General features: G+C 38.1%; 2 protein-coding genes across 12 annotated transcripts in view; both read right to left on the reverse strand.

Annotated features, from left to right (window-relative positions):
- Positions 1–3,385: 3,385 nt before the first annotated feature.
- Positions 3,386–52,444, reverse strand: LOC103710476 (alpha-1,3-mannosyl-glycoprotein 2-beta-N-acetylglucosaminyltransferase-like). Of its 11 annotated transcripts, none has more exons than XR_005507906.1 (20): positions 52,023–52,444; positions 48,704–48,863; positions 47,059–47,109; positions 39,968–40,055; positions 36,469–36,531; positions 28,194–28,228; positions 28,035–28,111; positions 27,866–27,911; positions 27,716–27,778; positions 18,562–18,628; positions 18,407–18,475; positions 18,237–18,320; positions 18,077–18,138; positions 17,853–17,943; positions 17,652–17,745; positions 16,336–16,401; positions 9,190–9,252; positions 9,068–9,106; positions 8,816–8,986; positions 3,386–4,094 (listed from the first exon to the last, which is right to left on the reverse strand). XR_005507906.1 is itself a non-coding variant. In XM_026806211.2 (20 exons), exons 2-20 carry the CDS (start codon positions 48,803–48,805, stop codon positions 4,058–4,060), a joined length of 1,266 nt encoding a protein of 421 aa, XP_026662012.2. In that variant the 5' UTR covers positions 48,806–48,863; positions 52,023–52,439; the 3' UTR covers positions 3,386–4,057. The 11 variants fall into 11 exon arrangements, 10 of the variants coding, with proteins under 10 accessions (XP_026662012.2, XP_026662000.2, XP_026662014.2 ...); XM_026806211.2 differs by having other exon boundaries at positions 8,816–8,898; positions 18,237–18,306; positions 52,023–52,439; XM_026806199.2 differs by having other exon boundaries at positions 18,237–18,306; positions 52,023–52,426.
- A 15,509-nt stretch (positions 52,445–67,953) lies between these two features.
- The window catches only part of LOC103723603 (serine carboxypeptidase-like 34), a 4,380-nt gene continuing 244 nt past the window's right edge, over positions 67,954–72,089 (reverse strand). Inside the window, exons 1-10 of the mRNA XM_039118072.1 lie at positions 72,044–72,089; positions 71,846–71,953; positions 71,579–71,674; positions 71,368–71,460; positions 71,188–71,276; positions 70,783–71,058; positions 70,454–70,593; positions 70,228–70,323; positions 68,355–68,460; positions 67,954–68,283 (exon numbers count right to left, since the gene is read on the reverse strand). The exon at positions 72,044–72,089 is cut by the window's right edge and continues 244 nt beyond it. Coding sequence (XP_038974000.1) covers positions 68,134–68,283; positions 68,355–68,460; positions 70,228–70,323; positions 70,454–70,593; positions 70,783–71,058; positions 71,188–71,276; positions 71,368–71,460; positions 71,579–71,674; positions 71,846–71,953; positions 72,044–72,089 — 1,200 coding nt within the window. The 3' untranslated portion in view covers positions 67,954–68,133. The remainder of the gene's footprint in view (positions 68,284–68,354; positions 68,461–70,227; positions 70,324–70,453; positions 70,594–70,782; positions 71,059–71,187; positions 71,277–71,367; positions 71,461–71,578; positions 71,675–71,845; positions 71,954–72,043) is intronic.

Below are 72,089 nucleotides of genomic sequence, written 5' to 3' on the forward strand. Positions count from 1 at the left end.
TGGTGTATCATCTATGGGCTAAAATAAGATATTGTGATTACCGGCCATGAGCGTAAGAATGATATATGTTTGCACTACCACGAGCTGGGCATGGTTGTGACTAGTCCAATGTCAAAATTAAATCAAGATAATAAATTATGTTTAATTGAATGTTGCTTAACTATAAGATTAGAGGAAAAGAGGGGCATCTAGATTAGCCGGTACGTGTGAAACGTGATATATGTAATATCAGTTGCAGGTTGAGATGCAATAGTGTAGTTACTGGCCACAGACGGAAATATGGTGCATATGTTTGGCCTACCATAGGCTGGAGCATATGCGAGACTAGTCCAGTGCTAGAATTGATAATATTATCAAGATCCAAACTGTGTTAACCAGTTAATGACCAGCAATCTCACTAAATTACTATTAAATAGAGTTACTGTTTCGATGATATATGATAAGTTTAACAAAACTATAGTGATATATGATATGTATCTTGAGACTTCTATTATGGTGATATGTAAGTAAACAAGTTGCTATATGGTTAAAACTTGATGTGTGCTGGCATGGTTTATATGGTTTTTTATAAATATATATTGGATCCGTTAAGCATTATTTAACTATCAGATTGTTAATGTATGAATCTTATTATTTTCCTATAAGCTATATATTTGCTAAAAGATGTTTTTATATTCATGATGGTGTATGTGCATGGAGGATTCTTATTGGGCTATAAAGTTCACACCACCTCTTTTCTTTTTTCTTTTAGAGTCACAGGATGCTTTGTGCTTGACAGGGGTTTGGGATCATTGGTGACTGAATGAATAGCTAGAGCATCACGAATACCCGTCAAATAGCTAAATTGGTAATTGGATAATTTTGTTATTTGTTGATGATGGAACTATTTTGATGTGAATTAAGATCATTGTTATCTAGTGATGAAAAGGTTGTATAGAATTTATAGGCCTTGCATGATCTCTAGAGCATCGCTCAAGGGCTCACACGGCCATGTATTGTAGCCGACCTAGGTGACAAGTCTGAGGCATGATAATTTGATAGAGAACTAAGTTCCAAAGAAATTCTCCTCCCTATCCTTATAACGATAGTGCTCTATGCGATGGTTTAGAAAGAGTTACTAACTTTGAATGATCCCAAGACAGAAATCTACGATATATTAGTCAAGAGTACTCCCGGAGGACTCACTTGAGAATTGTGATGAGACCACAACTATAAGGATTGGGCTGTTCTCTAGAAACTCTCATAAAAATTCAAGATATCAGCACATGAATATAAATAGCATTACCTTCTTGAACTTGATCACACATCTAGCTGTAAATAGCATTACTTGCTTGAACCTGATCAAACATTTGTACTGCATGTGTGGCTAGTAAAAGTTTGGCTGAAGGATCTAGTTTAAGACTTAGTTCACTACAGTTCACTTATTGTTCCTCATATGGAAACTATCAAAACCAATTGTAGGTTTAACTCACGAAGACAGACCTGTTACACAGTATAAGTTATAGAGGAAGTTATTTTCTCTATTTAAAAAACTTTGGAACCTTGTTGGGGATTTTAGAACTTGACATATCTTTTCCTCTTACTCTATTCCAGTCTCTTAACTAGTTGGTTGTCTGTTTTTTTTTTCTTTTTTTAACGTTGAAGGGCTATTGAATTTTTTTTGGCACATTAATAGAGGTGGGATCAGAAGGAGGATATTTCTCTCCACACTATCGAGGCCTAGCATTACAATATGAAAGTCTATGTAAGAGTCCTTTTGTGGCTGCTTTACCAGTTCAGAAAGAAGACAACGAACATGGCTATAAGCTTGAAGGGTTATTGTATCTTGGTGTCACGGGCTTTAAGGTGGCCAATTGTGCCTTGATAGCAGGCCAACCATATTTTTTATACAAATCAAATTCTATATGATATTCATATGCAAAACTATAAAATAATTTCTGCATCATCCCTTAACCTATTTTTCCATTTAAGATCAAATACATTTATGCATAATATGTGCAAATAATCAACAAAACTTTGAAAAAAGCAACTTGAGGAGGTCCAGGATTTGGCTGCTGATGCTGTTGTTTACAATCTACTGTACCTGGGTATTTATTTTGACCATGCTACCATTGTTATCTTAAGAGAAAAAGATCAATAACCAGAGAAGTCAAGGGATTTCTTCAACAACTAATTCCTGAAAATGCAGAATACCACCCTAACCATAACCATCAAGATTTGTTCAAAACATTCTTATTCAGGCCGTTTCGAAATTATTTCATACACCTTCATATCTTCACTATAAAATTTTGATTCATTATATACTTATATAGTAACATCCTTAGCTACCAGTCGTCAACCTAACATCAGTCCACCTTCCCATTTTTGGGATTGTTGGCGCTAAATGAGAATGATATTATGGATAAAGTAACACATAATTATTTTCCCAACAATAATAACCTTAATCTTAGTCCATACTTTATTCTTTATAATTCCTATTACAAATATTGCATTGCTTTCTCCACCAGTACCAACAATTCAAGAATCCTGCTACTATGATTGACAGTGGTGTTCAATAACATTTTCCAACATTTGAGACTGTCTGAAGCTGCTAGAGTAACAAACTGTTCATTGTCATTTTCAATTGAACCAGGCCTCACTGTGAAGATTGCAGCCGTATCAGGAATATCAGAAATACCATCTGGCATTAAGAAAAGAGCAGACTGAACCATCCAAAGTTGGAGGACGTCTGAATTTTCAAACTATAAAACCAGCCCCCAATCTCCTCGCCTACCTTCTGACTTGCTCAAGACACTTGGATTCTCCACTCTGACAAATTCAGTAAAGATGTATATAGCCATCATGAAGTGCAGCAAGGAATTTGAGCCACCTGAACCAAACCTCTGCACCGACTCATGGACAAGTCCATACAGTATGTCAGGGAATTGATTTTTGTCAACCGAAGCCAGCATTCTTCTTTGTGTCAAGTATGCATAGCTGATCATTGTTGGCTAAGTCTGATGCTGACATTGCAAAAATTATTGATCCATGATTTAGCTTGTTCTTTCTCATGAGATCACTAATCAGCAAGGCTTCGCCAAACAAATCTGAGATGGTTTTCAAGTCTGGTTGTATGCACATCTTAGCTACAAAAGTGGACAATTGAAAGCCACAAAATCTTGCATGAACCATAGCCTAGAGCATTGGCCATTGAATTTATGAAAAGTGTATTATCAAGAATACAGAAATTGAAATTTACATTATGACCTGATAAGACTTGCAGTTTAGTCTCTCAAACTTCATATGTACATACAACTATTGGATATTCTGATGCTGGCATTCAAACCACAACAAACTCACAAGCATAATATAAAATAAACTTAGAAGAACAACAGAACTTTCCAACTTTTCCAACGTGACCAAGCTTGTTTTGTCATAAAGAAAAAGTTATGCATAATACAAAGCAATAGAGAAATTACTGCACCGTCATTTAGAATTTTAGCCTGATCATGAAATAGACGTCATGGTATAAATTTGCATCCCACGTGCCATTGTTACATTTTCTTCCAACATTCATCAGTAAGCCTACATCCAGTAGATTACCCAGTTGTGGGCTATGCTGTGACATGCGAATGTTAAAATTACATGGCAAAGACTAGACAGGACAAACAAGAAAAATATGCATGTTTGATAAGAATCTCTTTTGGTTCGGCTGGCCGTTAAATTATGTTTGTGTTGTCTGAGCATCTCTATATCAGTCCTTCAATTATATCAACTATTTTTCTTTCTTGGTATTTTTTGTCTTCTAAATGAACTTGAGCTTCTTTTGACATGCTTCCACCTTATACTCAATTAGGAAAATGAACCTGATTGATATTTCCTATACTCTATATCTTATGATCTTGAGTTCTACAAAGAGAACACTTAATCAAAATTTTTTAACGTAAGAAAAAAAAACTATCAGCAACACCTCAAACAAACCAATGATGTGATTATTTTCAAGAATGCTCTAGCCCAAGTAGCTTGAGAGAATCTGGGCCCACAAGATATATTCGCCTTGAAGTTTGATGCCGGAACACTACAACTCCTTTATATGCTGTCCTGGGAATGCCATCCTGTCAAAAGAATTTTAATTTAACATTACCAACAAAATAGCAAGTAATGTTAACTTCTTCAATTAATTGATCATTTCCCACAGATGGTACAAGTAGCAAAAGGTAGTCTTGTATCTTTCAAGGAGCAGTTTGGAAAGGGAAAATTTTGGGATAAAAATAGGCTTTATAAGAGGAAGATTTAATTTTGGGTAGGTTTATCTGAAAGGGACTTATTTCTGCTTGAGTGAAATTATATCCCAAGTAATGATTGCGGTTTTATTGTTTATTGTTTCGAAGTTGTCTGAGGATAAGAAACTGTTGTTTGGATATTGTATGAGGATAAGAACAGAGAAAAGGTTATTCTTTTGTGAATTGGATAAATTGCCCTTTCAGTATTTCATTTGAATATAAAATAAATATGTTAACATAAAAGAGAACTAATGTACTATTAATAAACTAATATCAATAAAGTAATTAATATAACAGTTTTAGTAGATTATTAATATATTAATCTTATTACAACATTATATAATATTAATATACAGTGTTTCATTAATATATTAACATTTGTCTAATCATATTGTATACTAATAGAGTATTAATAGATTAAGCGCAAATTAGTTTTTCTAGTGTCTGCCGAACTGGGCCATATCGAGCCGACCCAGTGCGGGACCGGGTCGGTTTGCCTGTGGGGTTTGGAATCGAACCTGAACCGGTCGGAACCGGTCATGAACTGGACAGAATCAGTCCAAACCGGCCAGTTTCGGCTAGTTTCACGCGTAACCAGTGCCAACCAGCCGGTCGGCTCCGAACTGGTTCTCCCCCTCTCCTCCTTTTATACGATGGAATGTTGGAAAGCCCTAAGAAACTCTCAGGCCTCCGTTCAACTCTCTTTCAAACCCCCCCGGCCAAAAATGCAACTATCACTAATGAGGTATGCAAAGAAAGATCTTAAGACTAGGGGTAACATGGTTTACTACTAACTACGTTGCACTTGATAGCCTTCTTGAGAGAAAGGCGTCCTACATCAGAAACTAGTCAATCCTGAATGGTAGGAAAGCAGATTTGTGAAGGTCGGCACTGAGGAGAGCATTTGTCGAGGACTTAGTGACGAGGCAAATATTCTGGCAGCACAAGAAGATAGTGAAGACTATCAAGTCATTATATTTAGTGCTTCAGGCCGTGGACAACGAGAGATACCTCTAAATGGATAGAAACTTGCAGCTACCAGGTAAGCAAGAATATTAAAAATTAGACTGCTCCTGTACTTGTACAATCTTACTATAACAATTACGAACTCTACCTGCAGCTTACTACCTTAACCCAAGGTTCCAATACACCATACCTGGAATCGATATGGATAATGAACTTCTGGACGCTCTATGTAATATGATTTACAAGATGGGAGCCTAATCTAGAAGTCGATGCCTTATGTCTAGAAGAGGTAAATTAACTTAAGTGACATGCATAAGGTAACTCGTATCTTCAATGATGAACATATTACAATATATTTTTTTTTATAGAAAAAATATTTAAAAAGGGCACCAACAGTTTTGGAGTCTCAACAACGGTCGTAAGAGAAGTATGAATCCAGATATATTACATATCAACGATAAAAATTACCTGACATTAAATGGTTACTAATATGATAACTTACATATAATTTTCTTCAATATTTTTGTAGCTGAATGGTAGATTCATTTTGGTTTGTCCGAGAGAAATCTTGAGCAGCTAGCTATCCGGATCCTTTCTCAAACAGTCTCCTCGAGTAGCTATGAGCACAACTGGTCTATCTTCACCCTCATCAATAGTAAGCAAAGGACTCGTCTGACATAGAAGCATCTCAACGATCTTATATATGTTCACTACAATCTGAGGTTGAGGCTAAAGTGCATTCAGGAGAAAGTGGAGCTAAAATACATAACTACGATCCATAATGCTTTCGTTGACAATGAGGATGATCCTATAATCAAATGGTTTGTCGGCCAACAGTAGCAGCCAAAACTTGATGACCCAGGATCGCCTTCACGACCAACCAGTTTTGTAGTCAGCGACGCTAGAGTCGATATAGGGTAATGGACAAATCACAACATTCCACACATCCTTCCAGCTGATAAACCATAGCCACAAAAGTCATCGAGGAGCTGGTCATCACATGACTCCTTGTCTGGGGCATCCTCTCAAAGATATAAATGAGAAGTACTTATACAAGGCCACTACGCTATCCGATCGACTCAATTAGGAGGGCAATATCCATCCTCATAGTGTAGCCAGGCACAAAAGATAAGCAAGTAATTGCTCACCGCAGCAAAAAAAGAAAAAAGACAATTGCAACCCCAATAGAGAATGTGGGGAGTCAGTTCAATCAAATTCAGAGACTAGAAAGAGCAGCAATATAGTTCTGGTGATCATGGATCTACTAGCCAAGAAGGGTGGTCTTCGATTCACCAGTGAGTCTCAGTTTGCGCATGCTACACAGGATAAGAACCATGATGCACAATCTGCTAGAGCACACAAGGATACGATTGTATATAGGAGACGAGCTCCTCAAGGTCATTCAAGAGGCATGCAGCTGCAGATGACCTCGCACATGGAGTAAGATCCATAGATGTATTAAGTTCCGGGTCGTATACTGGATTTTATTACCCGCAATCACAGACAGCCTATGATCTATACGAATACAGATATAGATAGGTGCGTCGAGGCATCGTCTTCTAGTGGCTATTATTCTACACAGCCAGAAGCATCTTACAGGTCGGATTTTACTGCAGGTATATTCGGATACAGATATAGATAGGTGCGTCGAGGCATCGTCTTCTGGTGGCTATTATTCTACACAACCAGAAGCATCTTACAGGTCGGATTTTACTGCAGGTATATTCGGATAGGCCTCTCCACAACCGTATTATCAGCTAGAGAACACCTCTTGGAGCTAGAACTTCAGCGAGGGATTCAAGAGTAGTCATAATTTAGAGAATATTCCTTATGGGATGAGTGTATAGGACTACCACGCTACTTGGTTAGACGGGTGGGCCTATATTCCTCTTTATTATACTAACGATCCGAATATTTACAAGAAGCATCGCTACTCGATAAGATATTAGATATCGGCTGATATGTTGTACTTTAAATATATATAATTGATTGTATCATTTTATATTTTGTATCTTACTAATTGATTCTAAAAAATTTCATATTGCTTCTTGTAGCATGCAGCATCTCACTAATTATTTTATATTTTGTATCACTTTAAAACATTAAGATGCATCATTTAGGTTATATCAGGATCATAGAAACATCTAAAAACATCAAAAAATATTAAATTATACTTAAAATTATTGAAAAAGTTTTAAAAAATTGATTACCAATAAATCAAACCTAAAAAGCTTTTAAGAAAAAAATTAGCGTGCCGATTCTGAACTGATATGCCTCAGCGTACCGTATGTCGGACGGTATCGAACCGATACTGTACCGAACCGTCCGCCGACCAGTACGGGTCCCAGTACCAGTTCAGCGAATCTTGGACTCTTTTCAATAATTAACTCTATTCCAGTTAAACCGATTGTCCTTCTAGCTCCCCATAATTATGAAATTATACCTACAACTGATACTTTGTCTAAACTACCGGTATAATAATCTATCATGGATAAAGTGGTCATTTGGCATTTATCCCAATGTTTAATAGGGATAAAACTGGTTTATCCCCTTTCCAAACTGGCCCTAAGGCCCCATTTGGAATATAGATTGATTTTTTAGGGATAAGGAGTCAAATCATGTGGGTATGGCTGACACTAGGTTTGGTGGGGAAAAGGCCTAATTTGCTTTAAGAGACATGTTGATATCCCTAGAAATGCACTTCTTTTATAAAAAATTAGCTTTCTTAGGATGGACACGTTTGCGCTCTTGGACCATGTAATAATAGACAATAATGTTAAGTTGCTTTTTATTATACTATATGTAATATAGTATTGTCCTATAATGTATGATAGTACTATATTATAGCTCCATTGCCTCTCCTGTGGAAACTAAAAATAAGTTGACTTCCATCCATTGGTTGGGACACCTTGCATTCAATTAGCAGACAAAAGGGCATTGTATATCCCTTCAACCTAAAAAAGTCTTTTCCCTATATTACTATAATAGTGTATTATATTATAATATAATATGATATGAAAATATTACTGTAATATTATAAAATAATAAAAATTATATGATATACTACTGTAATCAAGATCCTCCGTATTGATCGTACCATATGATACTGAGGTTTAATTCGGTATATGAGTTGAACCAGTTCATACCCGTCCAAACCAAGAGGAACTGCCCAGTATCCCTCCAATTCAGGGAGTGTCCTGTACTATACCAAATCATACCGCCCGATTTCAGATGACACCATACCAACCTGTACTTTGCCACACCAACAGTATCTTACCAAAAAGGTAACCTACCATTATAGTACCTAGTACTGAAATTGTGGACCTTGATTAAAATCATAAGTGGGGTATTTGGGTTAAGCAAAACCATAATGGCCTTAAACCACCTAGGGATAGCTAAAATTAAGCTACATAAAGAGAAAAATCGGATGATTAGTCAAGTTTAAGAATAGAGGAAAACTATTGTCACAAGCGACAATCCTTCAAATTGATCTTAGAAAAAAATGTGTTATATTTAGAATTTAATTTTTTTAGATATATTTTCTAAAAATCAATAATAATGAAATATGAAATAGGATGAGGAATTGCCTTCCATTCTTCAAATATCCCAAATTGTCGTGCAATTTGTTCAAAGTCAGCTTGATCTTTATATTGGATCCACGCATCACCATCTGTGTTGTGTGCTTTTAAAATTAAATCAGGTCCATGAACAGGTTTGGCATGTGCAACTAGTTTAGCAAAGTGTCTCAAAAATTTGTCCTGCCAATATGAGAATTGCTGAATGAAGGAGATCAAATGAAGAATCCAGCCAAGTGAATTCTTATATAGATACAACATTACCTCGGTCAGGTAGCTTAGATCCATTGTCTTCCAATCAACCTTTTGCAGTGATGGATCAAAGAAAACAAGTCCAACGTAAGCATTTCTTAAATTCAACAAAAGTTAAAGCACTTTTCACTTACATGAACATCATTCAATTTGATAGGCTCCAAATATTTTTTAAAGTACTGCCCCATACTTGAGCCCTGAAATGAAATTATAATATTGATAGTTATCACTAAGTCTTCTCAATATAGATAGATGAGTGAAGCTAAATAGCTCAAAAAATGGATTACCATCAAAAGTATATACATAGGAACTTCATTTATTACTGGACCAGTTCACATAATATCACCAAAAGGCACCTTATTTTCTCATCTCTTCTTTACTAAATCTTCCTATATCTAATTAATCAAGACCTTAATAAACTTCAACAGTTAACTTTTACTTGCATTCTTTTGTAGATTTTGACAATTTTACTACAGCACAACACGGTAGCCTGTAGTGAGATAAATTTAAGGTCTATATAGCTTCAACAGATGATGGATTTCAAGATAAAAGGTTTTATACCTAGAATGATTTTGAAGGCATGAAGGATGAACAAGCAAAATTCAAAATTTTATAGAATATGAGAAGGGGCAATTTTGATCAGCAACTCCTACAATATCCATCTTCAACTATAAATTTTGAGAAGTCACCAACAACATCTGTATATTCGATTCAGATTGAAATTTTCAATTCATCTAGAACTTCTTACTCGAAACAACAATCTTTAGAGTTTGTTTATTAGGGGCCATATGTTCTTTTAAAGATCAATTGACAGAGTCTTACTTACATATTTTAGTTTGACCCTGTTTGCATATAGCATAGATAAAGGAAGCTCATATACATAGGAAAATCTCTCCTAAAGCTGGAAATGGACCTAGGTTAGCCCAAGGCCTACTGGGTTAGGCCGGCTTCAGGTTGGGTTTTCGGCACAGCCTGAGAATGTTCAGGTTGGGCTTGGACATGAAAACAAGGACTCAATTACATTTCAAGCTCAGTTCAAGTCACCGCTTGGCCAAGCCTAGAGCACGAACCCAACTCCAAGGCTGAAGCCCAAGCATGAAACCTGACCTAACCAGGCTTGGATTGATGAGCTTGCGCAATTTGGATGTTTAAACCCTCATGTGGCTAGCAGCTAAGCTTGACCCAGACCACTGAAGAAACCCAATACCCTCGATTCCTCACCCCACCCACACCTACACCTAAGTGCCCCACATCCTAAACTGCTCACAACCTCATGCCTCATCTCTTCTCTCCATTTCTCATGCTCTAAACCCTCCTCACTCCATATCTTCTCTCCTCTAAATCCTGAGCGGCAAACGGCTCTCCCAAGCGAAGGATGGTGAAGCATGGGCAATGTGGTGAACAACTTCTCTCCTCTTCTCTTTTCTCATATTACTTTCTCTCCCCCTTCTTGGTGCAGGGAGCACATAGGAGGTGAGGAGATCAGTAATGAGGAGCTACGAGGTGACGAGGAGGGCAGCTGCAGAGTAGTGAAGGGTAAAGTAATTGGAGGGGACGTCACTAGGGATCGTGGAAGAGGAGGATTGTCAAGGTTACGGTTAGGATTGCATGTGGAATAGAGGTGGCAGGGTTAGGGTTAGGGTTAGCATTGGAGGCATAATGGAGGAGTGAGGGAGTGGAGGATGGCAGATTTTTGGGAATGTAAGGTGGAGAAGATGAGGGAGCCACGAAAGGGATGGTGGGTGAGGAAGGTGACGTAGGAGGGAGAGAGAGAGGATAGACGAGAGGGCGATGGGGGATAATTGAAGATTGTCAAGCTAGTTCTGGTTGGATTGAGCCTTTCAGACCAATTCGGTTTGGTTAGTTCGAGTTCATTTGCGCTTCAAGCCAGGCTTGATTTTAGACTCAGGGTTGGTTCAAGCAAAACACACAGAAAAATTTTCAAGCCTCAGCCCAGTCCAGAGCTAAAAATTTTTTCTAGTCTAGGCCTAAGCAATAGGAAAGCTCAACCCAACCTATCCCATTTCGATCCCTACTTTCTCCCTTTGTTTCAGTTTCTCCATAATCTATAGAACTGAACTATGTAAAAGTAAATATTCTATAACTAAAATAGTATAATAAGGAAAGTAGAAATCAAGTAACTACATACTAATTACTTAGGCTACAAGCAGGTTAGGTTGAATCAGGTTTCGCACATTCCAAATCCAATCCATATTTGCATTGGGTCAAAAATAAGAATCTAAGTCTAATACGTTTTCATCAGTGACAAATTTGGTTTGCTTTAAGATTTATTGATTCAAGTTGTCAGGTTTTTGCATCAAATCAGGTCAAGAATAATAGAGACACAAGGTATAGGAGAAACATATAAATTGGTTTTTATATATCCTTGACACATTATGCAGGTAAATAATAATTAAACATGTAGACATGATCAAGAACCCATTTCATAGAAAACTTGATTAACAAAAACATATAAAGTATAATTAACAACACAAATTGGTGACCAACTACATAAAAGTTATTAATAAAGAAAATTAATTTCTTAAGTTCAAGGAAGATTGTGCAAAACATAGGGCATTACTTTCATGCTGATTCTGGCCTTTTGAATTAAGATTGGGCAGTATTTAGGACTCGATCCAAGCCATATTTAAAGCAAGTCATATTTTTCAATCCAAGCCTAATCCAAATAACTTTGATTCGATTAGACTAGATTACTTTCAAGTCTATCCTAAATCAGAGCAGGTTACATGCAATCCAAACACTAATAGAATACTAAATATTATGATATAAAATATATGATACAACAAATTGTTAATATTCTTGAATTATATAAAAATATATAATTCTAAAATAATATTCTTAAATTATATAAACATATTCTTAAAACCTTTGAATAACCTTCAACTTGCAACTCAAACACCTTCATTTAATCAAAACCATTCCATTTATGCATTGATGGCAAACTGAGTATATCAGTTACAATCTTTGCAAATCCTTTAGCTATGCATTAAAAAAAATTATCGAGAAAATAAAGTGTAGATGAAGAAGAGTAAATTTCATTGATCACAAAATATGCTATTTCTTAGGTTCATTGATTCATATATGAAACCCCAAAAAGAGACAAAGGTGAGTGTCAGCTTCAAGTATATGGCAAATAATCCACTAACGGCTGGCACTTTTTTATTTCATGCCTCCCATGTTCCAACATTAGTAGTGTTTCAAAATGCAGTACATGAGGCCGCATATACAGATGCAATCTCTTGACTACACCACATTGCCTATATGCAGTTTCTATATATGGTTACACCCCAGGTATGCTGTACCAAAAATGATCGGCGTACCGGTCACCTACCGAACCGGTATGGTTTCGGTACGGACCAGTTTAAATCGGTACTGAACCGGCCAGCTCTTCCCCCAGAAGCGGGTGCGCCCAGCCAGAGCCGAGAAAGAAGAGAAAGAGAGAGCAAGCGGGGGAGGGAGGGAGGAGAGGCCTCTGCCGCCCGCGGAGGGCCGCGGGGGGGGCGATGGAGACCAAGGGGGGGCGGGGGAGGGGGCCGCGGGGGCACGGCGGAGGCCGAGGCCATGACCGCGTCCCCTATTTCGAAACAGGGGACGCGGCCACGGAAAAAAATTTAGAATTTTTAAGTAAAGTCAACAAATCGCTTGCCGACTTCGCTTAAAAATTTTTAAATTAAAAAACCGCGGCCACGCGGCTGCAGCCTCGACCTCCGCCGCGTCCCCGCGGGCTCCCCCACCCCCCCACGGGCTCCACCGGCCCCCCACGGTCCTCCGCGGGCGGCGGAGGCCTCTCCTTCTCCCCCCTCCCCCGCTCGCTCTCTCCTTCTCTTCTTCCTTCCTGGCTCCAGCTAGATTCGGCTTCTACGGGCCCTATACCAGTTTTCACGGCTTCGCCATATCAGTCAAGGCCCGAACCGATACGGTACATGCTGAACCGGCCGGTACAGGCCGCTTCAGCATACCATGGTGACACCACATGTTGGCTCGAAAGGAAGTCCCCTTAGCACGAAGTAGCCATACGTGTGGTGGCTCAATTAGTACTGTTTGTAACTACATATATGGTTCACTTAGCATTATGAGGCTAAATATGCTGCCATACTTATATAAGCATGTGAAATAGAGCATGCTCAAGCTGATGGTTGGATATGTGTTTCAATTATGCTATAACTATTGTTATTAGAATTAAATATAAGAATAAGTATTTTTGCTAGTTATTCTTATTAGTAATGATATTATTTATCCAAAAAAGTACTAATATTGTTTTTTGTACTTAATGTATTTTATTTTTTTATGCACTCACAAAATATTAATCAAAGTTCGCCATACCAATTTGTACTATACCGTACCAGTATGTTGTACCGTACATACCTATTGCTGCCGAATCCGAACAGATGTAGGAATGCAGCTCGGACGACCCTGAGATCAGCTGGAGGCAGGCTGAGCAGGTTGATCGCTCCTACGGGAATTGAGTCTTCCGAGAAGTCGATAAGGGGAGTGTTAACCTTTCGGAGCTGTTCGGAAGGCAGTCTCAATCTTTGGAAAGCATCATAAAATAATACGTCTACCGAGCTTTCATTATCAATAAGTATTCTATATTCTATTTACATCGTATTTTGCGATAGTAAGAAAATAACTATAGCATCGTCATGAGAAATCTGAACTCCACTCAGGTCGGCATCTGAGAAGGTGATGACTCTCTCGTGCACTGTCTCTTTAGGGCAACCTCGACCTCTTAGGAGCTCGGTGACCCAAGGTGCACAAAACCTCGGCTGGACCGCCAACAATCGTGTTGATCATTCTAACGGTCGGATAGTTGTCGATCGGCTCCGAGGGCGGTGGATTGGAGGCCAAGGCGGCTGCTCAGTGCTGTCGAGGGAGCACATACCAGTTTAGTCGCCCGTGCCGAATGATTGCCTCCATTTCGTCCTTGAGCTAGACGAACTCTTCGGTTTCATGGTCGTGGTCATGGTCCTAGTGGAAGCGACAATACTTCTTCCAGTCTCTTTGGGTCTCCGAACCTTCATCTGAGGTGAAGGGCGCAATTAACCTCGGCCATCGATCTCCATGAGGATCTAGACCCTCGAGGCGGTGAGAAGGATGAACCTCTCAAACCTCCGAGGACTCCTAGGTCTCCGTAAGCTCCTCTCGCATCGAGGTGAAGCGCTCCTCGCACCCCCTTCTGGCTCCTCAAGGGGCTCTTCCGCCAGCAGATTCACGATGGAAGACTATGGCCTCCTCCGCGTTGGCGTATTTGTCCGCCCACACCAGCATTTCAGAGAAGTCCGCCAAAAAGCGCTTCTCCAAGAAGAATGGAAAGTGCAATGGTCGTAAGTCGCTCTTCATTGCTGATATCACGACCGACTGATATAGGTCGCGTACCTCTAGGGTCGCCGCATTGAAGCAGCTAACATAATCCCTAAGAGAGATTTTCTCCTTCTGCTTGATATCGAGCAACGCAACTGAGCTGCGGCGCCGTCTTCAGCAGGAGACAGTGGTCCCAAATAGGCAGCTGAGCTACTTGAAGGAGCGAACGAAATCAGGTAGAAACCCAAAGAACCATAACCGAGCCGCCTTGCGAAGGATTGTGGGGAACACCTTGCAAAGCACGACATCGGTGGCTCTATATAGCATCACGAGAGCCTTGAAGCTCTCAAGGTGGCTTAGGAGATCTGAGGTCCCGTCATACGGCCTACCTAGAGCATCTTAAACCGAGGTGGAATCAGTTCCTCCATGATCCGCCTGGTAAAGAAGGGTTCAAAGGAGAAGTTGAGGTCGTTGTTCGCCCTCGAAGTCTGTCCCCTGAGGACCTGAATCTACAGGCCCATTTTCTTAATTCTCTGATCAAGGTCGGCATCCTGCCGAGAGGTGGCTCCATACGGCCAAGAGGCAATAGGATTGAAGCAGAGTCCTCGCCAAAAAGGGGGCTTGTAGTGTGTTGTTTCCCCTCCTGACTAGAACTGCTCTGCTAGGTGCGCCAACTCTAGGAGACTGCTTTGAGCCCCGACCACAGGAGCGATAGCTGACCAGGCACATGCCTTACGCAGGCGACTGAGTAGTGGCTGGGCTGGATGAATTTCGATCGGATTAAATCCGGTCATGCCACTGTCTATTGCAGACCCTAGATCTCCGCGGTCAACGACACCTGTTGAGTGAGTAGGTTGAACTACTTGTTATCCACAAACACAGAGGGTTATTCTGGCGGAACAAGTTTCGAGGTCTGCAGCGACCCTCGAGAGGTTGGAACACGGCATTGCGAAGCATGTGATACACCGCGGGCTCCTCGTGACTTCTGCTGATTGTCTCTTCCTTTGATGGATGTCAATGTTGATGGGGCTGGTGCTTTCTCTAGCGCCAATCTGTTGCTGCCGAATCCAGACCGAGGTGGGAGTACAGCTCGAATAACCTTAAGATTGGTTGGAGGCGGGCTGAGCAAGCCGGTTGACACATCGGCTGCTGGGTTCCTCCGAAGATGGCCTGCAAGAAGTTCGCTTGCCGGAGAATTTTCGGCGAGGAACCTTCCGATGCCTAAGTCAGAATAACGAGGCAACATATAAGAAAAAAATTTCAACAGTATGGTCTCTATGAGTAATATTTTGCGCATACTTGAGGTCCCCCGGGCTGCTACTTTATATAGAAAAGTTCATTTTGTCGTTACCTAGCCTGACGTGGTGTGCAAGATGGCCAGATAACGTCCGGTAGTATGAGCGAGGCGTGGATGCCAGTTCGCGTGGGCAGCGAGCAGCGCTGGTAAGGCATAGGCCATGGCCCTGCCACAACTACGGGCTGCCAAAGCTGTCGGTTGTTGGAATTGTCAGTCCTGATCTACACATCTTGATTTTTCTCTTCGGTTGATGGCTCCTTGGTTGATCGGCTCCTCAGTCGGGATCGAGGCAGCTCACTTCGGTTAGTCGGCCGTTCGGCTAGGGCTGAGGTTGTTCTCCTTGGTTTACGTCTGAGATAAAAGGGGTAGGTCTGGCCCAAGGTCGAGGTACACAACATTTTTTTCAATACAAACATTGTACATTGAATCTTACCACATCATACTTTGAACCAATACTATAATAGAATGGTACTGATATGAGGTCCGGTATCAAGACGACTAACCTTGCTAACCATATATACACTTGCATATGTAGCCTGCATACCAAAGTTCACCATCTCGGTACCAGACCCCATGGTACCATCCTATTACAGTGTTGGTACGTGGTATAGTACAAGAAGGTGAAGCATGCCGAGTGTCAGTACAATACGAGACTGCATACCAATTCCGTCTGGTACAGTACGATATGCTCGGTACGGTACGATGCCGATCGGTACCATAAACCTTGCTGCATACCACAACTGCCTTTTAGAACACTGAATATTAACACAACAAACAAACATAATGCTATGTCTTAACACATGTATATATAATTTGCTCCAACACTCAAAAAGAATTGACCTACAAATAGTTGACTAAAGAAAATGACCTTGATAAGTGCCTAGATACGTTGGTGGGGGTCTCATTTTTTCTGAAATTTCCATTGATGTCTTCAATCTGCTTATGGCATGTATCTTGACAGAATGTTGGATGTGAGGAGGGACATAAAATATGTGCCTAGACTCTTATCAAGCCAATTCCCAGTCATTTAGTAATTTAGATTTCTAGTAACCAGCACTAATTGTAGAGCCAGATTCCGAGATAGTGCGCTTGAACATGGCAAAGAAATGTTAATGCATTGTTTAAAAGGATATCTTTTAAATATTTATTGGACTTTTTGCTACTGGTCTCACTGATTCAAAATGTTACGGTTACGCTGAGAAGGTGGAACAGAGCTAGCAACATCTTAAGAAATATTCAGTTTAAGAACTGTAAACTTTGGTTCATTGTATTCCCATTAGACTACTGTCAAGCACAAGCACTACTGCAGGTGTGTATGGAAATGGAATATGTTGGATGTAAGTCAAGATTCTCATCCATATATGTAATGTACGATGAAACTGCAGATTAATCTATCAAATCAAACACAAAAGGACGAGATTATGATTTAATAATTCATACTGAACTTCTGTTACACCTAGGGAAAAGAATAAGTTGCACTGTTTGACGGTCACCGATTTGGCATGAGAAACCTATTTATCTGCATGGAAAATGAAGAGCAATTATTGATTGCTTGATCATGGAAAATCCAGCCAATTACTGTCAAATTGTCGGAAATGAGTTTGCCAACAAATTCAACACACAAAGTTTTACCAGCATAAGAACATTTAAGCTACTTTCTTTTAAACTTATTGTTATTTTTGGGATCAACCTTTAGAGCTACTTTTCATGTCGGCCAATGATGTAACCTTTTAGTTAGTCAGGCTGGTTTTCAATGAGTTACACAAGACATTTAGTATCTGAATATAGGAAACCTATTCAGGATAAGACTATTGCCTAAAAGCATTACCCTGGGAGGGGTCGAGGAAACATTATATCATTTAATTGGATTTTAGAACTTAAGCAACTTTATATATGAAGATACACAAAAAAGTTGTCATTTAATCGAGAATGTAAAATTGCATTACTTAAAATAAAGTACAATGAGTATATACGCACATGCTCACCGAAATTGTAAGTTCTACAAACTTCTGGATGAATAAATTGGCGCTCTCTGTGTATCTCCTTAAGCCTAATCCAGTCATCCCAATAAGTGTGATATGTCAAAGGAAAAATCTTAAAAATAGATGAAGAAAGATGAGGAAAGACATATCAACATTTAAACCAATAATCAGGAAATGGTTAAGCAGAAAAGGATATGCTTTAGGCCACTTTGGTGATAACTCATCCCATATAGATTTTGATAGCATCCACCCAAGCCCGGGAAAGAAATCAGAGCGATAAAGAGTTTCTGTAAAACACAATAAAAAAAATTTAGTATGCAACACATTATATGATTATTCAATCTCAGAAAAACATAGACTGAAATAGATTTTAGAATGGCAAAAAAAACTAGAAATATGAAGTTAGCTTGTTGATCATACTAGGATCATGCACAAATTGCACTTGTCCATTGTCATTCCAAGAAGAAACAGCCATGATTGTCCTACAGCATTAGCACATTGGGTAAGTAGTGGTGCAACAAGATTGATAAGAACAAAGATTCCTGCAAGAATGTAATGAGTACACAAATGTAGGACATACTTGTCATTCTCGAGTATAGAAGCTGTGGCCTCAAAATAATCAAAAAAATCTGGGGCAATCTCCATGTCATCTGTCCAGCAATTGCTACATTTACTTTACTCAATGTCTATAAAATTAACAAGAAAGCGAGTGGAAATAGAGATCTACAAAGAACTTCCAAGAAAAAGCACCTTCTAATATGATTACTCGACTGAAATTATGCTTGATAAATAATTCATCCAAGGCCCACTTGTAGTGCCCTACTTAGGAGGAGAAAAAATCTTAGTGTAGAAAACAAAGAAGTGGCAAAAAGAAACAAAAAAGGAGAGAAGGAAATGACACACACTTGCAATCTTGTAGTACGCAATTAGTTCTCCAGGCCGTTCCGTATGCACAGGTGTAAAATCCAAGTGCTACATTGAAAACTATTCAGTCAGTTAAGTAAATCACAAATGGTCTATGATGGTTCAGTTGCATAAGTATGCATTTCTTCAAAAGGATAATATAAATAATAATAAGAAAGCCAAATAACTCCCAACACCAATTTCTTATTAAGGTAATTGTCCAGAAAACTGATCAAATTGGAAGAGTCATGTATATAAACCCTGTCCATGAGCCTTATCCCTAGCCTATGAACCAAAAACTATTTCAAGTTACTTTTCATGTAATTATACCAAAAGCATGCTATTTCCTATTCCGGGTAATCTGTAATTACTATGCTCTATCATATACATTGTACGATAGCACAAGGTAGGAGATTGTCCAAAAAATATGATTTCAAGTTCTCGTGTTTTTGTAGATCATGATCTAATCCAAAAAGATCACCAGATTTGATGTGGACCATTTTGGTCACTATAAGTATGACCAGACCGGATCCAAAAGTAAGATCCGCCATATCGGAAAGCTGCATAGCGCACAAATTTTCAAAGGTCATAACTTAGCTATACGACATCAGATTGAGATGATCTTTTTTTCAATTATGTAACTTTTCGAGCTCTAAGACATGGCGCCCCCCTTCAGAGGGTGCGGCGCAGCAGGCCGAAATTCCATTGTTCGGAACCTGAAATAGACCAATCAAACTAAAATTATCCTTTTCGAAAAAGATTTTGGCCGGGCGTATCTCCCAATCCAGGAAGAATTAGGCAGAGCAGCTGAAGGCAAAATCGATGTAAAAGTCGAGATGAACCTCCCATAGAATTTTAGTTTTTTCATGTTTATTTCTACTAGTCATATTTATTTTGGCAAAGTTGGAGCCTATTTGAACTAGAAAAAAAATCCAAACTAAATTGTGTAAGGGCAAACTTCACTAGTATAAATAGAGACTATGTATCTTAGTTTGTTATTTATCAATGAAAGAAAAGGACACCTAAACTCTACTTTTGCCAAATTTTCTACTTTTTTCTAAATCATTTTGAAAAATTCGAGTTGATCAGGTTAAGAAAATTCTTCCTTTTCCCCAATCAAATCAAGTTGGAGATTCAAGTTCGATAAATTGATGAAATTCTTCCTTCTCCCCGAAGGAATCAAGTTAGTATCATAGATTCAGTTTTCTACATCTATAGGAGCCTTAGTTTATACTCTAGATATACGAGCAATATGCAAATGAAAGGACCATTGATGCTTGAAGTACATTAGACGATGAAGGTGAGTAAGCTACTAGTTCTACCTCGATAGATGATGAGATGAAGGAACGTCCAACACAACTAGAGGAGAATATTGCCCAACTCACCTAAATCATGTCTCAATTGGTGACACATTCAAGAAAAACACCAATAACTTCTAAGGCAAAGCTATCTTCCATGTCTGGAGAAGATCTACCATCCAGCAAAAAGGATGAGGAACCTACAGACGCACTAAGAATCCCCCTCTATAGCCTTTCAAAGTTGAAGCTCGAATCGACATCCCTATATACGATAGGATTGTTGATGCTGAGAGGTTGGATAACTGCCTCCACCAGTTAGAGATGAACTTCACTATCTATGGATACACAAGTATCCAAAAGGTAGTCTTTGTTTGCCTCAAGCTTTCCAACCATGCCCTAACATGGTGGAATTCATATATAAAGAACAATGACATCTCTAATCTGATGTGGAGCAAATTCGAGGGCCTAATCAAGAAATAATTCTACCCAATCAGCCATGAGAAAGATCAGTGGGTCAAGTGGCAGTACCTACGGCAGAAATAAGATCAACCCATCCAAGACAATACCATCGAGTTCCACGAGCAAGCTATCTCACTCGAGATCTCCATTAATGATCATGCAGTCTTCAAGAAGTATGTTGGAGATCTTCACAAAAGCATCCAGAAGGACTTGAAGCTCTTCAAAGCAAGGTCCGCAATCTCGGTATTGGATACCTTATCGGTTCAACACAGTACACCTCTGTGCCGAAATAGCTCTCTAACCATTTTTTTCAATTTTTATCTTGATACGCCTCAGTACGAATCGGTACGCACCTCAGTACAGGCCAGTACGCGCCTCAATACTGACTTAAAGGTGTGTTTTGTAATGATTTTCTCTCGATATGGTACGGTACGCTCCGTATCGAGCGGTACGGCAGACTTTGCTTCAAAGTATGTTGGAGATCTTCACAAGAGCATCCGAAAGGAGTTGATGCCCTGCAAAGTTGAAGACATCAGCGAAACTAGTGTGAAGGCCAACAGAATTGAGGAGAAGAACTAACCAAGAGAAGGCAAGAAAAGTGGCAGAAAACTAGGCCAGGAATAGGAGCAAGGTAAGAAACAGGTCAAAACGACTTGGAAAATTTATTTCAACCACTGTAGGATCAGTGAGCATATTAAGGATAAGTGTTGGAAGCTCCACCCTAAGTTGCAACCAAAGATAAAGAAGTCAAAGGACAAGAGTCCTCGGAAGAAAGGGAAGACGGTACTTAATGTGATAGAGGTTGAGAAGCTTCCTGAGCTTGAGCAAGCAGAATGAAAATTAAATCTGATGGCAAGAAAACCCAAGGCAGCAACTGAAGCAGACATAGAGATGTGAGAGGAAGTCTTTCGGTTGAAGATCTAGGTGAAGCAGAGTATCATCAGTACTATTGTAGATCCTAGAAACCATAAGAACCTCATCCCTGAAAGTCTGGTTCAGAAGTTGGGATTGCAAACCAAGCTTCATCTACGTCCCTATCCTCTCGATTGGATTAAGAAAGATATCGAGTTGAAGATCACCAAGCAATATACCTTTAAATTTGTAATAACAAAGGGTATATTGACGAGATGACCTACAAAGTAGTTCCTTTGGATGTCAGATCATTCTTGGAAGCCCATTCCTTTAAGATCAAGATGCTATCTTCTATAAGCGACAAAGGAATTATCAACTCGTAAAGGATGGGAAGAAGTTTATGATCAACACCTTTTCAGAATACAAAGAAATATAGACCTTGCAACAGTTGCCCAAGCGAATGTCTACAAGTTTGTGATAATGATATGAGAAGCCGATACCACTCTTGAGAGTTCAAACTCTTGCCCCTCGATTTCCAGATCGAACAACCAAGATCGAGATCAAGGAAAAGTGCCATCGCCATCATCAACAAGGATGGCAAGGAGTGGCCCTACTACGGAGTGCAAATGCAGAAGTAGGGCAAGTAGTTCGTTAAGAATCAGGAGCTAAGAAGACCAAGATCAATAAAGGTTGCTAGACTGTCATCGAGAGGAATGTCAAAGGAACTAGCTGCAGAAGTATTGAGTCATTTTGGATCGGTCGAAAGAGTCAGCTTCCAAGAAAAACTAAATGGTTTAGAAGACGAGGAAGTAGACATTTCTCCATCTTCAGCTGTAATTTAGCAAGAGCTAAATCACCTAAACAAGGATAGCATTGATCCAAAAGGATCACTAAACTTGATGTGGACCACTTTGGCCACTAGAAGTGGGATTGGACAAGATCCAGGAACGAAATCTACCCTATTGGAAAGCAAAATTGTGCACTAAACTTGTAGAGGCCATATCTTGACACATGACACCCAATTGAGATGACCTTTTTTTTAAAATTAGATAACTTTTCAAGTTCTATGATGTGATGCCTCCCTCAGAGGGTGTGGCGTACCAAGGGTCAAGGACAAATTCCATCAGTTGGACTCCGAATTAGGTTTGGTTAAACCGAATTTTTTTTCGGGAAAGACTTTGATCGGACTTCTCCCAATCTAGGAAGAATTAGGTGGAGCAACTAAATGCAAAGTAGGTGTAGAAATCAAAATATGGCTCCTAAAGGATTTTAGCTTTTTCATGTTTATTTCCACTAGTCATCTATTTTGGGAAAGTTGAGTCCTGTTTGAACTAGAAGAGAAATCCGGTCTAGATTGTGCATAGATATTACTAGTATAAATACATGCTATCTGTGCTCAATAGACCCTGGTTGGTTTGGCATCCTCTCTTAGGTCACTTTCCTTAAGCTACTCCTTTCGAGCAAGATGCATTGCTCTTTCCTCTCCTGTGGACGCATCTTTACCTCACTATGACCCGATGAAAGAAAAGAGGTCCTAGACCCTACTTTCACCAAATTTTCTAGTTCTCCTAAATCCTTTTGAGAGAATCGTGTTAAATGGGTTGAGGAAATTCTTCCTTCTCCCTAATCGAATCATGATCAATAGTTCAATCTCTATTTTGGATGGCCCTTCATTTATTTTTAATTTTGAACCATTAAATCTTTTACCAAAGGTTTAACTATAGCATGTTTTTTCGTATGCAAATTTGCACCAAGGATTGACAAAATAGGGTGCACATCCCATGCATGCCCTTCACTAGTGCAACACAAGGTACCGTGCTTGTCTTTAAGAATCTGACTAACTAACATCTGTCCAATACCCATGATTCTTTTGAAGTTTTGGCATTAGAAATTTTCTCAAAATTAGCTTCATCAATGACTTGGTAGATGGCAAATAAAGTTTTTTTATCTCTCTCCTAACTCTGAGAATATTTCTTTGACCTTCTGTGAGCCTCTCTTCTTCTTGTGGTGAGCTAGGTTCTTTGAACCCTTTTTCAACTATCTCCCATAAATCTTGAGATTCCAACAAAACTTTGATTTAAATACTCCCAACGATCATAGTTCTCCTTAGTTAATTTAGGAAGTTGAATAGGGAGCATATTACTCTCCATGTTAATTAAAGATTACACCAATATCAAGCTTAAACTCAATACTCTTCCAAAAGCCCCAATTTCAAACCCTAAATGCAAGCAAAGCACAAGACAACCACCAAATCACCACACCAAGCTCTAATACCAATTTTGTTGGAGCAAAATAGATGCTAATAACATGCAAATAGCATCAAATAACAATGAAAAATAGAGCTGAACAATGGGGCACAAGATAGGCTCAAATCCACTTCACAAAACCCTTCATTTCAACCATGAAAAACTGAAAATATAACTTACAAATATGCAGAATATCAGCAACTAGGAAGATGCCTTTTCTTCTTGTAGTCTTCTTCCTTTTTCCTACCAAGCTCTCACCACCCTCTTCTTCTCTTTCAAAGACGAACTCAAAAGACACCCTCATCCCATAAAACTCATGGGCTGGTTTTTCTTTTTTTTTAATATAAAGTGGGACTTAAACAAAGAGATCATTAAGTATACTAAGAAACCAAAAAATTACATAAGATGCCATAGAGCAAAAAGTCGAAGAAACCCATTAAATTGGGTTTAAATTTCTAACACACACATCACTGTCAGTCCATATATGGGCCGCTTGCTCTGGTACGAGGAAATCTACTTTTGTAGCTCCTCTTTATTGTCAAAAAGTTCACCATAGATATCCTTCAAATCTGGAGGATCTACACCAGAACCTATAGTACATGTTCCATGCTGCATTCGCAGGAATGTGGCTAAAGTGAAACTAGGATCTAATAGCTCACCACATATTTTTTTCTTATCCTTCTTTAGCATGGTGTCAACTCTCTGCTACTTTGAATCCCTACTAGAGAAGACATACAGATCTAAATCATGAATATGGTGGCTCTTGATGGAATCTCTCGAGAACTTATTCCTGCTGCCAAAAGCCCCCACATAGATGCAATATAGCTACCACCTCTACTAATGGCATGGTCGGTAGAACCATCCTGAGCCGCCCAGTTTAGGATGTCCCGAACTGTAACGGCGGCGGGCCGGGACAGTTCCAGCAATGAAACCGAAACCAGCGATGGAGGGAAAGAAGGAAAAAGAGGAAAAGAGAGATCAGAGAAAGAAAAGAGGGAGGAAGGCCAATCGGGGTCGGCCGGTGCCAGCCGACGGAGGCGGGGGAGCCTCCGCGCGGAAGAGGCAGAGGCTAGGGAGCCGCGGAGGCGGGACGTGCCGACTTCACTTAATTTCTGAGAAATAAAAGGGCCCCCTCCAAGCCCCTGTTTCGAACAAGGCGGAGCCCCGCCTCCGCAGCTCCCCGGCCTCCGCCTCCGTCAGCCGGCCCCGGTCAGCCTCTCTTCCTCTCCATCTTCCTCCCCCACTCTCTTTTCTTCTCTCATTCCCCCTCTCCTCCGCCTCTACTATGTCAGTACAGAGCCGACACAGCACAGTGCGGGGTCATACGGACTGTGCTGCCGAAAAATAGATCTACAGCCTGATACCGGCATAGCAGACAATGATTAACGACCTTCCTAACTAAGGTCCTCCTGAACTATGGATATGCCCTACTAGTCACAGAACCATAGTCCAATTCATTGTGAGAGCTCAAATGGAGCCCTATACCTGGCTATCTCATCTTGCTGCCACCGATCATCTAGGCTCTCTTGAATAGCAGCCTAGATCTCGTCATCTGAAGTAGATGCCTCCTATGACTTCTTGACGTGACAGAAAGATAGCTCCATCGCTCAGTGGTCCACCTCCACCTTGTTGACAACCCTTTTCTTCGCTGTTCTGAAATCAGTGAAGTACATTTTTATCAATTGTTGGACCTCTTATGGACATTTTCTGCACATAGATGTCGGGATAACCATCAGCCAAATGCTGCTTCAACTTGGTTACCCCTCCTTTCAACTCTGTATTGCACAAGTTGCACCTCCAATATTGCTGACTCAAGAGCATATGCCCATGATCCCAACAAATATCATGCTCTTGATCATTTTTTTGGATGGATCCACTCCTAAAAATTTATCAAGCATGTCAGTTTATTAATTATTTAAAAATAATAAATTTTTGTTCTATTAAAAAATATGTTTTCTACTTTAGAAAATACTTTTGACTTATCTAATACATAGTACTAATTTTTCATATTTTTTATGTTATTTACATATTTTTAATAATTTTCAAATTTAAAATATATTTAAATATAATAAATTCAGAAAACATGTTTTCTACTTCAGAACATACTTCTAAATTATGCAATACGTAGTCCTAATTTTTTACTTTTATTAATTATGTATTTTTAATTATTTTAAGCTAAAAAGTAATTTTTAAATATAATATTTAAAAAATTAATTTGAGCTCATATCCATGTAGAACCCTACCATAGATGTTACATATTTTTTTTAAGCCCATGGACATGCATCAAAGCAACTTATTTTTTAATTTTTTTCAAATTTGAGCTGAGGCCAATATGCGCATGATCATATCAAAACTTGAATAAATGGACACCAAGTATAGGTTAAGAGTAGCTTGCAAGCCCCAAAATAACCATATAATTTTACAGTTATTTTTTGGATTTTATTTTATTTTTTATCTGATACTATATTTTTTAATTTAAAAATTATAGATGTAACGAAAATTAAAGATTTTAGCCACATTGTGTAGATTATCCATAGATCTACAACATATTATGAAATCAAGCCAAAATCAAAAATTTTGGCATAATCTTTCCTTATTTTGTATTTTTTTGGTATTTTTTGATGTTCAAAAAAAAAAGAAAATAAGGTAGGAGAGAGCCAACGTACCTTGTTTTCGATTGGATTCTCATTTCATTGTCGAAATCACCTTGTTTTTCGCGAATGGGGGAGGAGGATTCTGAGAATAAGAAAGAGGAATGGCCTAAGAAGGCTCAGGCCCTTCTGTAATTGAAATAGGAGGGAGGGGGCCCGAACCGAGTGGTTCGCATCGGTTTCACTCCGAACAGTCTGGTTCAAGCTGGTTCGGAGCAATTCACAGTAGTTCAGGAGGTCGCAAAATTTAGGGCCAAGCCGATCCGGTTCCGCACTGGTTTGGTTCAGTACGGCCCAAACCGAGCGGTTTGGGTTGGTTCGGCGTATCTTGGTCTAATCTATTATTTCCATGGCATTCTGTGAGTCGAAATTGTTTTGAAGGATGCAATTTCTGGAGTATTTTAGGAGGTTTCAAATGCAGTCTAGCATTAGTGCTTTCGTGGATACTAAGATCCTTCCTAATTTTTTTATTCTGCACTATGAAGGAAATTCCCCACTAAGTAGCAAATGTGGTAGTAGTTGTTAAATGTGCCAATTGAACAAAGAAGAATAATTATCATTTATAAGAAAATAAGGTAACATAAAACAAAATGGACCAAATATGAAGAGTAAACCTTATGATCCATGAGATGAAATTACTGGAGATTCAATCGAACAAAGACTAAGGACAAAAATTTTATACAAGTAATACTATATCGTAGTAGGCTGGGTATAAAATGCAAAGCCTATATTCTTGTTCAAGCAATTGAAGGAAAGTGAAGAACAATGTGAAAGGTTGAGATCAAGTTGGACCATCTAATAAAATAATGTGAGCAACGTTTCAACTTTCAAGTATATGCCTGTGTCAGTTTGTCCTAGTTGACACATCACTTCAGGCCAGTAACAACATAGCCACGACATATAGCATGTGTCTTGAGATGGATGTGACATTTACAACAAAGACTGAGATATTGATATAAGCATTGAGGCATAGATTGAAGTTGGAAAATACCTAAAGTTAACATTGATGAATGTTAGTGAGAAAGGCTATAGAGGTAGATAGCAATGACAAGCATATATATACAAGAACAATTGTCAAAGGAATCAAAAATTTGACACCACATAGTTGTGGTACGGTTTGTTAGTTATGTTTTGGTTATAGGGTCCTGTTAACAATGCCCTAGGTGCATCTGTTAAGAGCAGCGCCCTTATCTTCAATTGAATGTCGACATTCTATTGGAAGTTACGATAAGTTTTCTATGACAGCTTGTATTTCCTGCTATACATTACTTGCATTATTATTTCCTAATATTAACAACTTCATATCAATCATTTATGCTTCACAAAAATGACTCTTAAGTCTTAACCATTAATCAAGACAAAAATGGAATGAGTGCAATATATGCCGGAATGGAGGGGTGGTTAGTAATGAGATGGAGAGTTCAAGAAATTTCAGAGAGAAAATTAGAAAGATAATTTATGATTAAAATACCATACTTAACTAATGGTTATTTAATCAATAAGAATATGACATGTCATTAGTAATAAATGGGTAAAGTCACATTAACAAATGCCCAACTTGCCCCAAAAATATGATATCCAATAAAATAACTGCAAACTGTAATGTATTTACAATAGCCACCACAATCAAAAAGAGTTGGCATATCAAACCTGCAAATATGTTAACTGTTTAAAGCTCAAAGCCATGTTTTTAACATCTCGATTTGTTCCGTCCTGCAAAATCAGTAGTGTCACAACAAATGACCTCTCCAACTCTTAACTCATGAGTAAGAAGGAAATATGTTACATCATACATAGTACCTGGGATACAAATAGTGGAAATTTGGAAGCAACTGAAGTCTGATATCTAGAATAAAAATATTTTTGATTATATTGTGTCAGATAAGAAATCATATGATTAACTTGTAAAAAAGAGGATTCATACTCATTAGAAGAAAAGAAAAAAGAATTTGCAAAGCATAACCCATACTTTAAAACAGATTGAATTGTCCTTTGCAAATAGTCTGGGCGATTACAGGCCATTATAACAACTGCTGCTACAGGTACCTGAGAAATTAAGCTAGACAATTTGTCATGCAACTCTCAAGATATCAACCAACATGGGTATGATTCATGCTATCAACTATACCTCTAAGTTGTTCAACAAGCTCTGAAGACCTTTTTCTGCATACAGAATGAATATAATATTAAATAAATGAAATGCATGTTTAAGGTAGTAATATTTAATTGATTATTATGTTTTAGCAAACTTAAAAGATAAAGGACTGGATTTTGACATGATTTAACACCTTAACATCAAAATGACAACTTCAAAGTTTTCCTATTGCCAGGCTGTTATCTTAACATGAACCATCATTGATGATGGATTAGCTTTGTAGCTTTGCCCCCTTCTCCATTCTTAGTAAAAACTTAAGAAACACTTTTTCTTTCACGTTGCCAAGATAGGCCCCACAGAAATGTGTAGGTTGGTTAGGACCCACAGATTATGCAAGGCCGCTAGGTAGATTAGCCAACATTAGGTTGGAAAGGGGGAGAAGATGGAATAAGAATCAATTAATATATAAATTTTGAAGTTTGTCATTAACAGCAGAAATTACAGTTGAAACTTTATGATACATATAACTTGCATATATGAGTATGATGAGTACCAAATTAATTTTGCGACTAAAACAAAATGTACTTAAATATGTAGACAGAATACTCACATTCATGTTTCCTTTGAAAAAAAAAAAAGAATACTTACATGCATAGACATTAGTAGAACGATGAGCCACAATCCTAGTGGTGTGAATTGATCCAAATCCATTTGATGCAAAACACGTGGATCTTATCTATTCTACTATGTAACACCAACTCCTCCCAAAACCATTCACGAAATGTGCCTACTTGTCCATGTTTCCCCAAGAACAGGCGAGTTGCATGCATTGCATGTGCAGCACTATAATAAATTCCAAATCAACACTTATAGTCATCATGTTCGACATCTCAAGAACATATATATATATATGCTGTTGATATTTTCAAGAACATATCCATAACCATAGCAATCAAGATAGTAAGTTAATTGGGTTCAACACTCTAAATCTTAACCAACCATTCCTACATTACCTCCAATGTATTACAAGCTTTGCCAAGTTCTTCTCACAACTTCCACATATGTTACCTTACATCTTGCCGGTTGCCCTCATCTTCAACAAACCTTGGACAAAATTTAGTGTACCTCTTCTTATTGGAGCTTCCTTAGATCTTTTTTTGAGATGCTTATAACATCCATCAGTTCCATATCATTTTGCCATTTAATTGGTAAACTCCTACATACTCATTCCCAAGGTATGTTGTGCTGGTACCAAGACCCATACCGGTTGCCGGCGGCATGGTTTGGCATGATACCATGTCGTTTTATGCCGAGCCCATACCGACATAGCAAAGTCAACAAAGGAGGAAAGAGGGAGGAGAATGGGAGGAGAGAGAGAGAGGAAAAGAGAGAGAGGAAAAGAGAGAGAAAGGGAGAGGGGATGGGCCGGAGGAGGACCAAAGAAGGCCGGAGGAAGGGCTTCCCCTTGACAACTTCACTTAAACATGTGAAAATAAAAAAGGGAACCTATAAGGCCCTTGTTTCGTTTAAAACAGGAGAACCGAGGGCGGAGCCCTTCCTCCACCTCTCCACCGGCCTCTTTCAGCCCTCCCCCTCCATATCTCTCTCTCCCTCCCTTCCTCTCCCTCTCCCTTCCTCTCTCTCTTTTCCTCTATCTCCTTCCCCCCCCCCTCCCTCACCTGTTTCTCACATCACGAGGCGGAATTGTGCTGGTCTACCATCAGTATGGCTTGGTATGCCCCAAATCGGGCTGTTCGGCGTGAAATGGAAACCCATGCTTATTCCTCTACCTTTCCTAGTTTGACCATATACTATGTCAATGTCCTTACTCCTTAGTTTTCTCACATTCTTAGACTCGCTTTAGCCTAACAATTCAATACTGCAGGAATTACTATCTACTTATAACTTTTTCATTAAGTTGAAAGATATGCGTCGGTCACCAACAATCTGGAAGCACCTCTCCACTTTGTCCATCCTCCCACTTGCAATTCTCTAAGATACATGCGCTCAACAGGAGAGGAGCTACGATTTTACAATGGGGACCAAGGTTGTATTGTCAAGTCCTGCCATACCTATTTATAGTAATGATTTGTACACCTTTTCCAAAATATTCATACAATATTGACAGAACAATGATGCAAGTGTAACTCAAGTACAATACTTAAAATTTGCGAGTTTGATAAAAACAATTTATAGTAATGATTTGTACACCTTTTCCAAAATATTCATACAATATTGACAGAACAATGATGTAAGTGTAACTCAAGTACAATACTTAAAATTTGCGAGTTTGATAAAAACAATTTAATTAACCAAGTTGGTGTTGTGATAAAATAAATATTAAAATACCCATGACTAAAACCCTAGTATAAAAAATATCTATGTAACCACGATTATATGACCAATTGTATATAACACTTTTTATTTGGTCCAAGATAATTCTCTTAGGGCTCCTTTTTACAAATAAATTGATTAAGTCCAAATTCTGAAAAAATGAATAAATAGACCTATATAAGGTATATGCTATGAATAATCTGAAAATGGCTATACTTACTGAAAAAGTTGAATTTGTAAAAAATTCATACCAATTCACAGAATAATTCGAATTTGGATGTAAAAAATTTTGTATGGTTTGATGTAAGGTCCGCCACACCGACCGTACCAATGTACCGGTGGACGCCAGTATCGGATCGGTACCGATTCGGACCGGTACCACTGATTCGGTTTGGTTCACGCATTCAAAAGCCTCAAAAAAATTTGAAACCGGTACGGATTTTTAACACCAAACCGATCAGAGCTGGTACCGGTTCAACATTCTTTGATTTGATACCGCAGTGAAAAACGGTTTCTGCCCCCTATGGGGTCGAAATCGAGCAGTACGGAGGGCGTACCGGTGCGAACCGGAGCAATTCACACTGGTACAAGGCCTGGTACCGTCTTGAACTGGTGTGAACTAGACTGATTCGCACTGGTATGCATTCAATTTGCCACAGCGCCACGCGCTATAGCCTTTTTGACCACAGCGCAACCCGCATTGTCATCTTAACACTATGGCCATTTTAGCCACAGTCTCTCTCGACGCCTCGCCTGTTCGGATATAAAAGCCGAACGGTCGAGGCAAGAGAAGGCCGAAGAAGGCCTTCCCAAAATTGATTCAGGAGAAAAAAAATTGAGGTGAGAGAACATTCTTCTCTTTCCAAAAAAATCCAATGAAGGCTAATTAAGGTATGGTTTTCTCTCCTATCCTTTTTCTTTAATATTTTTTTAAGGAGCTTAAAAAAGTAAAAAAAGAGAAAATCATACCAAAGTTTTCGATTTGGGCATATTTTTTTATATGTTGTAGATCCATGAAGGATGTGCATGTTGACATAAATATTTTTATTTTTTAAAATATTATTATTTTAAAATTATTTTTAAATTTAAAATATAATAAAAAATATATTAAAAATCAAAAAAAATTGAAAAAAAAGTACATTCTACATAATTCAGAAGTAATTCTTCAGGTAGAAATCTTCTTTTTCTGAATTTACAATAAATAAAGTTTTTTAAAGTAGAATTATAAAAAATTAAAAAATAAATAAAAATAAAAATTATTGTCCTTGTAGGAAGGGAGCCATCAAGAAAAACCAATCCCTCACAGCCTGATATTGGCTGGGAGCATGGGCGAATGCTCGAGGGCCGACACCCACTAGATTATTTCTGAAGAGGTAACTTAACTCTTGTGGCATGTGTAAGTTTACCGGTATCTTCTATTATTAACATAGTACAACATGCTTTTTGTTCATAGATCAAATTATTTAAAAAGGACAGCAACAGCTTTGTAAATGAGCAGCAATCGTGAGTAAGACAACTATGAATCTAAGTACATTACGCATTAGGAGGACATTCATCTGGCGTTAGAGGATTACTAATATGGTACTAATATCTATTTTTCTTCAATATTTCTGCAGCCGAATGGCAGATTCATTTTGAAGTGTCCGCGAAAAATCTTAAGTGGATAGCTATCCGGATTCTCATCCAGACGGTCTCCTCGAGTGGCTGAGCGCAACTGGCTCACCTTCGCCCTCATCCACAGCAAGCAGATGAACTGTTTGACACAGAAGCGCCTCAACAACCTTGTATATGTGCACTACAATCTGCAGTTGAAGCTAAAGTGCATTCAGAAGGAAGTGGAGCTCAAGTATGCTGATCCAATATTAGGGCTTTCGACGATGATTCTATGGTCGGCTGGCTTGTGCGCCAGTAGCAAAAGCCGAAGCTTGACAAGCCAGGATCGCCTACATGACCGGCCGGCTTTATAACCAATGAGGCTAGGGTCAATTCAGAGCAATGGGTTGGGCGCAATATTCCATGCACTTCTACAGCTGATCAACCGCAACCATAGGAGAGCCAATCACCACATGACTAGTACGAAACACCCTCTCAGAGAGATGATCGAGAAATGCTCAGACAAGAACACTACGATACCCAGTCGACTCGGTCAGGAGGGCGACATAGCCAGACAGAAAAAAAACTTGAAGGGTAAGAAGGCAGCTGCCCACCAAACCAAAAAAGAAAAATAAAGGCCCCCAATGTAGTGTCGAGGAGACCTACAGCAGCAGCGATGAAGGTTCTGGTGGTAATGAATCTGCTAGCCATGGAGGGAGTGCAAGACAGTATGGTACTGTTTATGAGACACAGCCGGAGGCTGGTCTTCGATACACAGGATACGGACCACGGTCGACCATCTTATAGAGCCCACGAGGATACTATTACATATAGGAGATGGGCTCCTCGAGGTCGTTCAGGAAGACAGGATATTGCTGCAGATGACCTCACATGAAAGTAGGATCCATAAACGTATCAGATTTCGAGTCATATACTGGATCCTATTATCCGCAGCCTCAGGCAGCCCATGATCTATATTGATACCGATATGGATACGGTGCATCGAAGGCATCTTCCGATGGATACCATCCTACGCAGCCTGTAGCATCTCACGGGTCGAATTTTGCTGCCGCCATATTCGGATGAGCCCCTCCATAATCAAAAGACACCTCCTAAAGCCAAAGCTTGAGCGAGAGTTCTTATAACCCGGCACACATTTCTTCTTGGATGAGCAGACAAGACTACAACGCCGCTTAGGTAGAGGGGTGGGTTGATCTGCCTCCTTCTGACTATACTTATTATAATCCGGATATCTACGAGAGCATCGCCACTCATCCCAATTTTAGATATCCGAGAGTGCTTTAAAAGTATGTAATTGAATGTATCTTGATTTGAAGATATTTTATATTGTTCATTTTATGATTTGTATTATTTGGATTGGAAGTAATAAGATGCATCATGTAACTTAAACCCTAAACATGGAAACATCAAAAAACATGAAAAAAAATCAAGAAAACAACAAAAAAATATCAAATTAAACTTAAATTCATAGAAAAATATCCAAAAGAGAGAACTTCCAAAAAAAATGCGCGATAGCCAAAACCTGGCCGAACCAGTGGTACTGGTTCGCATTGGCCCAAACCGGTCCGGTAGGCCACCGGTATGCCCACCGGTACCGGTTCGGCAGACATTGGTTCGATGTAAAATTTTGGCATGTCAATACAAAAGAAAATTTATGAACTCTCAAAATTAATGATCAAATTATTGTTTTTCCTTAATATGGTAAATGATAAAAGAGCTTTTTCTACTTGCAAGTAGATTAAAACATTAACAAAAGAAAAGCAAAATCAATTTCAGAAAATCATATTTAATATTATGATCATGTTTGAAGTAGACATTCTTCACAATTCAAACAAATGTTATTAGACAATAAAATAGAACAGAATAGGAAACTTGATGCTTATAAACTAAACATAACAACACATTCAATTGAAACAAACAACAAAACAATATAAATAATATCGTGTCATGCCAATGCTTGCCATGGGCCAGCACCGTCTCAGTTGCTATGGCATGCATATGCTGAGACATTATTGGGGTTTCCTTTCTTAGGATGCTTTAAACTTCTTGCTAATGTTGTTAAGAGTAGCTTCATGCAATAAAATGAAGACTTAATGATATATATAGTGTGAATGAATGCATGCATGCAAAGAATATTGTGCAATCTCTCATTCAAGCTAACATGACACCCGAAGAAGGCATTAGCATTACTTCAACAACAGGCATTTATAAAATTTTGGATTAACAAGATTTTTGATACTAATACTCTGAAAATAAAAGATGTGCTTGTTGAAGCATTGTTTGTTGACTAGTGTCATTAGATGAAAAAGTTTTGGAGACCAAGATGTAAAACATTTTTTCCAAATCTCTAGGTCTGAGGAACCATCACGAACCACCCGGTTCAAGGCGTCCTGGGCCGTACCGACAGCAAACCAGGATGGTTCCGGCATTGAAACCGAGACGTCGTCGCTGAAGGAGGAGAAGGAGAAGAAAAAAGAGGAAAAAAGAGAGAGCAGGGAAGAGAGGGAGAGAGAGAGGAAGAGAGGCTAGCCGGGGAGGCTAGGGAGATGCGGAGGCGGGGCTCCGCCTCCGGTCCCCTATTGCCTTTGAAATAGGGGCCTAGAGGGAGCCCCTTTTAATCTTGTGTTTTTTAAATTGAAGTAGGCAAACCCATTGGCGACTTCGCTTAATTTTTTTTTCAAAACAGGGGCCCAAAGGCAGAGTCCAACCTTCGCATCTCTCTGGCCTCTGCCTCCTCCACGCAGAGACTCCCCGGCTTCCGCCAACCAGCCCCAGCCTACCTCTCTCTTCCTTCCTCTCCCTCTCCCTCTCCCTCCCTCCCCCGCTCTCTCTCTCTCTATTTTCCTCCCTCGTTCTCCCTCTTCCCCATCTCTTCTACTATGTCGGTACAGGCCCGGCACGGCACATTAATGAAATCTGAATTTTAGATTATTCATATTGAACTCAAATAGGGAGTATTTCCTATTGCACATTCACTTAATTGATTTTCATGTAAATAAGGTTTGGTTCTTTTATCTGCCTATGGAGTCAGTTTATCCAAAGCCACCAAACAACCACCCAATTCCTGTCCAAGGCAATGAATTTTTTTACGAAAAAAAGTATTTTGAACCTTTTTGGTTCAGCATTTGTTGGTATTGAACTGCATTAAACTCAATACAGTCCAGTACAGTCCACTGCCATTCAATACCCTGAGATACTCCAGTACCATTGCACATGCAGATGGCCTTGCCAGTACCAAGCTACAATGGATCAGCACCTAAAATATTGCTTTAAACAAAAGACAAAAACAAATGATATCTTGGACTTTAAACGATGAGAAAATAAGCCTAAAATTATGTAGTATGTGATAGTTAATACGACAGAAATATGTTAGGCTCAAACGATGGTTGGGATTATCTATAAACGTTGTCTAATTTCAAGCAAATATTTAGTCTACTACACTGGACATCACCGGTTAGTCTAATATCAGAATGGTGCTACAACAGAATGGAACTGACAATGCTCTGTGCGCATCAATGCAATACAATGGCTCGTGTGTTTTGTGTCACATCACCAAAGAAAAAGTCAGACGACATTTAAAAATTAGTATTCCAAAATTCTATCTGAGAAAGATCAAGCAACAGCACATTTTGAACAAATTATGGGACAACACAAAGGAGGTATCCACTGTTGTCTACATCGTAGTGCTACTCTATATCCAAGATAACAGTTAGCATTCTTAACGAGCTGAAGTTATCCACAGAGCAGATCCTAAGACAGAATACACCACACCTGCTAGCTACTCATACTAGATAAGAAACTGAGATAGATTTGCATGCAAAGGAATTAAAACTCCTCAAAAAGTGATAAAAAGCCACAGTGGTTTGAAATTGCACACGAATTAATATTATAATGAGTTGCTATCGATTATAGCTTATTGGAAGTGTTCAACAAAAAACCTAATTAAAACTCCTCAAGAAGTAATAAAAAGCCACAGTGATTCGAAATTGCACACAAATTAATATTATAATGAGTTGCTATCGATTATAGCTTATTGGAAGTGTTTAACAAAAGATCTATCTTCTATACTTGACAAGGAAAAGAATGGATGTAATAATGCAACAACCAAGTTGACAATGATTGAAATGACATCATGTCTATGCCGAAAAACCAAGCAGAAAATGGTTCTTCAGATCAGTAAGTGAAACATGAACTCTGAACAAAAATGTCTAGAAAAGAATTTATTCAACAGCTCAATTTTTCATTTCAGCGAGATAAACCAAATTAAAAGCAAAAGGTAACTACAAACTATTATAAAGAAGCAACACCTTGCTTAAATAAGAAATATGGACAGTAAAACTAAAGTAGACCAAGATCGTACTTTCAAGATCTTGAACTAGGGCCTTCAAGTGGGTAAACTCTTCATCTTGAAGCTTCTTTTCCTCTGGAAACATCAATGCAGTATTAGTAGTTTAGAGATTGGATCAAACCAATATCAATGCTCCAAAATACAAATACATAAACACAACTCCACATCTGAACAAAGAATTAAAATTGAATTATAGAGGATTGCACACTGTATCAGACTGAAAACATGAAATTTCTACCCCTCTATTTCTCTTTCTAATACATACATATATCATGCATACATACATATATACATACATACATACATACATATATATATAATCTTTTACATATCACATGTAATGACCTGACCTATACATAGGAAAATATAAATGTATGTATATGTCCATATGTATGTATTAGCGTGTGTGTACAAAAGAGGAAAAGCGAACCAATTTGCTGAGACAATAAGTGTTGTCAAGCATCATTTACCTTTAGAGACTAACTCATATGAACTTTTCTAACCAGACTTCTGCAGTTAGTGTATATTTTAGTATAAAATAATTTGTGAAACTTTAAGCTTTGAGAAATACCTTAGCATTTGAAAGTTGAAATTTTGACTTGGAACCCAAGAAAACAATGTTTGAACTGAAGTTGGGAAATTGAATTTTTGTTCTTCAGTAATTGGAATTTTTAGGTACTTATGAGGACCCGTACGGACATGTTTAGTTCCACATTGATTGGTCACTGGGAAAACGAAAGGACTTCTTTTTCTCTTTTCAAGAAATGATGAAAGGCCCTTTTCTTTTGAGAAGACTGGAAAAGGAAGAAAGGTTCCTCCCACTAGTTTCTTAGCAAGCAAATATACAGGAGGCTACAACCCTAAGTTACAAGTATATTGTCTAATCTATTAAGAACTAAAAACATGGCACTTAGAACTTTTACAAGGACATAAGTTGTCCCAAGACTTGAGACTAATGGCCATTGTGAGAATAGATAGAATTTCTCTTCTTCCAAAGCTGCCATGAAAACCAAAACAAGCTGATCTCATGCCTTCCATATCAACTATTTAACTCTCTTCTTTCTCCAACAGGTCCAACAAGATAGCAATCTTGCAAGTCCTCCTCCAATGCCTGAGCAAGCTCTCGTTTATAGCAAATGCTCTTCGTGAAGGGACAGTGGATGAGGATGTGGTTAGTAAATGCAGAATTAGCATCACAAAGAACATAGCCCTTGATCCACCAGCCATTCTTTCCTAACCAATCAATCTTGGGTGTGTAGACTATTCCTTAGAGCTAACCACACAAAACTTTTAGTTTTCTTATGGGTTGCATTTTTCCATAAAGCCTTGCATAGGGACAAAGTAGCCCGCCCTGTTGATGAATCTCTAGGAGGCAACAAAGAAATAGATGTCCTTCTTGACAAGGTTTGCCGATCCGGCCCGAACCCGAGCAGAACCGACGCGGGACTGGGTGGTCGGTTCGGCGGCGGGATTTGGAAACGGCCCCAAACCGCTCAAAATTGGTCCGAACCAGGTGATTCCGAGCAAAATCGGTTCGCATTGGTTTGGACTAGCTCGAACCGGGTCCCCCTTCCACTTTTGTTTTTCAGTGGTGGGAAGGCCTAAGAAGGCTTCTCAGATATTCCTTCACCATTTTCTCAAAACCCCCCGACCCGTCGAGACCAAAAAACATGTAGATTTTGACGATTCAAGGAGAATCCAACCCAAAACAAGGTATGTTTTCCCTCCCTACCCCATTTTCTCCTTTTTCAATGCCGAAAAATGCCAAAAAAAATCCAAAATAAGAAAAGATCATGCTAAAATTTTTGATTTTGGCATGATTTTATAATATGTTGTAGATCTATAAATGACTACACAATTCCACAAAAATTTTTAATTTTTGGACTATATAAATTTTTTTAAATTAAAAAAATAAAATAAAATTCAAAAAATGATTGTAAGATTAGAAGCTTATTTAGGGCATGCAAGCTACTTTCCAGCTAAATTTGGTGTCAATTTATTCAAATTTTGACGCGATCATGCGCATAGTGGCCTAAGCACAAATTTAAAAAACAAATTGAGAAACAAGCACCTAGCCTTAAATGCATGCCCATGGACTTAGTAGCATTCTACAAAGATCTTAGCATCCATATTCCATAGTAGCATTCTACAAAGATACTACTAATTTAAGAAAATATGTAGCATCCATAGTAGCGTTCTACAAAGATCTTAGCTTAAATTAATTTTCTAAAATATTTATATTTAAAAATTATTTTTTTAATTTAAAATAATTAAATATAATTGATATAAAAAATATAAAAAATTAGTAGTATATTACATAATTCAGAAGTATTTTCTAAAATAGAAAACATATTTTTATGAATTTATGATATTTAAACATATTTTTAAATTTAAAAATTATTAAAAATATATAAATAATCTAAAAATATGAAAAATCAGTACTATGTATTAAATAAGTCTGAAGTATTTTCTGAAGTATAAAATATATTTTTCATCGTAACAAAATTTTACTATTTTTAAATAATTAATAAACTGACGTGCTTGATAAACTTGCAAGAATGGAACCATCAAGAAAAAAGGACTCGTTGCGTGACATTAGTTGGGATCATGGACAAATACTCTCAGGTCAGCACCACTGGAGGTGCAACTGGTGCAACACAGAGTTCAAATAAGAAGTAACCAGATTGAAGTAGTACCTAGCTGGTGGTTATTCCAACGTATCTATATGCCGAAAATGCCAACAGGATGTTCGGCAACTGATGAAGAATCACTTTGCTAATTTTCAAGCAACGAAGGAGAGGGTTGTTAAAACGAAGACGGAGGTGGACCATCGAGCGGCAGAGCAATTTTCATATCACTCTAGGAAGACCGAGATATTTGCGTAGTTTGAAGTTTCATTTGAAACTCCAAAACCAAAAAAAAAAAAGATTTGATCTGGGCAAGAATTTTCCATCAAAAAAGATTTGGGCAAGAATTGATCTGAATTAGAGTCGGCCATAGATAACAAGATATCACAGGAAGAACAAATCAAATATCATCACATTTCAAATGCATGAAAACAAACTTTGTGCATCCATGATGAAAAATATAAAACATTATAATAGTCAAATATCTGTTCTTTTAGGTTAGATATTTTAAAAAAAACCATGTATGAAAAAAATAATTTTCAAGACTTTAACAAACTAAAACAAAGACATGAAAGCAACCAAATATATTCACTATCGTTCATCTTGAATATGATAAGACAATAAGCTGAATATACTGTAGGGAAAATAAGATCTACATAATTACTTCACATACAAGAATTTAACTTAGTAATGCTATTCGATGGCAAGAAATAAATAAATAAATAAATAAATGCAACAATTTCAAAACACATATGTTGATATCAAAAACCTTGATCTAGACAAACTTAAGCCTCAAAGCTTAAATGTTGTTATTTAAGCCTTCTAGCAAAACTATTAGATAAAATAAATAATAAATTTTAGTTTCTGGCAAATCATATATAGACCTTCCAAGGCAACAATTTTTCCTTGTTGTACACTAATCTGATCTATCAACGATCTCATCTGACTTGTGCACTGCCTTTCAGACTCCACCTGTTTACAAATTTATTAAACAACACCATGTTATCTAAAGATATGAAAATTTTGAACAAAGACAAAGATATGACGCCATGTAGGTTATGTCCCTCCAGACTATCAAATAGAGTATTTTATTCAAACTTGAGATGGGTTTGTTCAACCACAATAGAAACTTAAGTTGGTATCAAAATAAACATACATAAAGCATTGAAATAAATATAGATCCACTCCAGTCTGAAATAAATATAGATCTGCTGCACTCTTAGTATCAGAGAGTGACCACATTCATGGTAAAGCAAGTGATAAATAGTGCACAGTAGACTATTAAAATAAATATGCTTTAATGCATATGTAGGATTAATATGCTATCAGTTGATGCATTCAGTTACTGATTATGTATACAAGAGTTTGTACATTCTGAACCTTTAGGCCCAGTTGGTTCAGGGATAAGCATGAGATAGAGCTGTTAATGTGATAGCCCTCATCCTAGTGAAGCACCATTTAGCACTACAAGATAACTTGGAATTGTACTTTTGGTCAAACAGGGTTAAACACTTGGTAGGTATAACTATTCCATCAAAAAGTTAGAAAAGTTATCTGATTTCTCAATTTATCCCATCTCCAGTTACTTAATTTGTTTATATCGCTTCAAAATAGTGTTGGTCAAATTTTAATTGACTAAGATCATCCAGGTCATCATTGCCTATAGGAAAAAGATCTACAACCAGCCAGAATTCAGGTTTATTCCAAGAATATAATTCTACATAAGGAGACACATAATTGTCCTAAGGCTAATTATCCACAAGCCAACTGAGCCTTGAATGGTTTTTTTCTCGTTGATGTAAGTCTTGTAAAGATATTGGCCCCGTGCGCTAGTGAGATTTTATATCTACTTTATGCTTCCTTACCAAATTTATGTTATGCCGGCCCCCAAATTGCTAAGCAAGGTCCTTGAGACCCACCTTGAAAGATCTGGGTACTCTTACCAAGGTACCAAGTACTGCCAGTACAGTCATACTGGCCAGTACATGCCTCCTGTACTAACCTCATATCAACCTGTATCTACAGGTTACTGGCAGTGGTGGCCCAATCATGCCTATACAGCCCCTATACTATAGTACATATCATACTGGCCAATAAGCGATCTAGGCCCATACCTGGTTTTCAAAACTGGTCCTTACACTCATCTCACCGGTGACAACACTATCACCTGTACATCAATACCTGCATCATCTAACAAATTATTGTTAAAATCTAGAAGCCTAGAAGCAACCAATCACAAAAGGTGTCACTGGATTCCTGCAATATCACAAGGCTTCAGAGTTAAAAATCCATGAGTCTATAATTGCTGAATAATTACTGTCTCCACAATGGAAGGAGGAAAAATAAAGTCTTGGTTCATCTACTAACATATAGTAATTCACATTTTCAAAAGAAACTAATGTAAATTGCAGATTGACGAGCAAGCAAGGCCATAAGCACTAAAAGTGGAAAGTACTGGGAAGACAGTCTGGCGATGGGTTTGTTACAAGTGTAAAGGGATCCAATTGTACACTTATTAAAAAATAATTTGTAATATACTAGCCTTTTGGCTGAATATGTGGGAGAAAAATAGTAATTCATGGAGGCTTCTGATTAAAGTGATCTCTCTACTCTCTACATCTCTTTGACTCTTTTTTTTTTCATTTTCTTCATCTACATTTGTTTTCTTTTTTTGCCTATAAACCATCGTGCATTTGCTACCTTAAACTATGACTCCTTCAATAATCAATTGCTTCATCAACCGCTAACACCCATCAGAAACTTAATGACTATCATAAAGCTACAAATCCTCTTCTGAGTGGCAACAAGACATAATGTTTGATGACCCTCGATGGGCAAAGGGACCTTGATCCTTTTTAACTTAAAAGAAATCCCTATCATTGGCCTATAAAATTAAGACCTTCGAAATGATTCCAGGGAGCATATAAGCCATGTTTGGTGGCCCATGGTTCCGAGATGACCATCTTTCACGCATTACCTGGCATTACCAACATTCATGGAAGGTACTTTATCAGCTACTCATTAAGAACATGTTTCCTGTCAAGGACCTTCAGAAGGTAAATGCAACCACCTCCAAGTTTATCATCATCCTTAGCACATCTATCATCTTTGTCAAGCACACCAAGGTCAACTCATATCATTCAGAATGACCATAATCGTCATTATTTATGCCAAGGTATGTTGTACCGGCCCAAACCAAACATTACGGGGCGTACCATAACATACCGGTTCGGTGCCGATATCTAGTACAGGTGGCGTACTGACACTCGATACGCCAAAAAAAATTTCATACAGTACTGCATCGACACTGTGCTAGTATGGCACCGGTACGAGGTCCAGTACCAAGACGGCGAACCTTGATCTATACTAATAAAAATGCAAAACATTCAGTCCAACAAGAGGTGTTTCAAACATTCCCCATGAGGTTCCTCAGTCTTCATTGTTTCGTTGGCCTTAAGCTTGCAAAGAAAAACGCCATGGAAATTTATCATGTGATCAGAAATACAAGTAGATCCTATTTTTCAAGCTTGCAATGGATGATCAAAATGCATCTCCTCTCATTAAGTTTCATCAAGTATCAGCAAATTATCTATGAATGCATTATGTCACCTATTATTATCAGCTTGTCGACAACCTTCTTTGCTTCACCCTCTCGTGACCTAATTTTATTTGAATTATCTATTTCCTCACGTGCTCTGCTCATTCAGCAATTTCAAGAAGGTTTCACTAGCAAGAAGGTACTATTTCACAGGCATGGCTACTGACCTCAATTCATGCATCAACCTCAAAGCAGATTTAGCTACTGATGCTATGGATCACTATTCTCTAATACTCTAATATTTGCTTCTTGTAACTCCTTCATTACAAGAACAAAGGAAAGAGAGAGAGAGAGAGAGAGATCTTTTCTTCAATTGATGAAGCTATCATTCCATGGTTGACACCATCATGAAGGCCACTTCGTTTTAAAATCTCGATAGAGAAATAGTACCTTTGACACTTCACATAAATTGCTACATTGTGATAAGTAGAGCATTAGTTATAGGCCCATAATTCAGTCTTCCACAGACAAGCTAATCACATAAAGGTTGAAGTTCATCAATATTGCACAACCCTGACTACAAAATGCACATTCTTCAAAACAAGGATAAAAGAACCATTACTATGGCCTTTTCCAATAAAGAACTTGATGGAAAAAATATTGGACACCTCGACCTCGGACCAGACCGACCTTAACGACCACGGTAAAAACCAAGGTAGGCAACTTCAGCCCGAGCCGACTGAAGTGAGCAACTTCGCCTCCAACCAAGAAGCCAACCGACCAAGGTGGGCAACTTTGACACGTGCCGATAAAGACTGACAGTCCCGGCAATCAGCCGTCGTGACAGCGACTGGCCGTTACAACAACTCTATATTCAGCGCGCGGTCAGTACCATACGCCACCACCCACGGCAAAGCCGTACTACTGGCCACCACCTGACCACTGGTACACGCCGACCCAGGTAATGACAAAATCGACTCTCCTATATAAAGTAACGATCCAAAAGACCTCAAGTACGCAATGCAATATGATATCATACAATATTATTCACAGAGAACTACACTCTGTTGAAATCTCTTCCTTTCATTTTGTTGCCTCTCTATTCTAACTCACGCATCGAAAGGTCCCCCGCCGGAAACTCTTCAGTAAGCGGATTTCTTGCAGGCCAATTCAGAGAAGACCAGCTTTTTCAGACCTCGGCCAGCCAGTTCAACTCAGTTTCCGCCGACCTCAGGGTCAGTTGAGCTGCGCTCCGACCTAAGTCCAAGATTCAGCAGCAACGAAACTAACATAACACATGTTATGTCATCTCATGCTAACACATACAGAAGTTGGCATACAGTGAGCATAAGCATAGTGGCATGGCACACATTTTAATGCATGGGCATGAAATTCTTTTGGGATGTTTTAACTTTTACACATTAAACTTTTGTTTACTTTAGTTAAGATTTGTTCCATGAATTGAAACAATATTATGAACCCCAACAGGCTACAGTGCCATACAATCAACAGTGTAGGTAAGAATGTATGTTGAACACCGTACAATGTGTCGGTCAAGCTAATATAACATCCTAAAAATGAATTAGAATTGCTACATAAAAATAGATGGTAACCATTCATAAAAATGAAATATATTATGGAAAATGAGAATTGAAAAGAACAAGGCATGCATATGTGTCAAAGCCTTATGTACGTGTTATAGGCACATTACATGAAAAAAAAATGGAGATTAGAATATAGGACTCTTCTTGCCTGGCCTTTTGAGTTTTGGCAAGGCTTGGATTTAGTAATACTTAAAAGCTTTTGAGGTCTCAGAAATCTTCTAATATTTAAAAGTTGCTATTTGGCCCAACCCTAAAATCTAGAATTTGTTGGTGACCCTCTTATTTTAATGGAATTTAAATATTAGAATATTTATTGAACTCAAATGGCACACAGTTCCTTATTTACATGGAATATCTCAAGTACATTTCCTCTCATATAATGTTCATGTGCATAAGTTCTTTCCAATTGTCTTCTTATTGAGTTATAGGCTGTTCAAAGCCAACAAACAACCTTCCATTCCCTCTCCAAGGCAATTAAATGGCAAAAACAAAAACAAAAGTATGCTAACCTTTTTTGGCTCAATACTAGTCAATATTGAGCTGCGATGAATTATATCAAAACAACATGATTTGATATAGGGCTCTATGGTTCAATATTATGCAATATATAGGATACTTTAGCATGCCTGCATGCCTTGTGCTGATATGTCCAGTATGTGACAGCGCTAAAACAACACAGTATGCACCAACCAGCATGGACTTGCTTCAGGAAGTCTCATATTATTGCAAATGAATCAGCTCATCTTTGACTTAGCAAATTCTATCACCCAAGGAATGTTGTACCACCCCAAACCGCCTGGTTCGGAGCGTACCAAGCCATACCGAAGAAGCTCCGGAATGGTTCTGCCCCTCGATTCGAGAAATCCGATGAGACAGGGGACAGGGAGGAGAGAGAGAAAGTGAGAGGGAGGGAGGGAGGGTGAGAGGGAGAGGGAGGAAAGGAGAGAGAGAGAGGGAAGGGAAGGGTGGAGGGAGAGAGAGGCTGAGAGAGGCGAAGGAGAAGCCCTTGTTGGCCCTCCTCCATGCGGGGTTCCCCTGTTTCGAATCAAACAAGAGGGCCATTTTTTATTTTCGTGATTGAAACTAAAGTCTGCAAAAACCCTCAGTTTAAATCATGAAAATATAAAAAAGGCCCCCTTGTTTCGTTTGAAATAGAAGAACACCACATGGAAGAAGCCGACAAGGGCTTCCAGCTCTCCTCCGCCTCCCTCTCCCTCTCCTTCTCCCTCCCTTCTTCCTTCTCCCTCTCCCCCTCCCTCCCTCCTTCCTTCTCCCTCTCCCCCTCCCTCCCTCTCCTTCTCCCCCTCCCCCTCCCTCTTCAGTTTTCCTTTGTCAATACGCGCTAGAATGGCATGGCACGGTACCGTACCATACCATACCGTACTACTAGCCAACTGGTATGGGTGCCAATACCGGTACTGTATACCTTACTATCACCCAAAATATGGGGTGATTTTAGATGCCCTGAATATACATGAATCCATCTATGCAATTTTCACAATGTATTGCATATTTTCTTCATCAAGTGAGACAATATGATGGTAATAGCATATCATGCATTCATTACATAATGTTTTGTGCTTGTACCCTAAAGACATTCTTTAGCATTTCCACAATTGTCGCCTAAATCATCAAACTAGAAAGATTAAATTTGCCATTTAATATATGTGGTTCACAAAGCAGAGCATTGAATGCAATGGGAATTCCAACTTCTGAAAGATTCCAACATTGGTTCATGCAGCAAGTAATGAGATGTTGTATTTGTTGGAGTTGCCATTTGCTTGAAAGAAAAGGAATTGTTATTCCACTTTTAGATGGGAGGAATGGTCATTCCTCATTTTTCAGATACTTTTGGGGTTTCAGAAGCATACCAAGCAAAAAAATATATATATTTCCTCATTTTATTCATTCACGTCCGTTGTAATACTCCATAGTCCATACCACAAATTTTATCAACTTTATGGGTTCTTTCCATGAAGTCCAACACCATCAAAGCATACTCTTTTCCCAAATCCTAAATGCATGATCTGCTTAAATTTGAGAGGAAAGGATTGGTGCATAAATACAGACATATTGTGCATAAAATAGGCATGCTAATAATTATGTTCTTTTGTATTCTAGTATAACTATCACTTTTTTTGTAAATTTAATAGGTCATTAACCTCATAACTTGATTAAGCATTGCAAGATTCTTCAACAATCTTGTACCTTAGTGAGGGCCATGGTATGCCGTACCAGCCCGAACCGGGCGATACGCGGCGTACTGTACCATACCGATTCGGTATCAGTATCCAGTACGACACCGCATCAATACTGTACAAGCGTGGCACCGGTACAAGATCCGATACCGAGACGACGAACCTTGGTTAGGGCATACCATTTAACCCTCCACTTTCAACTTCATATTGACCACTCTTTCACTAACATATATATTTGATTAAATTCACAAAAGGAATATTTAGATAGGCAGTCATTAATAATATATTATTACTCTTCCATACAAATGAATATAACATTAACATTCAGTTATCATGATTATACATACAACTTATTAACCTTTAATGCCACAGTTTACAATTACTAAATTAATTTAGGATATCTTGAATAAAATCATATAGTGTCAATGAACAGGAATATTATTTTAATAAAATTGAATACATGGTATATCACTAGATGAAGAAAAGAATGAAATATGAATTTTTAAAATATATAAATTATCAACATACAATGTTTATACATAGATACATGAACGCATATGGACGTATGCATGTGCATGCATATAGTATGTTTGAAAAGAAAAAAAAAGAAAAGAATGAGACCGTCAACTACATACCGCAGAAGCTAGGCGATCTGCACACTCAGACTGTGTTGCCAAAAGGCGCATCTAGAAATGAAATATCCAAATAAAGCAAAAAATGCATTATATTAGAAGATAGAATGCATTATGAGAAGCTTGCAATTGGGCATACTTCATAATGTACATAAAGCAAGAATGTATATATACAAAAACAAAATTGACAGTTACAAGTGTTTAAGAAGATGGTGGTGAAAAGGCAAATCATCATCACGTTGCAATGCCTTTATTTCTTCTCTGCATGATCTAGTGGTCCAACAAATAAACCGAATTCAACATATGGACAAGCATCGACTACTCAGATGTTCATGTCTGAATAAATTTATAACTACAGATGACCTTTTTCCAGAGCAATGATTTTAACCATTACCAATAACTAGATGTCCCTAGCAAATCATAGAGTGTAGTCAATAGGAAGTTGATTTGCAGAATGACTGTCACCAATTTAGAAAGCAGATGCAGGTGGCCTGATGAAAACTGCAAAGAGAAAGGCATAAAGAAAAAAGAAACTTCCAAACAAAGCAATTTATTATGAACAAACACATTTCAGAACGCAACATGAGACCAACTAAGAGTTATCTTATAAGACAATAACAAAACAATTCAAATGTTTCCCCTTCAGAATTTCCACCGCATAAAAAGACACTCTTCATTATAAGGCATCCAAATGATTATCCTATAATCCAATGGTTCATTTCAAGAGGTATAACAATAGCATAGCAACAATATATTTGCTAAAGATACAAAATCTATTTGTGAAGATGTTAAACTCCAGATAGGAAAAAGATCAACTGTTTTATCAAAGCAATTGAGACCAAGTACACCAAAATGATCAAGAAATTAGTTAAGGGATGAGGTAATGCAAAAAGGAATTAAGGAAAAGATGTCGTTAATAGTAGAACGAACTTAAAGCTTCTACAAATCGCCTAACCAAATTTGCCTTCATAAGAAAACAATGAGATAGAAGGTGAACCAGTAACAAGAACAATCAAATCAATAATGGAAGAGCTTCAGGGAAAACATGCAGGGAAGCCATCAATTCATGCTGGTAATGAGAACACAGTTATCACGTGGATTATTTAACAAAGAGCTATGGAAATATAGGAGAGCCTGCCATAATTAAAATCAAGACCAAATTTAATACCCAAAATGATGAATAGAAATATAGTGGCCAAGTAAATAGTGTTGCCCAAACATAGTTCTAAAAACTAAAACATGTAATAATTCATGGCACATGTTTACAAAGATTCTTTTATTTTCTTGATGCAGGATTACCTTTCTAAATATTTCAAAGCAAGAGCAGGGTTGTGGAGTCAACCCACTAGGAAAACAAACCAGCAAATGCCTAAACTATTTTTTCTTCTTTCTAGGCCTTAGTAGTCCTAATTAGTTGGCAATTGGCCAGTTAGTTGGAGTATATGAACTTGCTACTTCAACAGACATGTTTCTTTATGGAACTATTTCTGGTTATTCAGCAGGGTGTCCCAGTGTTATTCTTTCACAGAATTCTGTTTTAATTTGAATCCACACTAGTTTTCAATCCAATAAGCCCCCAGAGTAAATACTAAAAGACTCAGTATGATGTCGTACTAGAAGTGAATTGGCAGGTTAACTGGAATTATACTTGTTGAAGATCAGGAATCCAAGCATGACTTGACCAGGGAAATGACAGAAATTTTGTACGGGAGGCTACTCCAAGATTCTCACTCTTGGCTATTGACTTCATCCAGTTTTGAGTGTCAATGCCAGACTACAGTTCCATGAAGCTGAAGCAAGCATTGAACCTATTCAGGAGTGAATGCAATCAAGATGTTATCTTACAAAAATGATAGGATGTAGAAGCACCTAATAAAATTGAATTAATTTGCAGCTAACTTGATAATCACATTGAATTCAATTATAAAATTATTTTCATAAATAAACTTTTGCTCTACACTCAAATGGTAAAAATAGTAAAGATCTAGATATGTTGGTTACTTTAGTTTAAATGGCCCAATGTGCAAATCATCTAAGTTTAAATACTACCAGATGGAATTGTGGTAGCAATATCTAGCAGTTGGAGAACTAAAAGGTAGGTAAAAAATCACCAACAATGTCAGAGAGCAAAAGTGTTCCACAAGTGTGTATTACTTAAGATAATTTTTGCAATAAAGGAACTCAAACCCTTCACATAAATAGTCAAAAGCAACTGAATATTCCGCCCATCTTGTTGGTGTTTATCCTATCTTTCTTCAAATTTTGGACTGCAACTTTAGTCCATAATCTGCCAGTTATTTTAAGTTGCCATTCATCTGTCACGCAAAAGGGCTTGTCTAAGACAAGCCTGGTCTCATACCTCAAGACAAGACACTTTGAGAGAGCCCTCGCCCCTCAGGCTCGTATGGAAAGGCAATCTTAAGGGAGAAGCATATGCCTAGCATAGACAAGCACATAAATACTAAATGATGAGCCTTAGCCTCTGCTTGATTGTAAATTCACATTATGAAAAAAATTATGACATCAATTTACTTTAGGAAAAAGCAATTTTATATACAACACAAGAGGACAAGTTTAAAAAACAAAATAGGTGGGAAACTTTTTGGGACATAATTATATACATACATTCATACATGTGCGTGTGAATAACTGGATAAGGCTCCACAGTAGCTGTTCATGTGGCTCCACTTCACTAATAATGAATCCCATATTAAATTGCACATTCACAACATTCAGGTCTTACTGTTAAAGGAAAGAAAGGAAAAGTGCACCCAATTTTATCACAATTAGAAAATATTTAATCACATTGGGGCATCCCAACCATCCATACCAAGTCTCATGTGCATTGCATGTGCTAAGGATTTAGTAGGAATAAACACATGCTAGAAATCAATGAACAGACAGGAGAGAAGATTTTTCAACTGCAAAACAAAGACTACATGCATCATCCCTGTCAGCTACCTCAAACACCATTCCAACAGCATTTTTTTCTAAGTGTTGAGCTATTTTTGTAATTTACTTATTATCAATAACAGAAAATCAAAAGTATAAGGAGTGCAAATTTTTCTCAATGACCAAAATCAACAACAATTATTTTAGATATTTTTGATTGGCAATAGGAATCATAATTCTTAACTAACTTATTCAGATCACCAAACAAAATTTTATATTGAATGGGTTGTGAGAGCAAAGAAACACAACTTGCAAAGTTTAGCAACCAGGGATAAAATTTGCAATGTCAACTAAGAAGATAACCTGCAATGGGAGGAGAGGCAATCATTTCTTCCATGTAAGGAGTTTTGTGCTATTAAATCCTTATATTGGAAAAGGTTATACCTAATAATTTCCAAAATTGTTTAATACAAGGATATGTTGAAATAATTTACATGTTCATGGTAGTCGAATCTCTCAATCACCCTTGCCTATGCAGGTGAGCTAGTGTAGCATGAAGTAATATATCCTTGTCTATGATGTAGACTATGGTGTTAAAGCAAAAAGGGCAGCATAGACACATCCTGTGGCTACTTGGTCTAACAGTAGGTTCAACTATTAAAATTTATATTCTTGACAACAAAAGATCAGTTATTGCAAATTTCATCATAAAGAACAAGATGTTTGACTATGGTGGTTGAGTAAATAGCAAAAGATGTTGATAGTGACCGAGGGTGAAAAAAGTAGTCAGTTAACACTTTCTTTAAGTAAATTTATGTAAGATCTTAGTTACAAATCTTACAATGAAATTTCAAGAGGAGAACACACAGAAATAGAACCAACTTTCTATAAAATGAAAACAAGCTCTCTTTTACGGTGATAAGAAGTGGAGGCTCAAGGTTTGTCTGAAACCATTGGAAGTTCATGAGGGTGATAGCCAAGAAGAAAGTGATGGAGACCCTTTGAGAAAATTTTGCACTTTAATTAGGTACCTTATGCTAGAAAGTTTGAAAAGATAGAAGCATTGTTCAAGAGTTTACTCGATTGCTGGTCAAATTGGCAACTTTTTTGAGGTCATGTGGAAAAAACATGCACAACAAACTCTAAAGTGGTGGGAATAAAAGGTCAAGTAAAGGTATTTAGATCCAATACCCTATTTGGCCTTTCTGGAATAGGATAGTTTTGATTCCCTGTGAGAGTTGCAGGATTTATGAGAAGTGGTTTAAGTTATATCTCTTCCATTCTCTTAGACATAAGAGAGTAATAAAGAAGTGTCCTCACAGTTTACTAGCCTACACTAGTTCATCAAAGATGAGAAACAGAAACAGGCAAAAGAAAGAGAGAAAGAAAGAGAGGTGTTGCACATCACCCTTTCTTATGCGATCTTTTTAACTCTATGATATTGCATTGTCAATAGCTTCTCCTGTTTGATTCTCCAGTCCGGTTTTGGAGCAGACACAAGCTACTAGCATCAGATGATACTACGAGAACGGAATATTTGAAGAAGGTGACAACCAGATATAGGATCTGTAGACAAGAAATGGCAGATCACCAAAGGCATAGGAACAGCAAACCACACACAAGGGCGCCACCACATGCCATCAACAATGACAAATCCATAACACTGATGCCAAGTAGCCTAAAAGAAATTGACAATAGCAAACTTGAAAAGGAAGAACAAGGCAATACCTATTTACCCTAACAATGTCTATCTGTATGCATGGATGTTTGTACAAACAACCCGACATAATGAGGTTATACATCCAAAAAGCCTGAAACAAGAAAACCCCGAAGTCGCAAGTATTAATCTTCTTACTCCGATGCAATGACCTCACCCTTTTCTAACTCATCTATCAATCTACCCCAAAATCTTTTTCAACAAAGTTTAAGAGATTTAAATTCAAAATAATTGCAACAATTGCATGAGTAACCGTAAAAGGGTTTTACAAGAAAAGAGCTTCTGATCAACAACCAGAGCTTGCTGAAGGAAATCAAGTATTCCTAAGAGAGGATCGATATGGATTGGAAAAGGGTACCTGGATGAATATAAAGGCGGTGGCTGCGACGATGAGGAGGAGTCGGACGTCGCAGAAATTTCTCGCCATTGTCGCGGGAGAATAGATAGAAGGGAGGAAGGTGGAAGCTTTAATCCTTGAGGAGGTTCGGGTTCGAGGCGCCTCTTTCTGCGATCAGGATTTGATTCCGCGGGCGCGGGGGTCAGTCTTCGGGTCTACCGGAGGACGGGATTCCTTCTTGTCTTGCTTTGCCTTCCTTTGTCTTCCTTGAATCTGATTTACCCAAAGAAAAAAGAAAAAAAAAAATCTTGGAGAGCTTCTTGAAAGCTTCTTGGCGATTGGCTGGAATGCCCCGGAAGTGGAGGGCTCCTTGCAGCTAGGGTCTCGTCTCTTTGGCTTGGACCGGCAACGGCTTGGGTTCCCAAATTTTAGCCTGATTGGATCAAATCTTGGTTGGACTCACTTTGATCTGCCTAACTTGATATCCATGAAATCACAATTTTGGAGTCCCCTTTCAAGATTATATTTGATGCTCTCAACACAGTAACAATATGTGCTGGACCCTACTATGTAGCATGTAGTTTTAGCCACAAAAGCTGACCTGATCACAAACCCAACACCACTTGTCGAACTAGATTGGGAGCTCCTATGTGAAAAAGGTTACTTGAGAAGGTGCATAAAGTGCTAAATCTAAAGTTCGACATTTCCCCTACTATCAAAGTTTCTTTGGGCGTGTTTGCCAGAATTAATGAATTCAAAGGCCTAGATTGATGCCTTTATGAAGGTTACTTGATGACCTTGATTAAGGTTATCAAGAACTCTCCTACAAATGTTCAAAACTGGTGCTCGAAGAGGTAAATGTGAATACAAGATGACCCCTATGTATCGCGTTGCCTCTCATATTTGGAGATTAATGTGCAACAATCTCTCTCTCTCTCTCTCTCTAGTCATTAAATCAATGGTGGAGAATAAATCATGGCAACGAACAAGGATATATTTTAGTAATAACCTATAGAAAAAGGAAATATATTTGGTGCAACAATAGTGCAAGCTAATAGAGTGTCAGGTGTTTGACTGTTAAACTAAGCATACATTTATAATTTTAAATGGAAGACATGGAGCTTTTCCCATGCTTTAAAGTGCAAAGCAAGTGTTGTCACATATGCTCGGCTACACTGGTTGGTTGTCGAAGTCCCTACATCAAGCCCACAGTAGAAGTCCCATCCTTTTTCCAAATTTTATTTTTTGTTCTATTCCATACGTAATTCTTATTTGGACTTGTATGTTTGATTTGCTTCAAATATCAGACAGTGAGGTTTTTAATATGGGTATTTTGTCGATGATTAAGACAATTTAGTCAACTTGGGCTATAGATTGTTTGGCGTGTGCACCATACAAGGGCATCTAGTGATGAGAACTCAAGTCAACGAGTGATTGAGAAACTTTACGAGGAGTTTCTAATGACAACACTAGAAAGGACAAGGAACATAGATAAAAATTTGGAAACATGATCTAATTTTCTTAAAAGCTTAAATACTTAATAGGCCTAGTATTCACATATTTATTTAGCATGCATTCCAAACTCTATGTAAATAAGAAAAATATAATATTTTAGTTATATTATAACTAGAAGGTGACATCATTTACCCTAGCTATGAGAGCGATCTCCTAGTATACTAAAATATTTCTTTATAAAAAAGAAATAAGTTTAGCCACAAAAATTAAATAAAATAATTTTTAATTATTAATAGGATATTTTTGTGAAGATCACATTACATGGTTTGCATGGTGGGGGTATAATAAGATATCATGCATGGAATAAGATAAAGATAAAGTGAAAATAAATGATATTCTTAGTTGAAATAATTTCTCCTAGTATACTAAAGTTCAAAATGCAAATGTTGTTTCATATTTTTAACAATTGTCTAAGATTTATAAGTATAAATTCGCGTTATATCATATTCAAGGATCTGTACTTATGCATATGCATAGTGGTTTTTTCCCTCTTTTCCTTTAACATAGATTAGAGAATCACCAACTAGAATTTTTTGGGTCACAAACTTTAGAAATAACATGTTGAAAAATAAATCCAAAATTTTCTACCATGTGGTGGCATATAACTCGTAGGTTATATCTAATTATACTTGTTTATAAGCATGATATGATTTATTTTATTCAAAAAATTTATTTTAGCTCATAACCGAGTGAGGACTGAATCATAACTTAATCATGCATCATTCTCGTACAAGTACTCAGCACGACATTTTGTAATCATCTTTACTTCAATTTGGGGGATTTCACATATTAATTAGGGATTTTGATATATTAGTTCCTCTTTTCCAACTCAGTCCCAAAACAATCCTTGTCATTCAATTACATGTTCTTTAATCATTGTTATAACATAAAATTCTTAAAAGCAATGAAAGATCCAGAGAGGGCCTTCATAGAAAAAGTTTTGTTCGAATAAGAAAAATAAGATTATAATCAATGCTAAATATAAAAGATTACCAAATTTGGTCATTAATTAGTTAGATACCCTTACGACGTGGGAGGAAATCAATATATAAAAAATTTAGTATTGAATTTTAAAAACTTATTGAAATAAATATTAGAAATAAAATCAACTATCAACGTATAAAAGTTTTGATCACTAAACAAAAGTAAAAAAAATGAAAACTACATGAGGGTTCTAGCTCATTCCCCTCAAACGAAAAGTAAAGTACATGAAGGCTTTAAATAGATAAGCCAAATATCATCTATTGCTGGAAAAAGCCAATATTACACTAAAAGTTTATATATGAGATTAAAGAAAAATAGATAATAATTACAAAGTTTTAGAGTGCTACAGAACCAAATGAACATTTTAATCTAGTATATTTAATGAAACTAAAAGTTATATAAGAAAATATATTAAACTATAAAATACAAAATTAGACCCCCATCCAACTACACTTGAACCCGACTTCTAGAGTAAAATCTATGAATTAGATGTAAATCTGTTTTAAGATCCAACTTCAAATTTCATCCCAACTAATTGGATTTGATCCAAGGAGTTAGACAAACCAAATTTGATATGACAGAAATTAATTAAAAATTTTGAGTCCATCTTGGTCATTGTCTAGATCAAACTTAAAGTAGAGTAAAAAACAAAGTAGATTGGCTAAATGATGCATCACATATAAGTCTGTATGTTAGGTATATAGACTTCCTTTAGAACATAAGTCTCACTCGAGATTTTATTACTTGATCAATTTATAATCCAACTTGACCAAATTTGTTTTCCGATTTAAAATTTTGGACTATGATTGTGTTCTATTTTATTTAACTAAGTTAATTCATAAGTAAGCTAGCAAAACTTGACCAACCTAACCTAGTCTGGCCAACTTTATGTTTGAAGTAAAAATTTTGGACTGAAAAGTTATAGACTTCCTTTACATTTTAAGTTTTATTTGAGCTGTATATAATGATCAAACTAATGCAACCTCACCAAATTTATTCTTGGGTTTAAACTTTGGACTAGGATTGGGCCCTAAATTATTTAATTAGCTCTAATTTGAGCCAAATAACTCATCAACTTAAATTGACTAGACCTGTTGCCCAGCTATGCAGCGCAAAAGGAGAGTGAATTGGGATTTTCAAAAATTTAAAGTGATAATGCAGTGGAATAAATACTTGATGAAAAAATAATAATTTCAGCAATAAACTTGTAAGTAAATATGCAAAAAATTAATGCAAGTAAATCAAGCAACACAAACATACAAAATTTATAGTGGTTTAGTGCCAATTCTGTACCTCTGTCTACTCTCCAAGATATCCCTCTTGAAAATTTCTAATATAATCTTTCAGAAATTATAGTCTGATTGTTTTACACAGGCTCACAAACCCAGTTGATTTTCATAAGTAATCAACCAAAATCTACACCAATTGTTATACTAAAGCTCACAATCAACCCAGTTGATTTTTATAAGTAATTATAACCAAAACCTACACCGAGCCCATCCCAGGCTCAACACTATTTAACTCAAAGTTTGGATGAACTTTTATCCAAATTTCAAACTTTGAAACTTGTTACAATAGAAAATAAAAAAAAAATTAATGCAGGCACCATAAAGTACAACTCATAAACAATAAATATAAAGTAACAAATGGAGCTTGGCTCTGTTGGTTGGCTTTGATTGATCTTGATTGCACTTCACCAACTCTTAGTTGTAGAAGATGTGATCATTCAGCTCACTATGAGTGCTCTTGAATGATTTTATCTATGTCACTTTTTTCTTTTTGCTTTCTTTTTTTTGCTCTAGTAGATTTTTCTTTGTACTGCTTGAGCCCTCCTTTTTCTTTGGCGTCCTGATATATTTATACCATTTGAAAGAGGTTGGTGATAAGTGCTAAATAATGCATAAATTAATATCTTATTCATAGCACTTATCATTATTTTAATTCATATATTTTATAAATTCAACTAAAAAATTGTATTACCTTCATGATTGCATTTTAATAAATTATCCAAGGTAATTCAAGTTTGATTTGATTATTTATTGATTAAGCTTAATGCATGCAGGTCGAGTCGAGCTCAATTAGGTAAAGCCTAAATGGACACTGCAGCATCCTCCAGAATCGACTCCAAGAACTCTTCTCCAAAACCCAGTGCTTAATGACTCTTCACACATTCACCTAAATTTCTTCCCACTCATTCCAATTCTCCTGTTTAACATTAAAAATAATATAATCCCTTCGATCATTTGTCTCATAGATCTCAAAGCATACCAACATATTTGCACAAATCCTAAAGCTCCATTCACTCCTCAACTAAAATCCCACGCTCCAACCATTTCCCCAACTCCCGTATTCTCTTTCCTCCCTCGTCACTCCGTTTCTTCCGCACATCCCACACGGCCGTCCACGCCCAAGGAACAGAACCGGATTCCCAGCTTACGTCGTCCCCCTGGCTTAATCCATCTTCCTAACCTCCCAACTCCACAACACTGCCAGTTCATTTCCTCTTACAAATCCAACCAAACTCCAAGCCGAGATTTTCTCAGCTTCCCTCGCGCCTGTGCCCATAGTCTTCTTCCAGATCGATCTCACATTCGAGCTTATCCTCCCTCCCGTTTGCGGATCAAGCCAGCCTTCATCTCCTCCGCGGATCCGATCTTTATCCCAACCGTGAACACCATCCCCTGTTTTCCAGCCATGCCGAGCATCACGGAAGAAGCTCACGCGTGAATGATCCACATCGTCCGCAGTCCAAGGATTTCCTCCCAGTCGGATGAGCATCCAAACTTCTTCCCCTCTGCGTGAAACAGCATGATCCTATCACCTCCTAGATTTCCCCAGCCGCATCTCAACCGGATGAGCTTCATCCTTGCGAGCTTCACGGCAACCACACGTCCTCTGTTTCGGAATAACCACCAGCCGAATCCCATGATCTTTGCTCATCTTCATTTCCCATGCTTCCGATTCTTCCACGGATCAACCCCATCCGGATTTACATCCCAGTTCATCTTCCCATCGTATCTTCCTCCCAGCATCCTTATCTTCTCCACATCCCAACATCCTTCCGGATTCATCCCAACAAACCAATCCTTCACGGATTCTTCCCGAATGTCCCACGATGAATCCAACGTATCCCCGGATCCCAGCATTCGGATTGATCCCAGCTCACGGTTCAAAGCAACCGTATCAGATTTCCTCTTCCGAATCCATCAGCATCCTGAGCATCTCCTCTCAACCGGATCCCCAACTTCTTCCCAGCAGAAGGATTCTTCAGCAGATTTCTTCCCAACTGCCAGCCAAACTTCATCTCTTTGCCGATGGATTATCACCTACTTCATACGATCCAGATCCCCTGTTTCACGCAGCCGTGAATAGCATCCCAGTAAATTTCGGAATCACAGCTGCTTCATTCCCATTATCCATGGGATGAGCTTCGAATCCCCACAGGATCCCACATTCCAAACCAATTCCAACGCGTCTAAACTAGGAACCAGTTACCCAACCTTGCATCCTTATCCCTTTTCTTCCGTGATTCATCTGCATCTTCCCTTTGCGATCAACCTCTCAGCCGTTCCAAGCTCCTAAGTCATCCTTATCCACGGATTCATCCCAGCATCCCTTGCATTTTGCTCCACGTCCTTGTCACCCCCCTGCAGCCGAAGATCAAGCAACAGACTTCCGGATCAACTACCAGCTCACCTTCCTCTGCTTCGGAATCAAATCCCAACAGCATACCAACTTCCGGATCGTCTCCAAATCATCTACGCAGGCGTCAGCCGTTCATCCACCCTTATCTCTTCATTCGAGAAAGCTATAAAAGGGGAAGCTCCACCGAGAGGGAAGGCAAGCTTTGGGGGTCCGGTTCCAGGATCTCTTCGAAACAGGGGAGAAGCCAAGTTCTCACGGGAGACAGAGAAGAGAGGAGAGAGCCGACGGGAGGAAGGAGCCAATCATTATGAAGTCCCCCTGCAGTGCAGCTGTTCAATTCTCCATGCAGGGCTGATCTCCTCTCTAGGGCTGGATGCAGCCCTAACACAGGGACATGGGTTTTATATTTTATTTTATGTTCTTGGAGTTGTATGAACTTATTGTTTTTAATGAATATCTTCTTTTGAATCATATTTAATTTCTGTGATTTTAAGTATGATGTTCGTACAACTGTTCTTCATGATCACTAGGTAAATATAAGATAGTCCATGCTTAGGGAAGATGCGATGTGCTACCACCTTAGATTAGGGTAGACATTTCATGCCAACCGAAGATGGATTATGCCCAAATTACTTTTGTGAATTTTTATTTAAATGCTTATTAGGCTTGTAGCCAATTTGCATGTTTATCCAAGAATAAATTAAAATATAAATAACCCTTGTTCCGATGTTAGTGGTGAATTTCTTGCCCTAGGTTCTCCTAAACTGATATCCCTTTAATTGCATTTTCTTTTATTAAATTGTTTAGTTTAATAGTCTTCACAAATTCATCATTTTAAATATTTTTTTATTTTAAGAAAAACAACTATACCCCAATCCCTGTGGATCGATACCCGTAATCACTATCCTACTAGATACGTGCTATTGCGTGGTCTTTAAAGTTGACTATCAATTTTTGGCGCCGTTGCCGGGGATTGGTAGCATAGTTGTTTTTCTTTTTATTAATTTTTTTTTTTAAAAAAAAAAAATTTCAAAAAAAAAATAAAATAAAAATAGTTTCTATTTTTTACTTTCCTTATCTCCTTCTTCTTTCTTACTAATTCTTGATTTTTATTTTGGTGTTATTTGATCAGAAATCAAAGAAAAATCTGGAGCGATCAAAAAGGGAACTATTGGCAAAGGAATGCTGTAAAGGTTTGCTTTAAAAATTGCTGGAAAAATTCCTCTTGGTAACATCTGAACCTTTCTTATTTAAATTTCCTTGTGTGGTGATTGTTTGATTTTAAATTCAGCAAAAGTGTGAATGCATGCTTGATACACATACACCAATTAATTTGCACATAGTAAGGGCAATCACCCCAACAAGATAAGAACTGGATTTCATCACCGGATTCTTGCCCAAATTAGGTGAACCAATTCTCACATAGCTTTCACCTTAATTAAAATCAATTAGACGTTGGCCCCTAGGGACATTCGAGCTCAATAGGACGAAGATCACCGAAAGTTGCACCAATTTCGCTCTGTGGCTCAGTTGATGTCTAGGCAAGCTTTGTCCCTCTAAGGGAGACAGTTCATCTGTTCGAGGCAAGTGGTTTTTAAGTGGAACCTTTGCAACGCATCGTGACCCCCCCCACTTACCTGGGAGCTTACCTGGTCAGCTCAGTCATTAGACCGGATTGGAGGCTTAGGTGCCCTCTTCAAACCAGTTAGGAGCTGTCTAGTGGTTTTAGGGTGAACTTAAGGAATTGATGTGTTTTTCTTTTTAGTGCATGCTTGACTGTATTTGACTAATCAGAGGAGTCTTAGTGTATGTTAGGGTGTCGTTCCAAATCTCCCGAATTAGTACCTTTTGACCCTGAATTAGAGCGTTCTATTAGGACCCTTCGAGCCGAAATCCGTACCTATAGAACCATAGGATCTGCTCCACTTATAGAGATGGCTGAAGAGCAACCCAAACTGTTAAAGGAGTACTTCACTCCTTCCATTTATACCTCTCCATCTTGTATTCGACTACCTGATACCACTGCTGCTGCACATTTTGAAATTAAGTCTAGTGTCATCCAAATGCTTCCCTCTTTTTATGGACTTAACAATGAAGACCCATATAAACACTTGGATGAGTTCCTTGAGATCTGCACTACTGTCAAAATTCAGAACTTCACTGATGATGCTCTGAAACTTAGGCTGTTTCCTTTTTCCCTTAAGGATAGAGCTAAGCAGTGGCTCCATTCATTAGAAGCCAATTCTATTCTCTCTTGGGCTCAAATGCAACATGAATTTCTAAAGAAATATTTTCCCATAGGAAGAACAAACCAATTTAGGCGTGCTATCACGAGCTTCTCCCAATCTGATGGGGAAGAATTTCATGAAACTTGGGAAAAATTTAGAGATTTACTCCGAAAATGCCCGCATCATCAAATACCCAAATGGCAATTAGTGCAATGCTTTTATGACGGACTATCCGAACGAAATCATCAAATGGTTGATGCTTCTTGTGGGGGTACTTTCATGCTTAAAAGTGAACATGAGGCATGGCAATTGTTTGAGAACCTTAATGAAAATTCCCTCCACCATGCCTCCTCCGCTCGTCAAGCACCCCCGAGTTCTCAAAGAAAAGGGACCATATATGAAGTTAGCCAGTCCATAGGTCTATCTGAGAAAGTAGATGCATTATCCCACAAATTGGACCAACTAATGTCTAAAGAACAGCTTCCAAACTTTCATCAAGCACAAGTATGTACTCTCTGTTCTAGTCCATCTCACACTGTCTTTGAGTGTCCTTCGGCAGCACAATTCCCCGAATTTGTGCAAGAACAAGTAAATGCTGCCCAAACACAATCCCGACCGGGTAATGATCCGTATTCTAACACTTATAACCCGGGGTGGCGCAACCATCCAAATTTCTCCTGGAAGCAGCAGACTCCCAATACTTCCCAACCTTATTCCCAAAACTTTCAACCATTCCAGAATGTTAATCCCTACCGTCCTTCGACTCAATTTCAACACACTCCTCCTCCACCCCAAAGAAACACAGCCTTTGAGGAGAAAGTGTTGACCTCCCTTCAAGGTTTGAAAACCATTACACAATTGGTGCACTCTCACACGCAATCTATCGCCAAGCTAGAATCCCAAATGGGGCAACTAGCTAATGCACTGAACAAGCAAGAGGAAGGAAAGCTTCCAAGCCAACCGGTGAGTAATCCTAGGGGACAATACATGGCTCAAGAAAATCAACCAAATACAATTCATCATGAACAAGCCAATGCTTTGACTACCCTAAGGAGTGGACGTGTAGTAGACAATATGATTGGGGAGGGAAACAATAAGGAAGGTAAAGAGGAGGAGAGAAATGTATCACATGAAAATCCAAAACCTTCCTCTTCCTCAGTTAGTCCACCTTCGGCCAAAACTCACATCCCAAAGGCTCCATTTCTTGAAGCTCTTAATGCACCCTTTGGCAAGAAAGGAACTTCACTAGAGGAGATGATGGAGGTTTTCAAACAAGTCAAAATCAACCTTCCGCTTCTTGATGCTATTAGACAAGTTCCATCTTATGCCAAATTTCTCAAAGATCTTTGTACCCAAAAGCGAAAATCTAGGACACATGTACCTAAAAAGGTCTTCCTAACTGAGCAAGTGAGTTCTATTCTCCAACACAACACCTCTCCGAAATTCAAAGATCCTGGTGCTCCCACCATCTCCTGTGTCTTAGGAAATAATTTTATTGATCGAGCACTCTTAGATCTAGGGGCAAGTGTCAACATTTTACCTTACTCAGTTTATGAGAAACTTGGGTTAGGTGAGTTAAAACCAACCTCGGTATCCCTTCAATTGGCTGATCGATCTGTAAAAACACCACGTGGGATAATTGAAGATGTTCTTGTCAAGGTAGACAAATTCTATTTTTCAGTAGATTTTATCGTTCTTGATATGGAACATGAGCCTAATCCTAAGAAACAAATCCCCGTGATCCTTGGGCGTCCCTTTTTAGCTACAGCCAATGCGAGTATAAATTGTAGAACTGGGGTGATGAATATATCCTTTGGAAATATGAAGGTCAAGTTAAATATATTTCGTGCCTCTGATCAACCTGCAAAGGAAGTTGAGTGCTTCCTAATAGATAAAATGGACGATCTTTTAAAAGAAGCCCTTCCCTATATTTTGGTAGATGAACCTCTGAAAACATGCTTGACCCATTTTGACGTTACTATAGAAAAGACCATAGAAGCAGTCAATTTTCTGCCCAACAATCAGTTTCCCATGAATTTTCTTCCTTGGAGAACTCCGCATGAACCCGGTATGATTTGATAAGGATGCACTGCGTCTGGCTGAAGACGTTAAACTTAGCGCTTGTTGGGAGGCAACCCAATTCTCGTAGGTTAATTTTTGCATATTTTCTTTTCGCATTTTTTTATTTTCTTAACAGGATCCCTTATATTACTGATGCAACTACGGTAAAATGCTTCTATCCTCCATATGCATCATATTTTCGTCCAAAATAAAAAAAATATAAAACAATAAAAATAATAATATAATATTCAAAAAAAAATTTCATCAAAAAATAAAAACATTGAGGACAATGTCTGATCTAGGTTGGGGGGTATTGTATTCGAATTTTTTTTTTTTTTTGAAGAAATTTTTCGCATTTTCGCATTGTTAAATAAGTATGTTGATTCAAAAAAAAAAAAAAAAACCCTAATTTCTATGCTTTAGTGCTGAAATGATAAACATACAAAGTATATAAAATCTAAAAAGCCCAATAACTAGTCAGGAGTAAGTCAATTTGAGTTCTTTTTATTAAAAATTCTTTTAGCGAGTTGTAAGATAATTTTTACTTTGGAATTTCACAACACACATGGCCTGCACTTCTAAGGATTAGGTTCAACATTATGTTACTAAGTCTAGTAGCAACCTTGAGTCCTGATGAATCATTCCTATCTAATTCACTATTATCCCGTATTTATTATTAAAAAAAAAGTGAATTTAGTCAGGTACATCGAAAAGGGCTACCTATCGTCAAAGGTCAGCGGGCTTGTAATGAGGAACCCGAGCATAGGTCTGTAGGGGAGTCTTGATGCCCAACACCTTATGCCATCTGGCGTGGGAGTGTTGACTGAATGCTCGCTACATGGAGGAATCATTACAAGAGTAAAAGTGCATAATTTATTTATAAATACACAATCAAAAAAAAAATCAAAATCAAAAAATGAAAAAATTGAAAAAAAAGAAAGAGAAAATAATATTGACCTTGAAAAAGACGATAGTGTGAAAGCCATCGTTGTAAAAATTCGAGTAAACTGGAATATTACAGATAAAGCCCATGAGGTATTAAAGTAAACATCCACAACTCTCGAAATCCTGCAAGATAGAATGATTTTGAATCAGTGATTAGGTCTTATCTGACCAATTCTTGGAAACTACTAGCTTTAGCAGTATTTTGGGGATCTAAAGCCTTAGCTTGTGTATGGTCCAGATACACCGAGCACCCAAGTATAAAGAAGTCTTACAACTCCCTAACGGAAGCTTAATAACCTCAACTTAAGTTGCATTTTGACCTAGGATTTGGGCTGACTTAGTAATTAAAACTTTGTGTGCTTTTGAAATTCTTGGCATTAATGCATTTGAAAATAGATTTTATAAAACAATAAACTCTTTGAGTAGAGACAACAGTTTGTGGGTATCTGAGCCGGAAACCCTCACGAGACAAAACTCGTCCACTAGGGCCACCTGGGGGTTTAAAGCCTTATTGCATACGGTAAATGCAATCGCGATTCCTGCGAAAGTGAGTTAGTTTTTATTTTGCTTGAGGACTAGCAAAATGTAGGTTGGGGGGTGTGATAAGTGCTAAATAATGCATAAATTAATATCTTATTCATAGCACTTATCATTATTTTAATTCATATATTTTATAAATTCAACTAAAAAATTGTATTACCTTCATGATTGCATTTTAATAAATTATCCAAGGTAATTCAAGTTTGATTTGATTATTTATTGATTAAGCTTAATGCATGCAGGTCGAGTCGAGCTCAATTAGGTAAAGCCTAAATGGACACTGCAGCATCCTCCAGAATCGACTCCAAGAACTCTTCTCCAAAACCCAGTGCTTAATGACTCTTCACACATTCACCTAAATTTCTTCCCACTCATTCCAATTCTCCTGTTTAACATTAAAAATAATATAATCCCTTCGATCATTTGTCTCATAGATCTCAAAGCATACCAACATATTTGCACAAATCCTAAAGCTCCATTCACTCCTCAACTAAAATCCCACGCTCCAACCATTTCCCCAACTCCCGTATTCTCTTTCCTCCCTCGTCACTCCGTTTCTTCCGCACATCCCACACGGCCGTCCACGCCCAAGGAACAGAACCGGATTCCCAGCTTACGTCGTCCCCCTGGCTTAATCCATCTTCCTAACCTCCCAACTCCACAACACTGCCAGTTCATTTCCTCTTACAAATCCAACCAAACTCCAAGCCGAGATTTTCTCAGCTTCCCTCGCGCCTGTGCCCATAGTCTTCTTCCAGATCGATCTCACATTCGAGCTTATCCTCCCTCCCGTTTGCGGATCAAGCCAGCCTTCATCTCCTCCGCGGATCCGATCTTTATCCCAACCGTGAACACCATCCCCTGTTTTCCAGCCATGCCGAGCATCACGGAAGAAGCTCACGCGTGAATGATCCACATCGTCCGCAGTCCAAGGATTTCCTCCCAGTCGGATGAGCATCCAAACTTCTTCCCCTCTGCGTGAAACAGCATGATCCTATCACCTCCTAGATTTCCCCAGCCGCATCTCAACCGGATGAGCTTCATCCTTGCGAGCTTCACGGCAACCACACGTCCTCTGTTTCGGAATAACCACCAGCCGAATCCCATGATCTTTGCTCATCTTCATTTCCCATGCTTCCGATTCTTCCACGGATCAACCCCATCCGGATTTACATCCCAGTTCATCTTCCCATCGTATCTTCCTCCCAGCATCCTTATCTTCTCCACATCCCAACATCCTTCCGGATTCATCCCAACAAACCAATCCTTCACGGATTCTTCCCGAATGTCCCACGATGAATCCAACGTATCCCCGGATCCCAGCATTCGGATTGATCCCAGCTCACGGTTCAAAGCAACCGTATCAGATTTCCTCTTCCGAATCCATCAGCATCCTGAGCATCTCCTCTCAACCGGATCCCCAACTTCTTCCCAGCAGAAGGATTCTTCAGCAGATTTCTTCCCAACTGCCAGCCAAACTTCATCTCTTTGCCGATGGATTATCACCTACTTCATACGATCCAGATCCCCTGTTTCACGCAGCCGTGAATAGCATCCCAGTAAATTTCGGAATCACAGCTGCTTCATTCCCATTATCCATGGGATGAGCTTCGAATCCCCACAGGATCCCACATTCCAAACCAATTCCAACGCGTCTAAACTAGGAACCAGTTACCCAACCTTGCATCCTTATCCCTTTTCTTCCGTGATTCATCTGCATCTTCCCTTTGCGATCAACCTCTCAGCCGTTCCAAGCTCCTAAGTCATCCTTATCCACGGATTCATCCCAGCATCCCTTGCATTTTGCTCCACGTCCTTGTCACCCCCCTGCAGCCGAAGATCAAGCAACAGACTTCCGGATCAACTACCAGCTCACCTTCCTCTGCTTCGGAATCAAATCCCAACAGCATACCAACTTCCGGATCGTCTCCAAATCATCTACGCAGGCGTCAGCCGTTCATCCACCCTTATCTCTTCATTCGAGAAAGCTATAAAAGGGGAAGCTCCACCGAGAGGGAAGGCAAGCTTTGGGGGTCCGGTTCCAGGATCTCTTCGAAACAGGGGAGAAGCCAAGTTCTCACGGGAGACAGAGAAGAGAGGAGAGAGCCGACGGGAGGAAGGAGCCAATCATTATGAAGTCCCCCTGCAGTGCAGCTGTTCAATTCTCCATGCAGGGCTGATCTCCTCTCTAGGGCTGGATGCAGCCCTAACACAGGGACATGGGTTTTATATTTTATTTTATGTTCTTGGAGTTGTATGAACTTATTATTTTTAATGAATATCTTCTTTTGAATCATATTTAATTTCTGTGATTTTAAGTATGATGTTCGTACAACTGTTCTTCATGATCACTAGGTAAATATAAAATAGTCCATGCTTAGGGAAGATGCGATGTGCTACCACCTTAGATTAGGGTAGACATTTCATGCCAACCGAAGATGGATTATGCCCAAATTACTTTTGTGAATTTTTATTTAAATGCTTATTAGGCTTGTAGCCAATTTGCATGTTTATCCAAGAATAAATTAAAATATAAATAACCCTTGTTCCGATGTTAGTGGTGAATTCCTTGCCCTAGGTTCTCCTAAACTGATATCCCTTTAATTGCATTTTCTTTTATTAAATTGTTTAGTTTAATAGTCTTCACAAATTCATCATTTTAAATATTTTTTTATTTTAAGAAAAACAACTATACCCCAATCCCTGTGGATCGATACCCGTAATCATTATCCTACTAGATACGTGCTATTGCGTGGTCTTTAAAGTTGACTATCAGTTGGAACACACTCCTTGCCGTTAGATAGGTTAAAAAGGCCGTTATGAAATAAAAATAACCGTTCTAACCTACAGAAAAACTAGTCATTACTGTTTTCAGAGGTCGATAAGAGTCGACTCGTGGTCTTTAGAAGTCATCTCGAACTTGTTGTTGCTTTTGCTGTGCTTTATATTTTTATTGTGAATATTTGGAGTTAATTCTCTCAATTTAGGGGTCGACTTGTCTAGTGACAGGGGTCGACTCATTGTTTTTAGAGTTCAACTCTTCGGTCGACTCGTTGTTTTTAGAGTTCAACTCTTTAATGGATTTAGTTTTACTACTCTATGTCTTTCTACTGTGGCCATTTAGGGGTCGACTTACTTGCTTCTAGGGTCGACTCTTGTTTGGCTAGAGTCAACTCGAGCTTTTTATAGGTCAACTTTGCCAATGTGATGAGGTTTTCAGCTCTTTGTCTTTTCTCTGTAGCCTTTTAGTGGTTAACTCATTTGTTTGTGGGATTGACTCTTGTTAGACTGGAGTCAGCTCATGCTCTTCATGTGTTGATTGGCCAAAGCGATGAATTCTATAGCTTTCTGTATGTCTTCTAAGACTGATCTAGGTTTAACTCGTGATTTGCCGGAGTCGGCTTGTGAAAGCGTATTAGATAGTAACAGTGTGCCAGGTTCGACTCGTTGTAAACTTAGGGTCAACTCTTGAAGTAGTTTAGAGCAAAATTCTTTGTGCTTGCATATGATCTTCTAAGGATTGCTTCAAGACCTTTTTGGAGTTATTTTTTTTCATATAGAGCTTTAGATAGATGATTTCATTATAGAGTTACTGAAGGCTTTCTGAAATCAATCAAACTCAAGGCAATAAATTAGTCATCTTTTTACTCAATTATTTTGTATCATAAAAATTAACCTTTTAGGGTCATCAGGACCAAATTTGAATTTGAGCATAAGATTTTGGACTAAAAAATATAAAAGCATATAAAAAAAACAAAATGACAAAGAAGAAGCTCCAAATCCGATAATTATCTTACTTGATTTGGACTCGACTTTCAGAGCAAGAGGTATGAGTTTGATATGGGTCTAAATTAGGATCCCACATCAAACTAGATCAACTGTAGATCTTATCTGATTCAATTAAAACCAATTGGTTTTAGAAAGGCCAAATTTGATGTGATGAAAATTAGCTTAAGTGTCCAAGTTTATGCCGGTCACAGTGTAGATGAAACCCAAAAGTAGAGCAAAAACAATCTAAATCTTAGGCATTTTATAAAATATAGATTACTTTTACAATTTAAACATCACTTTAGGTAATACAACACAATCAACCTAATTATCAAAAATGACATATATCTCTTGCCTTGAATCCAAGGTGAAAAATAATTGTTATATAGGTACAGCTAACAAACTATAACATAAAGTGAGCAAATCGAATTTTTTAATTCCATTGTTTAAAAAGGAATGGGAGGTAACTTTTTGTTAGATAGAAAGTGTTTGATGAGTTGTAAGGATTGTTCAGGAGCAGTTGTAGGCACTTGATGCCCCGCACCCCTAACTGTAATAAAGGTCAGTCCATCATAGGTTATAGTCCATCCACCAACCTACAAAAAGATCAGATATGTTGCTTTAGAACTAATCACTTAAAATAATAATGTGAATATCGGTTAACTACCTGCTTATGGTTGAACCAAGGTGACCAATCCTCAATTATTTCCAATCCCAGTTTGTTTAATGAATACCTCGTTGAGGTTATAGGAATCCTACCATCCGTGTCACCACTGTTCAAATAGGAAGTTTGTCAGGTAATTATATTGAAGTAACAAATTTCATCAAAATTTAGATGACTAGATAGTTAAGTGCATGTAAAAAAACTGTACATTTTAATGATTTTAGAAATCAAGAGCATGAAATAGAATGATTTGCGAAATGTATGTTAGTAATTGACATTCAATAATGGTAAAGGTGATAAAAAAAATGATTGAAAAATAAATTGCCTAATGGAAGCTAAGTAACGATACTTATAAACCTAGACAAGTGAGATTTGATTTATGGTAAGCCTAAGCCAAGTGTTTGATATTTCTTTGTTTTTTGTCTAAACAAGATTATATCAAGAACTAGGATTTACATTTCCTTACATTTACTTTTGATGAACTAGCTATTGAGTTTTATCAGGACTAATGGTGTAAAAGCTTGGAAAAGAGAAATTGTGGCCAAATATAATGAAAATGTTGTATAAGGGGTTAGAATTTACTTGAATCGAGATTTGTTATATGAACCAAAATGCTTGGACTATGATATGATTTTTTTTTCTTATAAAGTTTGGGTTAATTAAGCTTTTCTTTCATCATATCTTTAATTAGTTTATTGTTGCGGAAAGGCCCTTTTGAAACTATTAATAACCCCCAAGTACTTCACTTTTGCATTAAGAAATCAATCGTGAATTATTTGGAGGTCCTCTTCAAGCGCTTCTTTTTGTGCAATTTTGATTTCTTGCAAACCCCATGATATTGAAATAAATAGCCAATAGAGAATAACATAAAATTGCCTTTAGGTTACAATTGAGCAATCATCATGAGTTGTTGATGTTGACTATGAAGAATCATGCTTTGGACTAAAAAATCAAGGTTGTTGACCCTCGTAATCTTCTAGTTGTCCTTAAGACTATCACACCTGTATACTCGAGCCTAATTTGGACCTAAATAATTGGGTTAGGATTTGGGTCCTCAGGACTATCACACCTTAGGACTATCCTAAAGATAGGTTTAGGATTTGGGTCCTGGTCTATTAAAAACTGCTTGATTTATTTGGACTAGTATCTGGACTTGGACCCATCTTGTACCTGATCCAGTATTGGTTCTTGGTTCAAGCTAGGTGTTACATGTATCTAAGCTGGCTCGATGACAGCAGTCATCCTTATCTTTATTTTTCAATTTATTTAGGATTCCCACCCTTTCCATCAAGTCAATAGCATTAGACATACGTATATAAGAAGTGTAAAAGTAGAATGAATTAAGTACAAATTAATGAAAACTAGTTTAGACCATATAGACATATATAGACCTTGGTAAGACGATGGGCTTAGATTTGTTGTAGATGATCAATTAAAAGAATATATACTTAGGAAACTTGTGTGAAATCATAGAAAAGGCTTGCGTGCATGCATAAGAATGTGTTGCATAAGGATGGAACTCTTGTTGGCTAATCACATATCTAACTCTGATGATTGTGATATGGTTTGTACTCCCATAACATAGTCACAATACAAACTCTAATAATTAGGATTTGGTTGTTTGTTATGGTATAGATGTGTGGGATCCAGTAGAATGAATGGGTAAATATCATATTAAATTGCAATTCTGGAGCAATTGACTGCTCCCTGCTCCCCCAAATCATTGATCATTCTATAAGTGTTCCCGATGTCTGATTTGCTCATGTTTCTTTCCAAGATAATCGTCCTAAAAAAGATGCTAAGATGTAATTTAAACAATCTGAAGTAAATTACACAGTGGACATGGATTATTTGTGCTAAATGCTTAATATCTCACCTGAAAACCCATATGAGAACTCCGCCATCAATAAGTTTTTGGATGGTTGGAAGGATCGATCTTTCGTATTTATTCCACGCCCTATTGACAGAGCGACTGAGATAGACCATGGAAAAAGGAAAGATAAGATAATTATACATAAGGATGAGGAGCAATATATCATGTTCAAGAACTAATAGATCATTAAATATTGCATACTTTATGTATATTTGGCATTCAAAATTACCTGCAGAGAGACCAAGGACGTGTCAATTTTGTGACATTGGCATGCAAAGCTTCTTGAACATCTTGACGGTTGAAGTACTCTGTTGCATAGGTTTGTAAGCATGGATCATAACCAGCTGGTATCTTCAGCATCAAGTCCTCCTACCATTAGAAAAAAAGAGATAAGAAAAATAGGTAGGAGCTACTAGCTAGTTTGGAAGGAGAAGTATTAATTGCATTTTTATGAGGAACTTGAAGGCAATCTTTATTTGGAGAATAAGCATCCCCATGTTATGTTGAACTAAGAAAAGCTACATGAAAACTTCGGAGCAAGTTTGGGGAAAATCTTACAAATTTTGAGAAAGAGGCGAGGTTTTCTTCAGAAGCAGTAAAGTTCGGGTATCCACTTTCACAGCGTGGTGTGTATAAGCTATACATGTCAATGATGTCATACACTGCATAATATTGTGAGAAGGCATCGTTGCATTCTTGAGAGAATGTGGCAGCACTAAAATTGCAACTCGTTACGATGTTTCGATAAACTCTATCGGAGATGACTGCATGATCCCATGCATAATCTACCATTCCCCTGAGATCCGTCTCGAAATCTAGAAGGGCATTCCCAATCTGCAATTGCACTAGTCATGGCCACGGACTTGAATTGTAATCTACTATTAATTTTAGCAATCGACTATTTTGAATTGTATCATAAACATAGGAATACAAGCTTGCAGAAAAACAATATCTTATGCATACCATGAAGCCCTTGAGATTTATGTAATCCTCTTCTGGAGTTTCTTTGTTCTTGTCGAATATCACTTTTGCAAGTTGGGGTACATAATGCCCTTTTAGAAGAAAAGTTTATAAATAACTAATTAAGAAAAAGATAGATCAGAGAGTAGAAGCTAAAACAAAGCATCTTTCTTTCTTCAGTACCTGCATAACTCTCTCCGGCTATGTAAAACGCATTCAGTTTGTATTGTGGGAATTTCTGAAACCAATTTACCAGGAATGTGTAGGAACTAAATGCTAGAAGAAGACCAAAATAATATTTTTAGTTCACGTACATATATATGGTGTGCATGGAATTAAATGGACGAAGGTAAACAATTTCCTCAAGGTTGAAGTGGAGTTTCTCAATGCCTACCAGTGGCATTATCACCTTGGACATCAAGATCTGAGGTCGTGTTGGAGTATGAGAACCCAACTCCTGCTGGAGTCTCCAAGAATAACAAATTGGCAGCTGCATGACCATCAAAAAAATATTAGCTTTTCATTCCAAATGGAGGTTGGTATACACCTCTAAATAGTCCTATATAACCTCTAAGAGAGATGTCCAAAGTCCAACATATGTTATTTAAATAATGTGGAACTATTTTTGTGTGAAGTATGAGAAACTTGGTCATGATCTTGCCTTTGTTCCAGGCATGCTTGTTGAGTTCGAGCTCAGGTGCACCTTTTCTCACAAGAAATGGCCCCAGTTCCTGTGCTTCTCCAAAAGCTACTGAAGAGCAACCAGGCCCTGCAACACCCAAAAGTTGCTAACTATTACAACCACACCATTCTTCAAGTACCTAATGATCAAGCAAAGAGCTTGCTAATACTGCCATACCTCCATTGAGCCATAGGAGGAGTGGTTTCTTGGCTGGCTTGTGAGT

Source organism: Phoenix dactylifera, unplaced genomic scaffold (assembly GCF_009389715.1).
Source record: "Phoenix dactylifera cultivar Barhee BC4 unplaced genomic scaffold, palm_55x_up_171113_PBpolish2nd_filt_p 000304F, whole genome shotgun sequence".
NCBI lineage: Eukaryota > Viridiplantae > Streptophyta > Magnoliopsida > Arecales > Arecaceae > Phoenix > Phoenix dactylifera.

Coding starts and splice junctions, on each gene's coding strand:
- LOC103710476 (XM_026806199.2), bottom strand. CDS start 48,805: ATGAAGTCAATAGCCAAGAGTGAGAATCTTGGAGTAGCCTCCCGTACA. Junction 18,139..18,236: donor TCTATACTCGAGAATGACAA/GTATGTCCTACA, acceptor CTAATGCTGTAG/GACAATCATGGCTGTTTCTT. Junction 17,944..18,076: donor GCAATTTGTGCATGATCCTA/GTATGATCAACA, acceptor TGTGTTTTACAG/AAACTCTTTATCGCTCTGAT.